General features: G+C 44.5%; 6 protein-coding genes across 9 annotated transcripts in view; 3 read left to right on the top strand and 3 right to left on the bottom strand.

The window, feature by feature from the left end:
* The first annotated feature begins 13,043 nt into the window (after window positions 1–13,043).
* On the top strand, window positions 13,044–17,775 carry LOC123449340 (U4/U6 small nuclear ribonucleoprotein Prp31 homolog). The gene is made up of 9 exons (XM_045126537.1): window positions 13,044–13,282; window positions 13,687–13,725; window positions 13,830–13,892; window positions 13,981–14,118; window positions 14,720–15,612; window positions 15,781–15,851; window positions 15,951–16,053; window positions 16,673–16,748; window positions 17,321–17,775. The coding sequence occupies exons 2-9, from the start codon at window positions 13,723–13,725 to the stop codon at window positions 17,429–17,431; spliced, it is 1,458 nt and encodes a 485-aa protein (XP_044982472.1). The 5' UTR covers window positions 13,044–13,282; window positions 13,687–13,722; the 3' UTR covers window positions 17,432–17,775.
* A 3,101-nt stretch (window positions 17,776–20,876) lies between these two features.
* On the bottom strand, window positions 20,877–22,522 carry LOC123401747 (F-box/FBD/LRR-repeat protein At3g26920-like). Its single transcript, XM_045095604.1, has 3 exons — window positions 21,611–22,522; window positions 21,367–21,501; window positions 20,877–21,269 (listed from the first exon to the last, which is right to left on the bottom strand). The coding sequence occupies exons 1-3, from the start codon at window positions 22,520–22,522 to the stop codon at window positions 20,877–20,879; spliced, it is 1,440 nt and encodes a 479-aa protein (XP_044951539.1).
* Window positions 22,523–29,851: 7,329 nt separating this feature from the next.
* Window positions 29,852–33,679, bottom strand: LOC123449331 (thymidine kinase-like). The gene is made up of 4 exons (XM_045126527.1): window positions 33,086–33,679; window positions 32,070–32,214; window positions 30,586–30,707; window positions 29,852–30,399 (listed from the first exon to the last, which is right to left on the bottom strand). Exons 1-4 carry the CDS (start codon window positions 33,406–33,408, stop codon window positions 30,144–30,146), a joined length of 846 nt encoding a protein of 281 aa, XP_044982462.1. The 5' UTR covers window positions 33,409–33,679; the 3' UTR covers window positions 29,852–30,143.
* Window positions 33,680–39,022: 5,343 nt separating this feature from the next.
* Window positions 39,023–41,491, top strand: LOC123449326 (1,2-dihydroxy-3-keto-5-methylthiopentene dioxygenase 4-like). The gene is made up of 5 exons (XM_045126516.1): window positions 39,023–39,196; window positions 39,307–39,379; window positions 40,164–40,258; window positions 40,368–40,607; window positions 41,133–41,491. Exons 1-5 carry the CDS (start codon window positions 39,185–39,187, stop codon window positions 41,262–41,264), a joined length of 552 nt encoding a protein of 183 aa, XP_044982451.1. The 5' UTR covers window positions 39,023–39,184; the 3' UTR covers window positions 41,265–41,491.
* A 3,653-nt stretch (window positions 41,492–45,144) lies between these two features.
* On the bottom strand, window positions 45,145–47,768 carry LOC123449313 (uncharacterized protein C227.17c-like). 2 transcript variants are annotated; one of them, XM_045126494.1, is made up of 4 exons: window positions 47,518–47,768; window positions 47,206–47,312; window positions 45,993–46,047; window positions 45,145–45,883 (listed from the first exon to the last, which is right to left on the bottom strand). In XM_045126494.1, exon 4 carries the CDS (start codon window positions 45,869–45,871, stop codon window positions 45,479–45,481), a length of 393 nt encoding a protein of 130 aa, XP_044982429.1. In that variant the 5' UTR covers window positions 45,872–45,883; window positions 45,993–46,047; window positions 47,206–47,312; window positions 47,518–47,768; the 3' UTR covers window positions 45,145–45,478. The 2 variants fall into 2 exon arrangements, with proteins under 2 accessions (XP_044982429.1, XP_044982437.1); XM_045126502.1 differs by lacking the exon at window positions 45,993–46,047 and having other exon boundaries at window positions 47,518–47,656.
* Window positions 47,769–69,072: 21,304 nt separating this feature from the next.
* Window positions 69,073–70,691, top strand: part of LOC123449300 (heat stress transcription factor A-2c-like) — a 3,156-nt gene continuing 1,537 nt past the window's right edge. For all 3 annotated transcript variants that reach the window (XM_045126480.1, XM_045126472.1, XM_045126465.1), the window contains exons 1-2: window positions 69,073–69,662; window positions 70,554–70,691. The exon at window positions 70,554–70,691 is cut by the window's right edge. In XM_045126480.1, coding sequence (XP_044982415.1) covers window positions 69,321–69,662; window positions 70,554–70,691 — 480 coding nt within the window. In that variant the 5' untranslated portion in view covers window positions 69,073–69,320. The remainder of the gene's footprint in view (window positions 69,663–70,553) is intronic.

The following is a 70,691-nucleotide window of genomic DNA, read 5'->3' as shown; positions in this document are numbered from 1 at the left end:
TGCCATTTTGTGACTTCTTTTCCTAGTGTTCCTTGCTGCCATGCTAGTTGTTGTTAGTTGTTTGTAGTAGTGCTTCTTGCTCTCTTTCGTGTCATGCCTTGGTTGATTATATTTGAGTTGTGTAGCTCGTAGTTGTGGGGTGTAGAAAATGATATGTGGCTGATTTTGGCAGATTGTAGTGATTTCTTGTTTTGCTCGTAGCTTTTGATTCGTAGCTCCGATTTGATCGTGTCCTGCATGAAACTTGCTTATAATCTCGTGTAGTTTCATTTTCTATTGCTGGTTGTTTTTTTTGAAGTGCTCGTGGCCGCCTTTGCACACATATTGCATTCATGCCATCATATCTTGCAGTGTTTATAACTTTTGATCCGTAGCTCCGTTGGAGATGATCTCTATGTGTAAATTGCTTGTAACGACGCGTAGAATCACGTGAACCTATTTGTTTTGCTGTTTAACAACTAAATAAATGTGTTAGTTCAGATCTGGACAGAATTGTAAATTAACATGTGAGGTAGTCTCGGAGATGCTATATGTCATTTTCGACCTCATTTAAAATGCCTAGATAGGTAGTTTAATTGCGCTTCACCTCTTGCCATGTTTAACCACGTTTAATATTGTCGTGTATCTAATCGGGATAGAACTAAATAATAAATGTGGAGTTTCGTCAATATGCAACTCGTTGCATATTGAACTTCACTTACTGTGTAGTGTCTGATTGTGTGAATTGTCATGCCGTGTCCTGCATGTATTCAGCTGCTCATGCATCATTTGTGTTGTGCATCGTGTGGTGAATTTTGTGTATTGATGCTTGTTTCCGGTTTCCCCCGTCTCGATAGAGTTCCGCAGCGTGCCGGATTGTGAGGACCCGTTCGACTACGTCGGTTCGGCTGCTTCACGGAGTCATTCTTCTCCCAAGCGGGATCTCAGGCAAGATGACCATTTCCCCATATACCATTACTATCATTGCCATGCTAGTTTAATGTTTCTACCGATTATGTCTCGTTGCCTACCACATGTTAAATATCAGCCTCTCAACAATGCCATGAAAACCTTCAACCTGTTCACAACCTAGCAAACCACTGATTGGCTATGTTACCGCTTGCTTAACCCTGTGAAGCGTTGCTAGTTGTAGGTGCAGATGCTTCCATGTGATAACATGGGTCCCTTGTTATATAACCCTATTAAATGTTATTTAATTTAATGCACCTATATACTTGGTAAAAGGTGGAAGGCTCGGCCTTTCTAGCCTGGTGTTTTGTTCCACCTTTGCCCCCTTAGTTTCGGCTACCGGTGTTATGTTCCATAATTGAGTGCTCCTAACACGGTCGGGGTTGTTATGGGGACCCCCTTGATAATTCGTTTTAGATTAAAGCTGGTCTGGCAAGGCCCAACATTGGTACTACATTTCCCAACATAATAATTCTGTTAAATTGAAATGCATAGGGAGTTAGCGCTACCCGAGGAGTAATTCCACATAATACAGGGAGGGCCAGTGCTGATGGTGCTGGTCCAAAACAGAGCACTGTGCGGGGCCACCGCAAGGAAACTCGAGGTTTGGCACTCGTATGCGTCGCTCATCCGTCGTGTCCTGAGAACGAGATACGCGGCTCCTATCGGGATCGTCGACACGCCGGACGGCCTTGCTGGATTAGTTTTACCTTTGACGAGATATCTTGTGCATCGGGATTCCGGTGATGCTTTGGGTAATCTCGGAGTTGAGGTTTTCCACTAGGGAATCCGACGAGATCGCGAGCTTCGTGATTGAGGATTTCTATGCGGCTTGTGGTAATTTGTGATGGACTAGTTGGAGCACCCCTGCAGGGTTAAATCTTTCGGAAAGCCGTGCCCGCGGTTATGTGGCAACGTGGAAAACTTTGTTTAACACTGGTTATTAAAACTTGCCAACTGTGTGCGTAACCGTGACTGTCTCTTTCGTGAGGTCCTTCCCCAATCGAGGACACGGTGGGGTTATGTCTGACGTAGGTAGGTGTTCAGGATCATTCATTTGATCATCAATAGTTTACATCCGCTATGCCTAGATCTTCCCCCTCTTATTTCTTGTACTCGTAAGTTTAGCCACCAAATATATGCTTAGCCGCTGCTGCAACCTCACCACTTAACCATGCCTCGCCCATTAAGCTTTGCTAGTCTTGATACGTTTGGAAATGAGATTGTTGAGTCCCCTGTGGCTCACAGATTACTACAACACCAGTTGCAGGTACAGGTAAAGGTTACTTGACGCGAGCGCGTTGATTGTTCATTTGGAGTTGCTTCTTCTTCTTCTTCTTCATCGATCTAGGATGGGTTCCAGGCCGACAGCCTGGGATAGCAAGGATGGACATCGTTCTTCTTTTCTCGTTTGTTTTCGTCCGTAGTCGGACCCTGCTCTTCTTCATGATGATTATGTACTTGTACTATTGTGACTCTGATGTAGCTTGTGGCGAGTGTAAGCCAAGTTCTATACATATATCTCTTCTTTTCAGTACATGTACTTGTAATGATATTCATTCTTGCGACACGACGAGATGCGCTTCTATCCCTGACGAGGCCTTCGTGCCAAATTGAGGATAGGGTCGCATCTTGGGCGTGACACAAAGTCACCGAAAGTATATTGGATATACATGATATTGATGTGTACCTTACTAGTACTCCTAGTAGCACCGGGGTATAAGATATCAGTTCGGTTGCTAAGTGTTAGTAACTCGAAATAAAGGCTACGGAATAAACAGAGACTAGCTAAAGGCGAAGTGACGATGTGTGTTGGAAGTGTTTCCAAGGTATATGTGATCACTATCGCACGCTCCTTCTACTTTCGAGATTAGCGTTGAACCTAAATAAGTGTTATTTGGTGTTTGTGTTGAGCATGAACATGATTAGATCATGTTTATTACAATACGATTATTCATTTAAAGAGAATAATGGTTATTCTATTTGCTTGAATAAATACCTTCAATGGTTTATTGAATCTCGATCGTAGTGATACACATGTTCATAATATTGATGCCAAAAGATACAAAGTATTAATGATAGTATCACTTACTTGTGGCTCTGTCGCTTGAGTCATATTGGTATAAAACGCATGAAGAACCTCCATACTGATGGATCTTTGGGCTCACTCATTTTTGAAACATTTGAGACATGTGAACCATGTCTATTGGTGTAAACGCATGAAGAAACTCCATGCAGATGGATCGTTTGGACTCACTTGATTTTGAATCACTTGAGAATGCAAATATGCCACATGGGCAAGATGACTGAAGGCCTCGTTTTCAGTGAGATGAAACAAGATAGTAACTTATTGGAAGTAATGCATTTTGATGTATGCAGTTCAATGAGTGCTGAGGCACGCAGTGGATATCGTTAAGTTCTTACTTTACGGATGATTTGAGTAGATACTGGTATATTTACTTGATGAAACACGAGTCTGAATTATTGAAAGGTTCAAATAATTTCAGAGTGAAGTTGAAGATCATCGTGACAAGAGGATAAAATATCTACGATATGATCGTAGAGATGAATATCTGAGTTGCAAGTTTGGTACACATTTAAGACAATGTGGAAATTGTTTCACAACTAATGCCACCTGGAACACCATGGTGTGATGGTGTATCCAAACGTCATAGTCGCGCCCTACTAGATATGGTGCATACTATGATGTCTCTTATCAAATTACCACTATCGTTTTGGGTTAGGCATTAGAGACAACCGCATTCACTTTAAATAGGGCACCACGTAATTTCGTTGAGATGACACCGTATGAACTATGGTTTGGAGAAACCTAGGCGGTCATTCCTTAAAAAGTTTGGGGCTGCGACGCTTATGTGAAAAAGTTTTAGCGTGATAAGCTCGAACCCAAAGCGGATAAATGCATCTTCATAGGACACCCAAAATAGTTGGGCATACCTCCTATCTCAGATCCGAAATCAAAGTGTTTGTTTCTAGAAACGGGTCCTTTCTCGAGAAAAAGTTTCTCTCGAAAGAATTGAGTGGGAGGATGGTGGAACTTGATGAGGTTACTGAACCATCACTTCAACCAGTGTGTAGCAGGGCGCATGAAGTTGTTCTTGTGGCGCCTAGACCAATTGAAGTGGAAGCTGATGGTAGTAATCATGAAGCTTCAGGATCAAGTTACTACAAACCTCGCAGGTTGACAAGGTCACGTACTGCTCCAGAGTGGTACGATAACCCTGTCTTGGAGGTCATGTTGTTGGACAACAATGAACCTACGAGCTATGGAGAAGCGATGGTGGGCCTGGATTTCGACGAATGGGTGGACACCATGAAATCCGAGGTAGGATCCATGTATGAAAACAAAGTGTAGACTTTGGAAGAACTACTTTGATGGTCATAAGGCTGTTGGGTACATATGGATTTTTAAAAGGAAGACGGACGATGATGGTAAGTGTCACCATGAAGAAAGCTCGACTTATCGCAAAGATGTTTCCGACAAGTTCAAGGAGTTGACTACGATGAGACTTAGTCACTCGTAGTGATGTTAAGAGTCTATTGGAATTATGCTAGCAGTTGTTGCATTATTTATGAAATCTTGCAGATAGGACGTCAAAACATTGTTTCCTCGATGGTTCCTTTGAGGAAAGGTTGTATGTGATACAATCAGAAGGATTTTTCGATCCTAAAGGATGCTAACAAGTATGCAAGCTCCAGCGATCCTTGTATGGACTGGAGCAAGCATCTCGGAGTTGGAATATACGCTTTGATGAGATGATCAAAGTTTTTGGTTTTATACAAAGTTTATGATAAACTTGTATTTCCAAAGAAGTGAGTGGGAGAACCATAGAATTTCTAATAAAGATATGTCGTTGACATATTTTGATCGGAAATAATGTAGAATTTCTGGAAAGCATAAAGGGTTGTTTAAAAGGAGTTTTTCAAAGGGAAACCTGGATTAAGCTACTTGAACGTTGAGCATCAAGATCTATAGAGATAAATCAAGACGCTTGATAAAACTTTCAATGAAATGCATACCTTGACAAGTTTTTGAAGGAGTGCAAAATAGATCAGCAAAGAAGGAGCTCTTAGCTATATTGTAAGGTGTGAATTTGAGTAAGACTCAAAGCCCGACCACGGGAAAAGAAAGACAAAGGATGAAGGTCATCCCCTATGCATTAGTCGTAGGCTCTATAGTATGCTATGATGTGTACCGCACCTCATGTGTGCCTTGCCATGAATCTGTCAAGGGGTACGAAAGTGATCCAGGAGTGGATTACTGGACAGCGGTCAAAAGTTATCCTTAGTAACTACTGGACTAAGGAAAAAAAAATCTCGATTATGGAGGTCATAAAAGAGTTTGTCGTAAAGGGTTACGTCAATGCAAGCTTTGACACTAATTCAGATGACTTTGAGAAGTAAACCGAATTCGTATAGCAGAGCAATCATTTGGGATAGTTCCAAATGGCATGTTGGTAGCAACACCTACAGGAAGACATAGAGATTTGTAAAGCACACTCAGATCTAAAAGGTTTGGACCTGTTGACTAAAACCTCTCTCACAAGCAAAATATGATCAAACCCCAGAGCTATATGGGTGTTAGATTCATTACAATCACATAGTGATGTGAACTAGATTATTGACTCTAGTGCAAGTGGGAGACTGTTGGAAATATGCCCTAGAGGCAATAATAAATTGGTTACTATTACATTTCCTTATTCATGATAATCATTTATTATCCATGCTATAATTGTATTAATTGGAAACTCAAATACATGTGTGGATACATAGACAACACACTGTCCCTAGTGAGCCTCTAGTTGACCAGCTCATTGATGAAAGATGGTCAAGGTTTCCTGGCCATAGACAAGTGTTGTCACTTGATAACGGTATCACGTCATTAGGAGAATGATGTGATGGACAAGAATGTAGCATATGATCGTGTCAGTTTATTGCTACGGTTTTCTGCATGTCAATGTATCTGTTCCTGTGACCATGAGATCATGCAACTCCCGGACACAAGAGAAATACCTTGTGTGTATCAAATGTCGCAACGTTACTGGGTGACTATAAAGGTTCTCTACATGTATCTCCGAAGGTGTCTGTTGGGTTAGCATGGATCAAGACTGGGATTTGTCACTCCGTATGACGGAGAGGTATCTCGGGGCCCACTCGGTAATACATCACAACAAGCCTTGCAAGCAATGTGACTAAGGAGTTAGTCATGGGATCTTGTATTATGGAATGAGTAAAGAGACTTGTCGGTAATGAGATTGAACTAGGTACAGAGATATCCACGATCGAATCTCGGGCAAGTAACATACCGAAGGACAAAGGGAACAACATACGGGATTAACTGAGTCCTTGACATAAAGGTTCAACCGATAAAGATCTTCGTAGGATATGTAGGAGCCAATATGGGCATCCTGGTCCTTCTATTGTTTATTGATCGGAGAGTGTCTCAGGTCATGTCTGCATAGTTCTCGAACCCGTAGGGTCTGCACACTTAAGGTTCAGTGACATTTCGGTATAGTTGAGTTATAGGTGTTGGTGACCGAAGGTTGTTCAGAGTCCCGGATGAGATCCTGGACGTCACGAGGTGTTCTGGAATGGTCCGGAGGTAAAGATTGATATATAGGAAATCCTGTTTTGGTCACCGGAAAAGTTTTGAGCTCATCGGTAGTGTACCGGGAGTGTCGGGAGGGTACCGGGGGACCACCGGGAGGGGTGTGACGACCCAAAGGCTTCATGGGCTGTGAGAGGAGGTATACCAGCCCCTAGTGGGCTGGTCGAAGCCTTCCCTAAGGTCCCATGCGGCTAGAGTGGAGGAATAAGGCAAAAAGGCCAAAGGTGGAAAGAGTTTCCAAGTGGGAAGGAAGGAATCATAATCCTACTAGGATTGGAGGAGGACTCCTCCTCTCCTCCCCACTTAGGCCGACCCAAAGGGGCAAACCCTAGGGCGCATCCTCCTCCCTCCCTCCTCCTATATATACTAGAGGTATTGAGGGTTTTTGCATACACAGAAATCAGCCATGCCTCTCTCTCCCTCTAGATATGTTTCTCCTCTAGTCTAGTTCGACGGTGCTTAGGCGAAGCCCTGTTGGATTAGTTCACCACCACCACCACCACGCCGCCGTGCTGGAGAACTCATCTACCTCTTCACCTCTCTTACTGGATCAATAAGGTGGTGATCGTCATTGAATTATACGTGTGCTGAACGCGGAGGCGTCGTCCGTTCGGCACTAGATTGGGATGGATCGTGATGGGATTGTGGGATGGGTCGTGATGAGATCGCGGGACGGGCTGCGATTTGGATCGCGAAGATGTTCCACTACATTAACCACATTATATACACTTCTGCTTAGCGATCTATAAGGGTATGTAGATTCACTCTCCCCTCTCGTAGATGATCATCACCATGGATAGGTATTGCATGTGCGTAGGAAAGTTTTTGTTTCACATGCAACGTTCCCCAACAATCCGCCCTCAACCTATGCACTAGTAGCATGTAAAATGTATAATTTGGGCCAGTTCCCAAATTATACAGGAAGTTCTCCCTACCAACCAGGACACCGACAAGAAAGTAGAGAAGAACATCCTTCTCCTTCCAAGTTAGATGTGATCCACACGTATAGTGTGTCGTGTCAATTAATTTCCATAATTCACTCAAAGAAACGAAATAAGTTGTAAATTATAATTTAACAAAATTAGTATATGGATGAACACCAACTATTTTTAAATATAGAATGCAAATTACTTGACAAATATGGTTGACAGACTTACATGAAGGTAAAACAGGAAGCATATCGACATCCACCGAAATGTCGATGTTACCTCGCATATTATCTTCTGGATGAAGATCGAAGGTTATTTTCATACCCTCCTGAAATCCATATGCCTCGCAAAGATCTTTCCAATTTGGGCACCCTATTTCTATGTTATAAACTGCATTCATTACTTTTATCACAAATGTGTGACCATGTATAGTCCTCAAGTTAGCTCTTTTCATCTCCATACTCTCATGGTCTTCGAAACCGAGCCTTTCCAACACATACCTTCTTGCTTGGCAAGGGAGGAACTAGTCGAATTGTATAAAACACAAATTACACGTTGAAGCAAAGAAACAGAAGTAATACATGCTTAATTATGAAAAAAACACTTGTCATCGTTGCGTACCACAGAAACTTCGAAGGTCTCGTCAAGCTTGATGCTGAAGAACATGTCGTCTCGCAAGTGAGGCATGCCCCATAAATCCCGATAGTCGCTGCAATATTCACACTCCCAATAATCATCGTCAGATATTTCCTGTTTTAATGTGGTAATTTAGCTTATAATCCATGAAACATGTTTGTAAATGCGTAAACAACAACCTTGACACTATATCTACTGAATTGAACATCTACATATAAACAGAAGCATGAATAATAAAAGGGGGACTATATTTGGTCGGAATGTTGATTCATTCCCCTTTCCGGCAATTCCTCGGCACTCAATATGTCCTAGTTTCTAGAACAAGTCATGCCAAAATTCACGGAAATTTTCGACATGGTCTTTGCTAAAAAGTGGACATATGGAGCGCCTAAAATTTGTCGGAACGAAAATGAATCAACATTCCGGCAAAAAATAGGCCACTCGAACATTCCGGCAAAACAGAGGATATTTTTAATTTGCGTGACCATGGCAGAAATGACCAACATTACTGAACGGAGTACTTAATTAACACAAAACAATATGTGATGAATTAACACAAACTTAGCAAGCAAAATTAATACCAATAGCAATCAAATGACAAAAAAACAAATTTAACCTAGCACACTAGCTAACCTATTTCTTCTTCTCCTCCTCTTCTTCTTCCTTTTCTTCTCTTATTCTTCTTTTCTTCTCCGCTTCTTCTTCTCCTCTTTTTCTTCTACTTCTCCTCTCCTCTTCTTCTTATTCTTCTTCTCCTTCTTCTTTTCTTCTCCCCCTCTTCTTATTTTCCTTTTTCCTATTCTTATTTTCTTCTTCTCCTCTTTCTCTTCTTCTTCATTTTCTTCTCTTCTTCTTCTTCTTCTTCTTCTTCTCATCTCCGCTTCTTCTTCTCCCCTTTTCTACTTCTCCTCTTCTTCTACTTCTCCTCTTCTTCTCCTCTCCTTCTCTTCTTATTCTCCTTCTTCTTCTTCTTCTTCTTTTCTTCTCCTCCTCTTCTTATTTTCCTTTTTTCTATTCTTATTTTCTTGTTTTTATTCATCTTTCTTCTTCTTCTAACCCTAACCTATTCTAAATATTACTAACCCTAATAATCTAGCACTAACCTAATAACAATAGCAATTAAATGACAAAAAAAATTGTAAATATTTTTCTTCTTCTCCTCTTTCTCTTCTTCTCCTCCTCTTCTTCTTCCTTCTCTTCTCCTCTTCTTCTTCCTTTTCTTCTTCTCCTCTTCTGCTCCTCCTCCTCCTCTTCTACTTCTCCTCCTATTCTTCTTCCTTTTCTTCTCCTCTTCTTCTTCTCCTCCTCCTCTTCTTCTCCTGATCTCTAACTACACCACAACATGGGGAGGAGGGGGCGGGGGCATTCGATGCGAGTGACAAAGGCATGGGGAGGAGGGGGGCTTACCGAAGCAGGAGGGGAGGGGGTCGAAGGCGCGCGCAGGGACGGGCAGGGAGGGCTCCGGCGGGTGGCGGCAATGACACATGAGCACGCGGGGGAGAGGAGGGAGAGGGAAGGAGTGGAGGGAGAGTTAGGGGATTTTGGAGCCGACACAGGAGCACGCATACCAGTAGCGTTTTTTTTGGAAAAGTGCTACTGTTAAGCGGGGCCCAATAACAGTAGCGTTGATTCCCCAAGAGCACTACTGCTATTCTACTTAGCAGTAGCGCTTTTTCCAAACGCGCGCAGCTACTAATGCTACCATCAGTGGGCTCGTTAGGCCACGTTTATAAGTAGCGATGTTTACATATCAAGCGCTACTGTTAAGGCCATGACCAGTAGCGTGGCGGATCCAGCGCTACTGCTAAGTAGCAGCTCGTGCCATATTCCAGCGCTACTATTAGGCTCCTACCTATAAGGGTTTTCCTACTAGTGGTCCTACTCTTGTTGTATTGATTAAATAATATGAAGTACAATTCTGATCTACCTCGAGATCGACTATCGTGGTCTAAAACCCTAATCGTAATGAGCTTAATGTGTTCCAGAACTATGCCCCCTGGTTTATATAAACACACACTGAGGCTAGGGTTACACAAAGTCGGTTACATCAAGAAAGAAATATGTTGATTAATATGTCGCCTTGGATTGTATGCCAAGTCTTCGAAAGAGTCCATCTTGATTGTAATACCACCAACGATTATCGAACGACTCAGGACTTCGGGCCATGAGAATAGATAAACGGCCTGATGACCCCTTAGTCCCGGACTCCCTCAACCGCGAACAAGTTAGTGGTTACTAAACCTTAGAGCATCTACAGCTGAACCCCTCAAACCCGCCTCAAACGCTCGGGCAACTCGCCCGTCACTCACCGGTAAAAAAAAAAGTTGACCCAGCCGGACTCCCCATACACATCTCAAACGTTCAGACTGACCGGCACCTCTCATATCCATCTCAAATATGAGGACAATATGAAGGCTCGCGGACGCGCTGGGGCACACCCGGTGAGTCCATCACGTAGGACGCGACCCACCCTAGACCACCTTTTTCTTTCTTTATTCATTATTTTCTCTCTCTCTTCTTTTCCACCAACCCAGCCCTCTAGGGCACTTGGGGCGTTCGACGTTATTTCTGCATGCACAAACCCACAGGTTAGCCTCTCTCCTCTCTCTCTTCCCTTTCTCTGCTGGGCTCATCCATGTGCATGTAAAAAATGAATATCTCTCCTCTCTCTCACCGCATGTGTTCGTCTCGATGGGGTGGCAGCTGAAAAAATTCTCGCACCGGTGAAAAAATTTCGTCGGAGCAACCACGTGAGGCTGAAAAAATGCCTCCCGAAGGGCACAATGGCTCAAGATGTGCGCACAACGCGCGACGGCTAAAATAACATTTACAACAACGAAATAGCAATTTTTTACGTGCAACAAAATGCTGGCTCCAACGCCCGCTATAAAATATTGCGCGCATGAGCCGCTCTAACAGGCGCTGCAAAAAAGGCACGGGCTGAGCACAAATAACATTTGACACTCAAACAAAACCAAAAAGATCGAACACATAAAAAATAAATCAATAATAAATAGTTCAATTTTACTTACAACTTGAATAAATAGTTTATCTTTCAATACAACAAAACTATACCTAATAATAAAGCGGCTATTGCTTCCGTCGGAAAACCCACCGCAGCATTTTTATAAAAAAAGCCCCTGTAATTTTTGTTATTCAACTCCCGCTCCATCATTTATCTGCAACGCAAAAGGAAAAAAACGATTCGCTATAAAAATTATATAATATTCATCGATACAGAGCCTGGCGATTGGTGGCGAAGACCCTTCTGCATATGAGCTAGGTAGCCGAGTAACCATCCGATGATTGACGCCATTAAGAGGTCATCATGCCCTTCATATAATAATCAGCACTCTAGCAGAGAATACGAGGACTCACAAACTACAAGACGTGCAGTTGGCTGACGCTAAGTCGTGGGGACTCCCTACGTACGCAGCTATCCGGCGACCACCTGCGTACACATCCATCTGTCCCGCTGACCGGCGTCATTAGCAGGTCATGATGCTCAATGATCTGGAGGAGAACATGAAGGCCGGCCTGAAATATAACACGACTCCTTTTTTTGTGCGTAAGACGTGTTCCATGTTTTCTTGCAGTTCGTCATTGTCAGGTAAACATAGATGCATGACGCTCGCCTGCAGTTCGTCATTGTCAGGTAAACATAGATGCATGACGCTCGCCTGCAGTTCGTCATTGTCAGGTAAACATAGATGCATGACGCTCGCCCACTATCATGCGTATGCACGTCCGCAAAATCAGGCAGGATGATTTCTCTCTTACTGTCTTACACGCGTCCCACACGCCCACCTGAGAGCTATGCACTGGTACGTACATCACAACCAACACATATAGCCGCCGCCACACCATTCGTCGTCGCGGTCGACCTCAATCGCCACCGTTGCCGATCACAACCCATCCGCCTCCGCGGCCGTACCTCTCCCCACTCACTGCCCCTATTGCGGCGCTCGAGCACATCGCGTCGACCCTGGTCCACCCTGGCATGTGCCTAGGCCGCTGCCACACCACTCGCTGCCGCGTCCGATCTCAACCACCACTGTTGCCGATCTCATCCCACCCGCCTCCGCGGCCGTACCTCTGCCCGCTTGCTGCCCCCGTTTCGGCGCTCGAGCACAGCTTCTGGATCAAATCAAGGCGACAACTACAGTGATTGGGGATGATGCGTCTGCTCGATGCAGAACGGCGGCGGCGCGCGAATAAGGCGCGGCGGAGCGAAGTACTTCCAGGTGGAGGCGGGCCTCCATGGCTCACACGGGGAACTCCAAGGTTATGACGCGTCAACGGCGACTCCTTATGGCCAGATAGAGGCGCCAAACCTTGCTCTCCTCATCGTATCCCCTCCTCTGGCGGGAACTCATCATCTGCCAAGCATCGGCAAGAAATTTTGTTTTGTGAGGATTTGTTTGCTGATGAATGAATGTATTGAATGTAAGATTGTATTGTTGTAGAGACAGAGAATGGAACACCACCTTCAGTTTGTCATCTGATCCCACATTCTCTACCCCATGAGTGAAATAAGATAACAGTCTATTGATCAATTCACGTAGCTTCCTTGTTTTGCTTTGCTTGTCCCGCTCAATTTCTCATCATGGTGGATTAACAATGTACGCGTTAATTTCTCAACAAAATAGGATAGGACTGACTACAATAGTTAGTTAGCTTATTATTTTAATAAAACAATTAAAAGCATGTGGTATTTTTTTTCTCCCGTTGCAACGCACGAGCCCTTTTGCTAGTAGTTTAACAATACAACATCAAACATACAAACCACTCGTTTTATCGGCCATGCCCATCACTCCTCGCAAAATTATGGAAATAAATGTATTATTTTTAAAAGAAAAATAGCCAAGCAGCCGACCGCCCGACCCGAGCACGTCGTCTCCCTTCCTCGAGTCCAAATCGAATCGATCCCCTTTTCCCCAAACGTAGCGCTAGCTGAAGGCTCCGGCGGCGGCGAGCGATTCTAGGTCCGGCTCCGGCGGCCGGCCCTCTCCTGCCTCTCCCTCGGCCCCTCCCCTCCAGCCGGCCATATCCCTCCCCTGCCCTCGGCCTCCGCGGCTCCGCCAGTTCGCCTCCGACTTCTCCCACGGGCCACGGCCCCGCTTCTCCTGCGGAATCCTCTCCGGTAAGGATATCCTCCACCTCACCCCCCCCCCCCCCCCCCCCGCGCGCCCCTCTTTTCCTAGGGTTTTATTGTCGGCGTTAATAATTGGTGGATTTTAGGTTCATAATTTTAGGGTTTCATTAGTTTTAGGGTTGTTCTTTAAGATCCGCCCACAGATTTGAGGGTTGTCCCTTAAGGTCTCAAACATACCAGCAGTTTGGAGATCGTACAGGCATGTTTGTATATCAGTAACTACTAACAGAATTTCTCCCACAAAGCTTTAGATTAACCCATTGCATACTAGTATTTTATTAGCGGTGTCCCAAATCCTATCTGTAGTTCTTGCCTTTTTGGGAGCCCCTATCCGGGCACTACATATTTGTTGTGATTGAGCTGACCGTCCTCTTCAACAACTTCTCTTCTAGGTCTAGCCTGTCGAGGGGAAGACTAGGGACAAAATAATGGTGAGTTCATTTAACCTCCTGTTAAGCTGCTAGGCAATCTTAAATTTGCAATTTATTTTCGGCATTGGTCTCATGCCTTTTTTCTAAATGGTGCCACTTCACAGGCAAGCCTTGCTGATTCTTTCTTGGCCGATCTTGACGAACTTTCAGACAATGAAGCCTACCCTGTGAGTTGATCTCTGTGTCTACTGTGTAACCATGTTTTATAGGGATATATTTGCAGGCAATTCCATAATCTATTGTCAAACTTTTCAGGAAGAAGACAATGCTGAGGCAACGGGTATGGATGAGGATGGTGACGATGATATGCCTGACCTCGAGTCTCTTAATTATGATGATCTTGACAGCGTCTCAAAACTGCAGAAGACACAGCGTTATAGTGACATAATGCAAGTATGTGATCAAACTCGTAAATCTCCACTAACTTCATACCTTTCTCTCTTGCATGGTTCTAAGTTTATCTTGCAAAAATGTATAACCTTATTTGTGTGGTTAGGGTAATCAGCCAGTTATAAGATGCTGCCCAATGTTTTCCACCAGAATAGTGTTTACTAGTTCGAAAAGAAATCTTAAATAACACATATTATGTGGATATCGAAGACACACTCAGTTGATTGTTCTTTTCATGTCTGCTTCCCGAATATTACTTTAGATGTTCGTAGGGTGCAAATGGAGATATTTAGTGTACATAATAAACAAAAAAGACCAACCAGAGACTAGTCACTTGGGACCCTTTTTTAATGTAGTAAGACGACCTGATCACCTGCAGAGGCTAGGCCTCAAATGCAGGTCGGCAGCGATGCAACGTGCACGCTCGTGCTGCTAGCAAACTGAGCAATCCTCAGTTTATGCTCAACGTCACAAATGGTTCATGTGGAAAATATGGTCCATTCATTTTGAGTTCATCTGTGTATTAGCCTTAGTCTGCAAAAATCTTCAACTCACCCCAAGCATGACATTAGATTAATAGACAGTCTCATTTTTTCGTGTGCAGAAAGTTGAAGGAGCACTTGACAAAGACACATATTTGTCTAATCAAGGGTTCATCCTGGAGGAGGATCCAGAGTACCAGCTTATTGTAGATTGCAATGCCTTATCAGTAGATATTGAGAATGAGCTCATTATAATACATAATTTCATCCGTGACAAGTATAGGCTGAAGTTTCCTGAACTGGAATCGCTTGTTCATCATCCGATTGATTATGCCCGTGTTGTTAAGAAGATTGCAAATGAGATGGATATAACACTAGTAGATCTGGAAGGGCTTTTACCTTCTGCGGTTATAATGGTTGTCTCTGTGACAGCATCGACAACTAGTGGGAAGCCTCTTTCTCAGGAGAATTTGGTAAAAACCATTGAAGCATGTGACAGAGCCCTTAATCTTGATGCTGCAAAGAAGAAGGTGCTTGATTTTGTAGAGGGTAGAATGGGTTACATCGCACCAAATCTATCTGCAATAGTTGGCAGTGCTGTTGCTGCAAAATTGATGGGAATTGCTGGTGGTTTGGGAGCACTTGCAAAAATGCCTGCTTGCAATGTTCAGCTACTTGGAGCAAAGAAGAAAAATCTTGCTGGATTTTCTAGTGCCACGTCTCAGTTTCGTGTTGGCTATCTTGAACAAGCCGAAGTATTTCAGAGCACCCCTCCAGCCCTGAGGACCCGTGCTTGCAGGGTTATAGCTGCAAAGGCAACTCTAGCAGCAAGAATTGATTCAACTAGAGGTGATCCAACTGGAAAAGCTGGTCGCAACTTGTTAGAAGAAATTCGCAAGAAGATCGAGAAGTGGCAAGAACCGCCTCCCGCAAAGCTTCCAAAACCACTTCCTGTTCCAGACTCTGAACCTAAAAAGAAGAGAGGGGGTCGCCGCCTTCGAAAAATGAAAGAAAGGTAAGATATTCTCAACCTAATTTATGTTTTTTGCAAATAAACATGTTGAACAAACTCATGCTTATTTTTGCCTTGAACTACTTACTAATTTGCATTCCATGCTGAAACTTGATTCATCACATAAACATTATGGTATCTTGACATAATTTTGGGAACTTGGTTCTGCAGATATGCCGTGACTGATATGATGAAGCTTGCAAACCGAATGCAGTTTGGTATACCAGAGGAAAGCTCATTAGGTCAGTTGGTTTTGACAGGGATGCTGGAATGACATTTCGTTAGTTAGTTTAGTTTCACTTTACCTTAATATTGACATGATCACATCTTCTTATCACCAGGTGATGGTTTGGGGGAAGGTTATGGCATGCTTGGGCAGGCCGGAAGTGGGAAACTACGTGTCTCAGCTGCGCAAAACAAACTTGCTGCCAAAGTGGCAAAGAAGTATGCCTCCTTAATTCTTCCCACAGTATTTTATTTTCTTCCTTTCTGTTCCTTGCCATTTTTTTTATGTTAAAGCATAAAGCACATGACTAGTACTTGGCTCCGCAATGGAGGTTTTATGCCCTGTTACTCCCCAAAACATGGTATAACTTGTAGTGTAGTGTGTTCTTTCTAACTGTTTCTAAAGTCAATACAAGCTGTTTCAAACTATTAGAGGAAAAATGTGCAAATCATTGGAACTTAGATCCTCAATTTTAAGCCATCAAGGCATACATGAACAAGAATTAGTTCTCACAGCTTTCTTTTCACCGTGTTTATACCCACCTTGATTCCGACTTCCCGGAGTTTAATATTTTCAATGTAGTGCTTTATGCTTTATACCATCCTCATATCTATCTTTCCCTGCACATTTAGGCATTTGCGCGTATTTTTTTATGTTACGGATTATTTGCACCATGTACCAGTTCCAGTAGCCTGGTAGGCAATCGTTATGCTGCAGTAACTAACTCTCTTAAGCATCTTCACGTTGTTGTTTATAATTCGATTCTTGGCCTCTTTTATGAGATCATGCACTGCAATCTCTCTGTCTCTCTGATTCCATATTACTTTCTAATATCAGATTCAAGGAGAGGAGTTATGGTACCGGTGGCGCAACATCTGGACTGACATCTAGTTTGGCCTTTACACCAGTTCAGGTGAGTTTATTTTCCCCTGGTTCCTTATGCATGATATTTGTCTGATCCAGTTGTGGAACAGGGGATTATGGCTACAGTGCTGCCTACTCTAGATCGCTACGTAATTTTTTATCTTGTAGTATTTGCTTACCTTTTGCTTGTGCTGCTCATGTTTGAGGGATCGGAAAAGATAGTTTAACCTGTTTTTTTTTGGTTACCTTTTTTGCTGCATTACTATAAAGTTCCTAGATTTTGCTTCTGTGAAGTCATCGTGAACAATATAGTTTGATGTGTTGGTGGTTTTACCTATGCTACCGTTCATCCTTGCATAATCAAGCGCTGGATGGTTTGCTGTTGTTAGCCTTTTATACATTTAGCACCTTGTGTATAGATAGATGGTAATCAGCGTTTAGATTACTACTTTAGTTTTCTAAACGCTCTTATATTAGTTTACAGAGGGTTGTAGCATCTTGGGTGTCATTATATATACCTTTTCAGTCGGTTATTGCTATTTTTAAACATAAACAGTTTAACCTAAGTTCCATGGCATCAATCCCTCCTTGTTTCTAATATGCCATTGTTTTCACTTGCAGGGAATAGAGCTGTCAAACCCACATGCGCACGGGAACCTTCTTGGAAGCGGAACCCAGAGCACCTATTTCTCCGAGACGGGCACATTTTCTCGGATCAATAATAGGCCATGAGTGACTGAGGTTGGAATCTAATCTGAAGATGAAAAGGGAGTGTGAGATTAAAAGAGAGGATTGTTTCTTGGTCTCATTCGGCACACAACGCCCAACATCTCTTGGGATTCATGCACTTGCACAAAGTCAGCTTGTATTCTCAGTTGTACCGCGGGGGCTGGGTTTGTAATGTAAGCACAGAAAGCGCACCAGAACATGACAAGGTCTGAAGTCAGGCGTTACCTATGTTTGGAGCGTGGATAATCTTTTCTTTCTAGAGAACCCATTGGAACTGAATTGTTGAACTAGCATAGGCATGCTGCTGGATCATTCCATACCACAATGCGAGTTGAGCTCGAGATGCATACTTGTTGTTTTCTTTTCCTGTGGAATTGTTGAAGTGCTTCATGGCAGGCTGCGGTGTTTGACAATGGTATGTGTTGTAATTAAGCATGATCATGTAACAAGTTCCTGTCCGCTCCCCTTCCCTTTGCGCAAGCTGCCGTGCCTAAGGTCGTGTTGGGATTCATGGTGTTATTTTTTTCTTTTGAGGATGTCTGTCTATCATCTGCCTGGCATGGTTGTGCCGGAGCTTCACCAGCTCCAGCGCGTTGAGGATGATGCCTTCATGGCCGTGACGAACGCCAAGACCTGTTTTGCTAACATAACATCATCGAACACTTGCAAGTAACGAAAGCCTTGCCCTTCCTTCATTTTTGAGTCCAACATTTTCTCCCATTACTGCCAATGCATTCCTTGCTTATCTAGTGATCCAGCACACCACACCATAAGTGGGGTGGATTGTATTGGCACACGTCGTCTCGTAAGTTTCTTCTGTAGCCCTAGCCCACAACGATTTGCATGAAAAGGTTCACCACACCCACCGGGTTACAAAGTATTTTCTTTAGAGAACCTTATCACGAGGACGGTGGTTCCTGCATTTCACTAAGAAAACGTGTCCTTTTTCTTCTTCTGTTTGTAGATTCTCACTCCATTTTTCCTAATTAAAATTGCAAAACTGGAAGTATATAACAATGACAATTTTACACACCAAACATGTAAATAGTAGGTACTCCCTCCGTTTCTAAACATAAGTTTTTTCAGAGATTTCAATACAGACTACATACAGATGAATATAGACATATTTTATAATGTAGATTCAACCATTTTCCTTTGTATGTAGTCTATATCAAAGTCTCTAAAATGACTCATGTTTAAAAACGAAGGAGTAACAAAAACAATAATAGAAGTAACAATAATTTTTAGGCTAGTTTTGGCAAAAGGTACTAGTACAGTAACGATTTGGAGAACGCTAAGAGAGATCAAACATAAAAAAAAACGGTGTTGTAGTTGGCTGACGTGCGATCTTGCAGGAAAGGATACTTGAAAAACGATTAGCACCGAAGATATTGTACAAGGGCATGATTGGATTCCGTTTTTCACACTTTTACACCTATAAAAAGTACAGACCTCAATGGTCGTTTTCATTTTCTGGTTGAAAATCACACGTGGCTGAAAATCACACTTGTAAAAGTAATACGGCTGTATAAATTTACCCTATTTCAAGCGAAGCCAGAGCATCTCTAACAGACGCAAAAAAAAAGACCATGTGCGTGCTAAAAACTGGTGTTTCTGTGTGTCAGAGGCAAAAAACGTGCTCCAGCAGAGGCTGTAAAATAGGACACGTATAAAAAGCGTCAGCGCCCGCGCTGTAAATATTGGACGTGCTGGCTTTCAGGCCGTAAATTTGGGACACCGGATCGCGCACGCTTCACAATTTACATTGCGTGTTTTTTTTGAGTGCATGTTCTTTGGCATTTGAAAAAGCAATGTTGGTCCACACGCAATAAAAGTGCTACAATGACACGATAAAACTGTTATTGCGCGCGTAACTTTTATGCGGCTGTTGGAGATGCTCTAATCTACAACGCTTTGAAGTAGTGTGTTCGTTTTGAATTAGTGTTACGTTGTAGTACAATATTGAAAATAAAACAGTGTCAGGCATTGGCCTTGCACGTCTGCTAGTCCAGCTACCCGACTGATACACACTGCCACGGTAGGCAGTACAAAGTCATGTCATACTAAGATGGCGTCCATTTCCATTTGTGCACCGTGGCTAACATACACATGTGATTTGGATAGCATCCATCAGCTTCAGCAAACCTCTTGCAGTACCGCTTCTAGAAACTATCGGTTGTGCTCTGATACGCCATGCACTATAGATTCGCTAACAAGCGCAATTGCCGGATGATTGATTCAGCACCAAGTTTAAAATGTCCCATTTTGGGCATTTACGCCGGCGCGCAACAAAATCGATAAAAACAAAACAAAAATGTACGGTCGAGGGATTCCGACCGCAAGACAAAGAGGCAAGAAAACCTGCACAGAGAAACGAGAAGCAGCCAAGGTTGGGCAAAATAAAAAAAAATGATCCAAAAGCGCACCTAATTCACAAAATGAACCGTCTCCGAAAAAAATCATTCGTCTGACCCTTTTTTATGATATCTTTAGCTTAGACGTCACACTACACTATGTGACGCCTGATATTACGTTGTATGGTGTTCGAGACCTACTGTGACGTCTAAGTCTTAGACCTACAGTGTGGCGCCTGATTGTCGGGCGTCACACAAAAGGATCAGTTGAGTGAATATTTTTTAAACGCGGTCCAGTTTGTGAAATACTTTTGTCCATGGATCAAATTCATCAATTTTGCCCCAAGGTTGGGGCTTGATCACATCAACTCAACATCAGGGCCATTTATGTGCTGGAAAGAAAAGGAGTAACTGATTCACTAGCAAGTTTACAGTTAACGTTCCGTCTTCAGCATTTACGTCGGCATGAAGCAAATCAACAAACAAATTAATACAGTCCAGGAGTTCTGAATTGTGACAGCAAACGAAAACGAAAGAGGGCATGAAACCTGCACAAGGAAAGGAGCGACAGCCAACGCTGGGGCAGGCTTTATCAAAGCAGTTCACCATCAGGAAAAAAAGAAGAAGCATTTCTTGCCTCCAAGATGAAGTCCAGGCATTGCTCAAGAAAAAGAAAAGATGAAGTCCAGGCTGAACTGCAAATAGTTCATGCAAACTGGAGGCAAACTACAGTTATACCTTGGCCTGAGAAATTGTTTGATACACCAGATTAAGTGATACCGACACTCAGAACCATATATATCAATTCGTGTGGCTTCATAGACGATAAAATGGTTTAATGGATAACATCACACTTGACATTCAAAGGCCACAAAACAATGTAAGCACTTCCTCATCAAATAAGTGCACATCAGCACAAGTTGGTTTCAACGGGACCAACAGCACTTAGCATGCTTAACTGCTATAAGGTTCCAAGATAATACAACCTTAAACAAGTTAAATACAAGTTGGTTCCAACGGAACTAACACCATGAATAGCATGTTTTAACTGCCATAAGATTCTAAGATCATACAAACTTAAAACAAACTAACAGTTAACAAAGCTCAAAAGTAGTATCTCCTTCCAAAGGTTGTGTCCTTTCGAAGGGATCAGCTGGACCCAAATCATCATGGACACTAACATCCATATGGTACTTGTAAGACCAATCCGAAGTAAAACGAAGCCGAGCACCTCTTGAGGCCCTCCTATCCACCTGAAGCTTCTTATGATGTCGTGCGAAAAACTCCTCGTTGAAATCTTCAACATCAACCTCAAAAGTCATTAATTCTAGCACGCCAGCGTTTAGTACAAAGAAAGTGGCAAAGTCAACATGTGACTTGGTTCCCCGATAGCATCGCCAAACAATTGTCTTTAGACGGATGTCTAGTGATCCTATAAGAGCCCGGTGTTTACGACGCCAGAAGTTGGTACTCCCTGGTCCAGTTGACTAAAAACGAACATAGAAAAACAAAACCAATTATAAATGAATCAAAGGATCGAGCAGTCTATACTAATATAAACCATCAGCACAGAAGAATCATCACCTGAATGTAGAGCTTTTCCAAGCACGGAAAGCATCCCATCAAGTCAAGAACAGCATCCAGACTAAGAGCATCCATATCAACAGCTAAAATCTTGACAGCGCACGCCGCCGTCGCCAGGCGATCAACACTCAATTGCTTTATATGAAGCATGGAAGATGACATTATGATTATAGACTATCTATAAGTGCAAATAACATGTAATTCAGCGGCACAATGAAAGCAAGTAGGAAGGTCGTCACGCTACCCGAATAACTGCCGAGTCAAACGGTGCCGAGCCAAACGAGATTTTTGTGCCATAATGACAAGTAAGGTAGCCTAAGGCCTCCAGTTTAGGTGCCGTCATAATACTGCACTCAAATGAATCAAGCGTGAGCAAGCTTTCAAGACGGGGCGCATTCTCGATGACGAGTTGCTCGAATCTGGGCTCTGCCCGATCGCTACAACCGCTGACGGCGATGCTTGTAAGGGTAATGGAGTTGATTCTGACACAATGGAAGCCCCCACTGTCCTTAATAAGCAAGCACTCTAGAGCGGGGCAGGCGGCAATCATGGTGTGCATCGAGGGTTCCGATATGCTGACCCGCTGAAGCGCGAGTTTCTGAAGCTTGGGGAAGTGAAGCGCTTGAGCTCGAGTGATGTCGTCGGTGAGGTGGCAATCTCCAATGGTGAAGACCAAGAGGGTGTCGGAGAAGCGAAAGGCGGCCGAGGGCGGCGGCTGCACGGTTGCTGGTGGACGCGCTGTCCTACTCCTACGATCGAGGCTGTGCAGCGCGATCTCCTGGAGGTTGTTGAGGGCGGGGGACTGGAGCCAGGCATCGGCTCGGTCGCCGATGACGGAGGCGGGGGCGGAGAAGCAGCGGCCGGGGCCCTGGTGGGCGGCCAGGACGCGCGATACGGCGGCATCGGGGCCCTCGTCGTCGCGTGAGAAGGAATCGTAGTCGAGGTTGAGCGGGGCGGTGCGCCAGATGTGGCGCCACCGGGAGGCGAGGAGCTGGGTGCGGGCGCCTTCCTCGGTGGGGAGGAGCGAGACGATCTCCCCGAGGACGGCGTCCGGGAGGTCGCTGATGCGATCGACGCCTGCGCCTTCTCCGTCCGCATCCGATCCGGGCGCCTGGTGTCCTGTTGCTTTCCTCTTCCTCGACCTAGAACCCCCCATGGATGGAGGTTTATGCGGCGGGGGTGGAAGAGCGCGCGACGAGGAGGAGGCTGGCGTCGGACGCCCAGCGCCGCCGGCTGTAGCCGACGCGATCAAAGTTCAAAGATGGGATTGTTTGAGATCAGAGAGGTGCATGGCGGCGGAGTTTTGGGGGGGAATGCATGGGCGCGTGGCGGATCGCAGAGAAATCAATTCGAAGCCCACCCACAGACCGACCCGGTCCAGTCGGCCCAGCGTCTGCTACCAATCGTTATTTCTTTTGGTTTTGATAATAATATCCCACATAAAAAGCCCGTGTGTTGCAACGGAAGAAAATAATAATATCCCACATCCTTAGTCAATAAGCATAACTCAAAAACCCACAGATATGTGTCCTCTTTTTTGACACGGTACCCCGCCCATGTCGTCGCTTGTCCTTCTTTCCGCTCTTGCTAACAGTCCTTCGAGAGGGAGAAAGGGGTCGCCATCGCCCCTGCGTTGTTGCTGCTAGCCAGAGAAATCATCATGCAATTAGGGGCGTGATGAGCTATCAGAGTGCGCTTCAACAAGCGTGCAAGCCAGCCAGCAAGAATGAAATATACTAAGCTTCAATACAAGAGATGAGTTACCGGAAGAACATCCTAACAATATGACGGTGGTTATGCTGGAATTATTTGCTTGCTGGCGGATAAAAGAATTGGCAAAAGGGAGGGGCTGTTGGGAGGAGATTCTATCTGGATTTCCCTTTTGAAGTAACAACATGGCGGTGGTTATGCTGGAATTATTTGCTTGCTGACGGATAAAAGAATTGGCAAAAGGGAGGGGATGTTGGGAGGAGATTCTATCTGGATTTCCCTTTTGAAGTTTTGGCTCCGGCCATGGCTATCGACTCTCATACAGTTATTACTGTCCATCCTCAGCAGTGCGGTTTTACACAGGGCGGGTTGGAAAATGTTTTTACGGCGTGATGCATATGGGTGAAGTTAAAACTTGAGCTCTCTCGACCTACCATGCATGTGTGCCACGGTATTAGTGCAATTCAGGTGCAGGAGTCAGAGCACCAGTACTGTACTCGTCCTCACGTTATTTCTCTTCACAAAATCACCTGATCTGAAGTTACAAATATCCTAAACTTCGCTCTTACTGAAGCTATTTCAGACTCATACTCTTTTCTCGTCCTACTTAACTATCTCTAATGGAGTACTAAGCATGTAGTGCTACTGTTTTTATCAAGTCAACAAAGCAGTTATCTTTGATCCAGCTGCATGAGCAAGACAGAACACAACCCAGTCACTAAGCATGGAGGTGTAAGGAGGAAGGAAGGAAGGAAGGGATTATATATACCCTACACTTGCGAGGAGCAGGTGTCAGTGACGTCCCTAATCGGAGTCGCCGCTGCGAAGAGCAGCGAGAAGGCGGCGACGAGAAGGGGCAGCACCTGGAGGGGAAAAATTCAACCCATGTTATAATAGCACACGACAAGAAGAAGATTATATTTGTGCAGCAGACGAAAGAGCCAATTATTTTGACTGTTACAAGCCTATATTTGCTACTATACTAACTTATTCACTTATAATGCAATCCATCAAGGTGACTGAAAATGAAAACACATGCACAAAGCTTAGAACCCCATTAAAACCACAAGCACATTTGACATGAAGAAACACACAATAGGCAAGATGAAAATGGCATACTGAACCTACAATTTTATTCTTTCCCCATTCATTGAAAGATTACAAACAAATGGAACAAAAGTAAGTAGATTGTACAAGTGTGCATCCCTGGAACAAACAATGTAACTCAGGGCAAAGAAGAAATCCACAGAATCATCATAACTGTTATGCAGGATACAGGTACATGTACTGCCATCTTTTGACTTATTTGATCCAACAGGGTCACAATAGCCTAAGTTGTGACCAAGCTTCAGTGAATCAAGAATCTTAGCCTACCTCTCTGTCTGTTGGAGTACTTGCAGCAGGCGTATCCTCATCTCCCGACAAATGCAGACGGAACCCACCGTAACCACCAGCGTTTACTGTGGCATTCCCACAACTCCGTTGCTCCTGTGCAGGGTCCAGAATGAGCACACAGTCCTGCAGTTGAGTGAAGAGAGCACACCACATCAGATCAAAGCAGATAGACACACACAAACAATGTTGAAATAGATGGATTTGACAGTGATTCATTGGAAGATTGGGATCATCATCTTACTGCATAGACAAGCAGTCAACCATGGTCGGAGCTTGACAGCTACCAGGATGTGGCAGAGGAGCGGGATGGCGAGGCGCGGGAGAAGGCGGCGATGAGGGTGTTGGCGAGAAGGAGCGGCGGCACCTGGAGCTGCGGGTCGAGGTTGCGGAGCTGGCCGGAGGTTACCAGCACCGCCTGGACACCACGCGACAACGCCGACGCTGGCATATGAAACAGCAATGAGATTCAGAGAAAATATACCTTAAAATACACCTGATAGTGAGTTCTACTTTTAAGGTATGCGCAATTTTTCGTTTAAGTGGAGTAACAAAGCAATCCCTAAGAAATGAATGTGACAAGGTCACTATGTTCTATGTTGTACTTCCCAATAGTTGATGGAAATCAACGGCAACGCACATAATGAATGTATCATTTGAAATTTCATATTTTGGCTAAAGAAGAGGTGAAGCATGCCATACATGTTACTGCAAATAAATAGAGGAGCACTTCCAATTGCTAACTGCATAAATGGTCTCCGTTTGCATTAATGTATTCATCTTTTGGGTCATAAGCCCATAAGGTCATCGGTACGTAGTAACACGAGAAAAAATCATACCTTCAGTGTCATGATTTCTTTGCTTGACCCTGTTGTTGTCCCTGGCATGAAAATGCTACACTTTAACCCACGATAAAGATAAAACTCCAACACATAACTAAATCATAAAACAAAAGAAGCTGAAACCTTTTTAATTTTGAGTTGGGCAGAAACTGAAACTTGACACAGTGAAAACAGAGTAAAACACTATGTTTGCATCCCAGAAAAGAGTGACTCCACGGGGCCTCCCCTATCGCCGCCGGCGCCTACAACATGTGCATCTCGTCAATGAAAAGGATCACCTTGCCTTGCGCCTCCTCGACCTACTTGATGGCATCTTTGAAGCGCTGCTCGAACATGCCGCGCCAGTGCGTCCCGGCAACCATGGACCCCATGTCAACCTCCACGATGCGCGCGCCGACGAGCGTGTCGGGGACGTTCCCGGCAGTGATTCGTTGCGTGAGGCCCTCGACGATGGCCGTCTTGCCGACCCCCGCGGGGCCGACAAGGGCGGCGCAGTAGGCTCGCCCCCGCGCGCCGCCCCCCGCCCTCGCCAAGTCCTCGACGGAGCACCGCCGGCAGGGGTCCTCCTGCCTCCTCGGCCCCGCCTCCCCGCGGGCACGCACGGCCCCCTCAACCTCGGCTCGCCTCGCCGGCGAGAAGGCCCGCGGTAGGCGACGGCTGCTCGCAACGACGGTCGGCGGCGTGGGACGTGGAAGGAGGTGGCGGCGGGCTCGAGGTCCAGATGGGATAGGGAGGGTAGGCAGCATTGTGCGGGTGTTTCTTCTTTCTCCGGCATGTACCGTTTCAGGCTGACTTGAGGACTGCGGGCTAAATTGTAACAAAGACAGGGGTTTTTCTGCAAAACAGCCACGACGAACGACAGAAACCGTATTTGCTTTATTATTAGGGAGAGATAATAATTCTCGTACCAGTCGCTGCTGATATTTATCTATCTACTCGTCCCTTCGTCCTCCCTCAGATGAGGAGTCTCGGCAGTAAATTCATAGTTTTTTTAGGAATATGTAGCAAAAGAGTCCGTGTGTTGCAACGTAAGAGAAAATAACACACGCTCTAAACGTAATATATTTTCACATGACATCACATTTGTGTTGCCAACGATGGTTTTAGTGCTCACACAACGAAAACGCGTTTGAATGTACAGTCACTCGGAATAAGATAAGAAATATGTTGTTTCTTCCCATGAGGTTTCCAAAGGTGTGCATGTGTTGTTAACGATGTTTTCTTTCCTTTCAATTTGGTTTTAATTTAATGGATGTTTATTGCAATTCGTATCGTCGCCGGAAAGAGAGAAAAAAAAGACCGTGCACTACAGATTAAGTTTGCACCAAAAATAATATTTAAGAAATATTCAACAGCTAAAAATAACATCCTATTTATATTCTACACATTTTTTAATCAAATTTCATATATAACATGTTAAAATCGGAGTTACGGTTTAAAAGATATGGATAATTTCGTTTTAGATAAAATGTGGATTGATTAACTGAAAAGTTAGGGTTTTTTTTTAAATCCGGACTGCGGGTTGATTACCTGAAACATCAGAGGGTTTTCGGAAAAATGCAAAAAAAGATTCGTTTTCTGACTTAAATCCAGACTGTGGGTTGATTACCTGAAACATCAGGGGGTTTTCTAAAAAATGCAAAAAAGATTCGTTTTCTGACTTAAATCCGAACTGCGGGTTGATTTCAGGAAACGTCGGGGGCTTTTTTGCAAAAATGTCATAACGGATGACAGAAGCGTTGCGCGCTTTATTATTAGGGAGAGATAAACTCATGGTTCGTAAGCAAATCTATATCTACTAATAAAACAAATAGGTATTCTTAGTCTGTCATGCTATTTTATAGAAAACCCCTGGTGTTTTTCTAACATTAAACCCGCAGTATATATTAAATATTTTTTAAAATACTCATATCTTCTAAATCATAACTCCAAATTTAATATATTATATATGAAATTTGATTAGAAAAATATGTAGAATTTTAATATGATGTTATTTTACATGTTAAACATTTAATACAAAAATATGTTGGATGCAATTTTAATATATAATTCGTTATTCGTCTTTCTTTCATAGCGGTACTAATCCCGATTGGGGATGAACACGTCAACAAAATCTGGATTGGTGATGAAATTGAAGGTCACTTGTCCGTTTCTTTATATGTATTAAATGTACATGCAAGCCGTGTTAAAATAGAAGACATGTGGAATCTTGAACCGAACTTTTGTAGGATAAGACTATATATGTTTATGTCGTAACTACAAAGACTCAGATTATAGACAATTTTTTATAAATTAAGAGTGTGTGGTTTTTTTCTTCCGTTACAACGCGCGGGCCCTTTTGCTAGTGAATATAAAAAAAATTGCAGGTAAAGGGAGCTTTTGTTGCATGGTATTAATGTTACAATCAAGAGGCCACAAATCCTCGATACAAGGTGAAACCGAGTTCAACCACACAACGGTGGTAAATTCGGAGCAGCTATAAATGACCAACCGATCTGTAACTTTATTTTGACTACAATGTGTGGTAAAAACTCTCTAATACACATCAAATCTCTAATTTTTAAAACTAAATGTCCATACGCCAAGCGAGCAAACGTATTGCTTGATAGAACTGAAATGTCTCCGAAGAGTCTGGTTGGACCACCACGAGGAGTTGTGTATGTTGGATGTCCAAAATCATCCCTTGCATAAGTGCATGTAACTCCGTCTTCAATGCATCATTGCAATGAAATATCACTCTATAAGCTGCAAAGATAATTTCCTCGCACTGTCTATGTATGTTGAGTAAATAAATAGCAATTAATCTCTCATCTTTGGTAACATAATAAAACATATCAATTACGGGTACATACATATTTTGTCTATTTAATGAATCGCATAAAATCTATACTACATAACCAAAGCATAATCCTATTTTTTCTATCTTGTTTTGAATATAAAAAAAATCCATGATACCCTTATACCGTGTTAAGAAATATCTAGCCCCGCATATAAAAAAAACAGAGCAAGTTGCAACGCACAGACACATACCTAGTACTGTTTAAACAAAATCAATGGGTGCTGATGATTTTCCTTTAGGAGATAATACATTGGGCTACACATCTTTTTTCCTATGTGTAGATATTGATACCCATACTATTGGTTCCGTGACAAGTGCAAATACTGCAAAATTGATTGACTCGGTAAAAACATTACATTGTTCAGTTCCAACATTTACATCATCAGCTTGAAGCAAATTGACAAAGAAATTATCCGGTCATGGAATTCTGAGTTCTAACAGCAAGCAATAGCAGGCAAGAAACCTGCACAAAGAAAGGAGCAGCAGCCAACGCTGGGGCTTTGATCAGAGCAGTTCAACATTAGGACCACACATGTTGGATTTATTTATTTATTTATTTTGGATTTCTTGCTTCCAAGATGAAGCCACCCACTCAAGTGATATATCCGCAATGACACTGCAACAAATTTATGTAAATTGGAGCCATCACACAACATTCTGATTGTGCAAACAACTACTACCTCTCAAAATATAAGACGTTTTTGTAGGCAGCGTCTTATATTTTGAGACGGAGGTAATATGTTCCAGACAAATCAAACCATGCTATCGGCCATTGTGCAAGGAATTTTTTTTTTACTGATAGGACATTTAGCACCACAGTTATCATACCTTGATCTGAGAAGGTTTTTGGTGCACCATATGAAGAAATACCGATACTCAGACCCAACAACTCGTGTGGCTTCATAAAACAGCTTAACAGATAACATCACATTTGAGTATTTGATGTTGAGAAGCAAACAACTATGTCACATTTGAGTATTTGATGTTCAGAAGCAAACACAACTATGTCTATACCTGGCAAGACGTGGCAAAAATGTACTCCCTCTGCTCCATAAGTCTTTGTCATGGTTAAAACTAGAACCTCGACAAAAATTAGAAAACGGAGGGAGCATCTTTTTCCTTCTTTTTTTGGAATTGAACGCACACTATTATATCTGCTCACTGATAAATTGAGGGGCCACCTTACCATCGCCACAATCACAAATGTAAGCATAGATCAAGGCAAAACGGATGGCCGGAGGGGCGTTGCGTAACCTCCGGTCAGCACGAGAGGTGAGCGAGAGACTGAAGCCATCATCTTCAAGCAGAGGGAGGGGGGCAGAGACCGCTACCTCACCAGCATCCACCAAGGAGATGAACAAAACATTGCCTCTGTCGAAGAGAGCAGAATGGCTATGCAGAATTGGGCCCAACCAAAAGTATCAACATAAGCTGTGCATATCGTGTCTTTTTTACTAACACTTAATAGGTCTACCAAAAGATTGTTTTCTACACACACAATATTTCCAAACTGGAGGATCCAAATTACAGTGTATAAGACATGTATGTTCACAAATAAATAGATAACCATCTATTACCTCTTAACTTTCTCATTCTACCTCATACAGGTAAGGGACTAACAATTTCATGCCAACCAATGTTTCCAACCAACAACCGCATATTACTGCATTCGCTTCCCAGACAGAATTTGTCTCATGCGCCATTTTGGACAATTGCTCATCAATTTCAAATTAAAAGGTGGTTATTCTAAAAGAAGAGTTGTTTGCACCAACATCCCCAACTGGTAAATATTTACAATCTGCGCAAGTTGTAACTTACTTACGTTCTCCTAAGGTAGTATGGCACTGCCTCATAATTTGAAAATTTAGGCTGGCATGACGCCACAGGTGCTTAATAACAGGCACACACTGGTAGCACATCTCAACATGCTGTTGGATGAATGACATACTGAAGAGATGGAGATTTCTGCATAAGGCGATGCCACACACCCCTAACTAGCAGCGCGCTACTTCAGTGGATCTTTCGATGTCCATGACAATTCGTGTGGCCTCGATGACAAGCTGCCCGTCCAAGTAGTGCTGCCTGCACACAGGCATATACACATCGGCTCCCCCAATGAGTTCGGTCCTGGTTTCCTGCGTCTTCCTCAGCGTGAAGGACGCCCGGCGGTCGCACAACTCACACCGTGCTGTTAGCTTGGTGACCGAGTTAGCCAGGGGAATGATGTCCAGCACTGAGCCAAACTTGTTCCTGTGAACACCTCAATCATCAAACAGTAGGCATGGTAGAAAAGATTTGCAATACCTTCTGCATGAAAATTCGGACTATCTGGATAGTTTTAATTTAACAGACTTTTAGGGGATGTACATAGATTTAGCAAATCAACCAAGTCAAAGGAAACTAAACAGGTTTCAAGAAAAATCATTCAGTGAGTACCTTTTGTAGTCGCCATCTAGCCCTGCAACTACAATGATTTTTCCATCATGATCAGCAGCTTTGCAGCAGAAATCATGAAGATCATCAAAGAACTGGGCTTCATCAATACCTATGACATCTACCTGCAGCAGCAAATTCTGATTAGATCCTTACAGACAACCAAAAGGACAAGGGTGGGGCTATTTCATGGCAGCTTCAATACCACCATGCCACACCATGACATGAAAAAAGAATGCTCTCATCTCAACCAGTGTTGGCTGGCTAAGAAACTTTCAGGCCATTTCACACAGCAAGGGTACGGATAGGAGGTGGTGCCATGCTACATAGCAACTGTACTATAAGTTGTGATAATAATCACATAAAAGAAAATTCACGCACAACAAAGAATGGCTGAAGAACAGATTAGCTAATCAGCCAATATCATAGATAATTTACTAAATCAGGCAAGTAGATGAACACTAAGGGCGTGTTCAGAGTCCCTCTGCTCCAGCACTCGGCTCCTGGAGCGGGTGGAGCTGCAGTTCAAAACTGTGGAGCAAGCAAATTGGAACTCCACAGATCCTTGAATTCCGGGGAGCCGGTGGATTGCCGGACAGCTCTTAAGCATGACAATTGCCTCATGCTATGTGACAAAACTTGGTCCTCTGATCACAAGCTCATCACTTTTCACCATAGGATGCTTGTAGTCAAAGTTGGTTGCTCGATCAGTAATGGCTTCTCAGGCATAGATAGTTCAAAATAATTTTAAGTAAATTTGGAAACTTCTACAGGTTTACAAATATATTACTGAAAAGCAAATGGCAAAGGATGCATACTATCAAGCATGAAAAGTCATGCATAAGATATTCTGATTGGAAGCAATAGATTTTCCAGTCAGCTACCTTGCCCCAATTACTCAACGTCCACTACTTTATTCGCCAACCTCAGCTAAATAACAAGCATGAGCAGTACACCTATTTTAAGGCCAAGACCGAAAGCAACCGTTTTGTAGTGACAAAAATGCCCCAAGATCATACAACTATAGGTCGGATACTCCAGGAGCATACAACTTTCTATTTGCGCACTTTGCATACTCCAGGAGCCCAAATGATAACACTTTGCATAGACATACAGATCTCTTTCCAAATAATGCTTGATGGCACACTATTTTTATAGATTCCCTGCCAGCACAAGCACAAATGGCAACAGTCTATATGTGCATGAACTGCCAATTAGACAACATATTCAGATGAACACACAGATTCCAGTGAAACAAATAAGTGTATTTTTTTTTAAAAAGTGCACATTCTAACAAAAATAATCTGAACCAATACAGCATAAAATGGAGAAAAAAACATTGTGCAAGAAATAAGAGTACCAAACAACAGCAGAGTAACGTTTGAAGCATCCACTCAAAGAAGTAGAGTATATTTACAAGTGCAGTAGTAATTTCCAGTGCACATCATGATTAATTAAATTGAAGGGTAAAATGTGTTTCAACCCACCTTATCATAAGCCTCCCTCCCTAATTTATCTTGGAAAGTTGAAAGCTCTGGTAGAGCCCAGCATGCCATCTTTGTGCCATCATGGGTCACAACAGAATCCAATCCATATCGATTGTCTTTGTCAGACTTTATGAGTGCCACAGTCCTGTATTGAAAGGAGCAAAGATGTCAAAATATATAGCAATAACATTTCAAGAATAATCATCAATGCTGACAAATTTTCCCAGATATGGAAGCAAATGATGAAATTAATAATTTTCTTTTGTCTTTAGATCCTATGGCTGCAAGCTCCATACACGCATCTCCAGGATTGGCAGAAAAAAGCATGGAATTCAGGAGACAAAGAGCAAGAAGCATTTTTCTTTTCATCAGAATCTCTGCAATAACAGTCTTCTTATTGACTAAGAAAACCACTCATAACAGCCTTTTTAAGGAAGAAAGAAAATATCAGTTTGAGTGTGCTAACATCATGGATTACCATCACTGACCCGTGAAACTCCAACAGACCACCAGTTTTCTATGCAAGCTATTATATACATCACTGACAAATAGAGTTATATAACAAGAACATTAGTTATTATATACTCCCTCCATTTCATAATACTTGCAGTTGTTCAATTGACTGCAAGTGTCATTAAACAGATGGAGTGCTTAGCTAAGATCACGAATTATCCCATCATGGACCAGTGAAGCTCTGACAGGCCACCAGTTTTCTATGCAAGCTATTGACAATTAGAGTTATATAAGAAGAAGATAAGTTATTATATACTGAGCCAAGATCATGAATTATTCCATCACTGACCAGTGAAACTCTGACAGGACACCAGTGTTCTATGCAAGCTATTGACAATTAGAGTTATAAGAAGGACATTAGTTTTATATACTTGGCTTAATACCTACTCTTCCGAGCGTTGATTTTTCTCTGGTCTTACCAGAAACCCTGACGACCTAACAGGAACAGGGTTCACTGGCTATCAACGAAATGAATCGGTAAACAGACGGGGCCGTGTCAGTACCTGCCGGTGCCGGCCTCGGCCTGGACCCGCCGGAGAAGCGCGGTGGTCTTGCCAGCGAACATGGGGCCGACGATGACGTGAATCTCGCCCGACTGCGCTTCCCGGGCCTCCATCGCCGAACCACGACCGTCTATCCGAATCTTGGCCGCCGCCGCCTTCTTAGAGAGCGACCTAGCAGGGGGGGCGAGGGGCCTGGGGCGGGAAAGATCCGGCCGGAAAGGGAGCGAGAGGAGCGGACGGAGGGCGGTGGAGCGGGGGAGGAAGGCGGGGGAGGAGGTGGGGGCGGAGAGGAGCGACCTCATGGCGGAAGAAATGGAGCGCATCCGGGAGGGATTTTAATGGGTAATTTTTTCGGGTGGGTAGGTGGGAGTGGGAGGAGGATTGAAAATTTGGGGGCGGGGTTTGAATTGAATCTTTCGTGGAGGGAATGGGGAATTTTTCGCTAGGGTTTTGGAGGGAAGGGTGGCGGCGGCTTGGCTTGGCGGGGAAGGTGGGAAGGGGAAGACGGCGAGGGTGGGCGGCGGCTGTGGCGTGACGGTCACCCGTGGGGCGGCGGCCGGCCGGCGGCTGCGGTGTGCTGGGTGCTGCGAGCGAGGGTTGTGAGCTTCTGGGCGCTGGGCTGCTATCTCGTCGAACGCGGTGACGGGGTACAGGTGCGGGCTTGGGCCTACGAACAAGTTATCTCTTCTTCTGCTCCAAGGCTTGCTTGGGCGGGCCACGGCCCAGGTTGGCCCTCACGAAATTCTGTCATATTTTTTTCTAGAAAAAAAAACGTAACTCTATCACCGTACGCACTGTTTTAGGTAAAAGTAAAAAACGAAAGAGTTGAATGAAAGATGATTCATCAGTCTTTATTGATGATTTAAATAGGGTGTTTATATTCGGATGGAAGTACAAATGTTATTTAGAAGTCAAGTAAACTTAAAGTTACTTGAGAACCAAAGAATTACATAGTTGCCTTGACAGCAAAAAAAAAATACATGGTTGCTTGAGAACCAAACAACCTATTTAACGGTTAACTTGATTCTAGTTAGCTTAATTAATAAACAGCTAATCTATTCTTAGACACACACCCCCCCCCCCTCCTGTTGTACAACGTCTCTCATTGAGTATATGAAATATCTTGACAAATTCGTTGTATAATCTTGAAGGTCTCCCCAAAAACCCATGGGAAAGATATGAGGAGAATAGTGAAGATATGTTGCTAAAGCTTCTTTAAACCCAACAGAAAAATGATAAATAAAATGATGCAACATGTAAAAATTATTGTCTCTTCATAACTTATATGAGTAAAACATTTGATGAAGGAGAAAACTCATCGATGAGTTTAGAGAACAATGAATATGTCTTGAGTACTTCCTTCGAAAACTCCAGTGGTAAAAATAGAAAGTATGACATATGATCTTTGATAAGATATTACCTCATTAAAACCATTATGAGAAACTTTGAGAGAAAACTCATAAGGAAAAGAATGTGATTTGATATGCCATTGAGAACTCGTTTAAAACCTGGTGAAGAAAATATAAGGAGAAAATGATATGGCATATACATACACTTGTGTTTATATTGTCTTGTTTAAAATATTTTATGATAAACCATTAGAGAAAAAATCATCAAGGGGAAAGGAATACAATATATGCAATCTGATGATTGTTAACATGTGACAGTTTGGGCGATTACTCCCCATGAACGTTGCAAATCTGGAGGATGTGTCATACCATACCCATTGACATGGTCATGACATTGTGATTAATCTATTGAATTTTTATAGTATTTTATTTGCAAAATGTTTCCTTGTTTTTTCTATAATTTGTGAGGATGGTAACTTCAAACAATGTGCTTTTATGATATCCATATTCGTATAACTTGTAGGTATTGAGTAACACAATTGGTAGTATCTTGGTAAATCAAGTTATCTTGGGGATCATACAGTGGCTACTATCCATGGTTGTACTCTTCAGGGAGGCACCGCTTTGGAGTCCTCGCTTTGTTGTTGTCCGGCTCACCTCTCTATTGTGGATGTTCATGGTGAAGATCTTCGTTGGCTCCAAGCGGTTCTCCTACTCATTTGTAGTTTGCTTGGTTGCCAGTGGGGTGGTGTATCAGTGTCTGATACCTCCATATCTTGCCATAGGTATGTGTTGTGTGCGATGGGGGTGTCTATTTGTATCGGTCTCTCGGTTGTAATCGGTGATGGTTGCTTTATAATATAAAGAAGTGGGAGGGGGCCTTTTTGGTGTGAGTATCTTGTGTGTGCTGCTTAGTAGGTTGTGATGACTTCCGTATGATGTTCCATTAATTAACCGAACAAGTGCCATATGCGATCTTTCGAAGTGCCTACGTCCATCTTCTGGGGTGAAGGAAAACCCATCGGGCCGACCACACTCCTCTGTTGCATGAAAAATAATTCATTGGCTTTCAAGTCATTAGTCGTGCGATGAAACAACCGTTGCGACATGTGGAACCATTGTCAGAGTAGATTAGCAAGGGGATGTGCGATTTTTTCTTGAGGAATGTCGTGCTTTATTGATCAAGGATAATCAAGAGAGAGTGCCCCCGGATACAATTCGGGGTTACATGAATAATAAAGTCACTAGAGGACTCAGAAGATCTAGCTAGAATATGAGTCGCGACATTCGACAAACAATTTACATGACTAAAGCGAACAGACGAGAAAAACAATGCCAACTCTTTGGTATCAACAATGATGAGCCCCACCGGCAAGCGATCAACCATCAAAGCATGGGTTCTCTGGATAACGGACAAACAGTCTGATTGGAAACGGCCCTTGAAAATCCTTCCTGGCGTGATAGCTACCACACGTCGTAGCGTCGGTGCTTCATCTAATTATAGGGTGGTAACCTCGTCAACATGCTCGCGGCAAGCCAACAAGAAATCTCCAATGTGGTTCCTAATTACCACGCCAATTCCTATCCTTCGAGATTATTTGAAGAGTGCATCATCCACATTAACCGCCACTGCATTTGCCCGCGGTGGAACCCATTTAACAGGAGATACTAGGGTATCGCGCCTAGAAGCAACTACGGTCCTACCACAGTTTTGCACAATGAAGTCAACATGAGCCAAAGCTTTCTCACCCACTCTCCGAGGATGGATCCTAACATAATTGTTTCTTGCATCATTTGCGGACCTCCCATATGTGCCAAATTGTTACTACCAAAGTCATGGCCTCGAGAGAGGTGGCATGCTGAATGAAATCAAATATCCACTGCTTGGTATGAACAAAAAAATTACGACATAGATGGAAGCCTAAAGTTTGCATCACTACTCACCATAAGTGGCGCGTGAAATGGCAAAACACAAAGAGATGCTATATATGCTCCACTCTGTTGCAAAAGAAATTCGCCCTTACATTCATACCATGTCGTCGTAGCAACTCGGTGCCCGTCGACAAACAATCATGGGCCATTCTCTAGAGAACGATCTTCATCTTCCTAGGAGCATTGACCTTCCAAAGAGCTTGCGAGGTTTTCTCTTCAACACCAAAGTTTGATTGCACACCATGGACATTAAAAAAATAAGAATATCATGAAGTTTCACATACTTGGCCAAGTTATATGTTGATGTGACTAAGTAGGATCCAAATTGATCATAAGGCCAGGCAACTAAATCATCCACCACGCACACACACACTTAGTGGGATCTGTAACACTATGTTGGCCATCATCTCAGGACAAACACTTTGGATCACCCCCTCGTCTCAAGCTTTCTGATCAACACTAAGGAGGAAATCCACTATCACCCCTGTTGGAATAGGGAGCAGAGTATGAAAAGACATCGATGGGTGGCCTGGAATCCAATTATGACCCAACAACTTAAATTTGTTTCCCCTACTCACCACCCAACTCAAGCCCTTTGAAACCAAATCATGGCCAAACAAAATGTCGCGCCAGGTAAAGGATGTTGCCCTGGGACAAGCTGAATCCATAAAATCACAATTCATAAAGTATCTGTCCTTAAGGACCTTACCGCACAACGCGAGACGAATCATTCAGTAAGCGCCAACTCTGCTTCCCTAGCATTGCTTGGTTAAAGAGCACACAAAATCACGGAATCCCATACCACAAAGGATTTTTTTAGTGGATTGGCATTCCCGATTGCGCCAATGCATCTTTTTTCGGACATATCGTGATCATGCACACTTTCCCTTCCCCTCAATTCTCATCCTCCGTTGAGAAACCATCAACAAGCATGGCTCTTCAAGACCAAAGATACCTCTCCTTTATTTTTATCACGTCACAATATTCGGCCCTTGGTTAGCTAATTAACATCGAAATTAGAGTAGGCCCAAGACATACAAGAACAATCATTCGACACTGATGAAAGCAAACAGTAAGCTAAAAATCCTGCAAAACAACAATGAATCATCGAGAGATTCCTTTGCCATCGACATTGTCTAATCAAATTGTGAATCCTATGTTATCTACACGAATGTATCCGATTAGACTAGTAAAGAGGAACAAGTTTGAAGAAAATGTATTACTTATGGCAAGTAGTCGGACGTGTGGAGATTGGATCAACGAGACATGGCACTATCGACAGAGATGGCGGCGATGGATGGTTGGCATGTGTTGTCTGCTTCCTGATCAATGTGGGAGGGTGGAGCGGCGGTAGGGATTCCTGCATCGAGCTCCTATAATGCATCCATGACTTTGATCGGACGAACGACTAGAAACATACCCGGGGCTACAACGACATGTGGTAAGTGATGGGGTCACCTACTAGTGGTAGGGTCATGGACCCGACATCCAGGGCTCACTGAGGAGCCCTCTCAGTCATTAAAGTCCTAGGACTACTGATGCATTTGGATGCATACACTAGGTTCATTCGGATCCATGGAGTCTCAAACGTCTTCATGTCAGCCGACCACGCATCAACACTCGGACGGAGAAGAGGCGTGGACGATGTGGGAGCTGCAACCACCAAAGGACTTAACACCACACATGAAGTGGAGTCATGACTAGCGTTATCAGTAACAGTCGTAGTTAGGACTGCAATTTCTAGTAACCCCCCCCCTAATTACTCGCATTAATTACCCTTGTAGTGACGCACGTCGGGTCATGGCGAACTCTATATAAGCTACCACCGAGCTGTGTGGCAGGGGTTGAGCATCCTCTGTAATCAGACACCCCCAGAAAAAAACACAAGCCTCCACACACGAGTTGTAGGGTCTTTACCTCTCCGAGAAGGTGCAGAGTCGCTAAACTCGAGTGATACACATGTGTTGTAATTAGGCTTCGCCCCTCATTCGTACCCCTAATATTCATTGTCGGGCTCGTTCCCTCGACAGTAGGTCAGAAACGGGCCATCGTTGGAGATGGTGAGAAATGACACCGGTCCATAGACCCAAAGGGGACAATTTCAGTGTTTTGACCGTTTTGTGAAAGTTGAGCCAAATCTGACCTTGTTTAAAAATTTTTCGAGATCACATCCTTTTCCTACCGTCGAGGTCGATGGCGGTAGGGTATAGCTGCCTAAAGGACCCTGACGGTAGAGATGCACGCTCTATCGTAAAATAAAATTAAGTATCAAACATAATGCTTGTACGCACCTATCCCGACACCACAGTGGTAGGGTTGTACAAGCTACCGACAATCTGTTTATCGGTAGGATTTGTGTTGCGCTGATGTGATCATTAAGGAGGGTTGGTCGGTAGACTGGTATACCCTACCGTTAACGATCGTGATGATAGAAAAATAATCAAATTCTAAAATATTTTTAAATCATGATCAATCTGATCCAACTTTCATAAATAAAACAGTCAAAACACTCACCGGAAGGCCCGACAATGTCCCCGGAAACGCCATACAAAAATCTGGCCTCACGCCTGACATCAGCTCTCCATTCAGATTAGGATCCTCTGCGGCTTCCCTTTCGGCACCACAATCCAACGGCCACGACGCACCGCTCGCAGACAAAAGCCAGAGCAGAGACGGGAATCTGGATTCTCGAACCTACCGCTGGTCATCCTCCTCCACCATTTTTATTTTCATGTAGCAAGAAAGCACGCACTCTGAAGAGAAAACAAGCCAATCAAACAAGCTGCTGGGTCGTTTCCTCCATCCATTCCGCCTCAACATGGCTCTTCAGGCACGGCCAGGATTCGATCCCCTGGATCTTCCCTTGGAATCGAGATGAATTCATCTTCTCTTTTGATGCTGCTGCATCTGACTTGCGCCTGTTCTTGGTTCTTGGATCAGGTGTGGATGGTCGGGGAGAACGGCGAGGACCTCAACAACCACAGGGAGCTCCTGCCTCTCTCCAAGCTCCAAGGTGATTGATTGTTCATGCGTCTCCTACTTTTTGGGGTAAAAAAAATATGCCTCTTTTGGCAGAATTTATGTACTTGCTATCTAGGGCATGTCTTTTTTCAGATAACGACGCCTTCATCTAACTGCTTGAACATCTGCTTGGTGACTATTCAGTTAATCAAGTACTCCTTCCATTTCTAAATATAAGTTTTTTTAAATGTTTCACTAGAAGTCTACATATGGATGTATATAGACATACTTTAGAGTGTAACTTCACTCATTTTGCTCCGTATGCAGTCTTTTAGTGAAATTTCTAAAAAGACTTATATTTAGGAACGGAGGGATTAGTAGTATTCATCCCTTTCCCAAACATCTGCATCTCAAGTGACAGGTTTTCTTACTCTAATTGGAAAGTTGATTGCCACATCTGTGTACTGCTACTTGCAAACGTGTTGTATGTGTAGTTCAGCATTTGCCACATCAAGAGATTTATTTTTAGAAAGAATGCACTACTTGTCATTGTTCTTGATTATCCTCCGTCGATTCGAACAATACGGTTTATGTCCCTCGCCCCCTGAAAAGTGACTGCTGGAAATGGATACCTGACTAATAAGGCAAGTAAATCAAGGGAATGTTTTCAGTTCTCTTTTCGCTTTGAAAATATCATCTTCTGAATTATTTTCAAAAATAGAGCCCGGGATCTGAATCCACTTTAATTTCCCACAAACGAGGTGTCTAGAACTTGGGCTCGGTTCTTGTACCAGACACACATTGCTAACCAACCTCCAATACTTCCCTTTTTTCAGAGATTGGCGTGTTATATTGGCATTTGGACCCAAAGAAGTCCGAAAGTGAACAAGAGCTAGCGAAAATCCGCAAAGACAAGGGATACAGCTACATGGTTTGCACTTTCCACCACCACCAACCCTCGATCCCTCTTGGCTTCTCTTTAACCATGCACACCTTGTGTATGTAATCTGATAGTGTTGCACATGCATCACTTGCTGAAGGATTATCTGGATATATGCCCTGGAAAGTTGGCAAACTTTGAGGAGAAGCTCAAGAATTTCTTCACAGAGCACATGCATGCCGACGAAGAGATCCGCTACTGCTTGGAAGGCGGCGGGTATTTTGATGTGCGCGACAAGGATGACAAGTGGGTTCGGATCTGGATAAAAGAAGGGGATATGATCGTGCTGCCGGCTGGAATTTATCATCGGTTCACCCTCGACGCCGCCAACCATGTGAAGGTACTGAACTACTGATTTGGGAATCTGTATGTGCTTTTACATCTAAAGAGCTGCTGCAGTAATTATTTTTTGTGTCACATTTTGCATAAAAATATGAATCGGTTTTATCAACCAAGCTCAATTAAAACATGATTTAGGCACTAGAGGACATCCGTAGAACCACCATGAAAGAATGGCAAGTCGCGAAACATATCTTGATCAACAAGATGGTTGAGAATTAATTCTTCATGTATGCTACTTGATGAGGACTGAGGACCAAAAAGGGAAAACAATAAAATGTTGAACTAGGGTCAGGACAACACAAGTTTGCCAATCGGGATAATGTATTCAAGTTATGCAGACAGTTTTGCTCGTAGGATGAAGAAACAAGGTTCATTTTCAGCCGGTAATTAACGAACTGTGCTGTTAAACAACATGTATAAGCAATGAGACATAATGTACATATTTAGAGAAGCTCTATCATGCATCAGATATCAACTCAAACTTAACACATTCTGATGCCTTATCTCATTATCTGTGCAACAGCTCATGAGGCTCTTCCTCGGAGAACCAGTGTGGACCGCCCACAACCGGCCTCAGGAGGACCATCCGGTGCGGCAAGAGTATGTCAAGAGGCTCACGGACGACAATGCTGGTCATGCTTTGGCAGCACATTGAAGTTGGTTTGTGATCCCTTGGCTATGTATTATAAACGCCCATGGACATATACATACACTTGAACGAAACCATGTTGTAATCTTGAAACCAAATAGATACGCTACCTACTTGTTATTATTCACTTGTAATTGCCCGTGTGTTGCTACGAGGGCATAAGTATTCTAGTGGTTCAACATTAATCGTGTCAAACATATACTTTTAGAATTCATGTGGACATTTTTTTAAAATTCTTCTTCTTCTCCCGCACATTATCTTCGCCTCTCCACTTTCCGTTTACGTTAATGTAAAGAAAAATCAACATTCAGTATTATATATATACTTCAGGCTCCTTCAGATGCTCTAAAACTTTGCATTTACTGTTATATCAAATTCTCAGCTGCTTAAACACGGTTCTGATTCTAAACCTTTGTATTAACCGGGCAGTGATTCTTCAGTCCACAGAGAAATCTATGATCTTAGGACTAAGTAGGAGGTTACCCTTGAAGTGAAGACAGCTCGAATTTTTCTAACTTGCATATAAAAAACTTTGTTCAAAGAGATAATCTTATTCTTTTAACTTCGAATAGAGAAAGGTGTGATAGCACCCGGGTGCCTAGGCACCCTCTATAAACAGTAAAATCAAAAGAAATAGAAAACAAAATCAAAAAAATCTGAAACTTTACAGCATCAAAGATGATCAAACTTTGTACGTTCTTGCAAATTTTCATGTCAAAATATCTTGTAGAGAAAGATGTAGAAACAAGTTTCAGATTTTGATGCTAAAAGTGCTCAAAACTTCAAGCACTGAAATCTTTTTTGTGTGTAGAGCTCCACGAGTAGTTTTTTGGCATGAAAATTTGCAAACACCTACAAAGTTTGATCATCATTGATGCTGCAAAGTTTTAGATTTTTTAAATTTTATTTTCTATTTTTTTAATTTTACTGTTTATAGAGGTTGCTTAGGCAGCCGGGAGCTAAAAATCCACTCTCCTTCGAATAAGTCAGTAATAATAGAGACACAGAGCTAAATTTTCTTGACTGTGCAAAAGTTAAGTATGGTTATGCATGAGCATGAACTTTGTGTTGTGCCCATGCATACATCTGAACTCAAGTGTCAGCAGGGAAAAACCAGGTCGCGGTGAATGATCCGTCATGCGGCACCACCGTGTCCACCGGCAAGGGGGACATCGTCCCTCGTCTCATGTCGTAAACCCCAGAGTAGAGGGCGCTCGTCCTTCCATCATAATTGTTACCCTCCTTGACAAAGTAGATACAGTCTTCTCGAGCTCCGGCGTACTTGCCGTCTCCGTCGGGGAGCGACTCGGAGCAGCCTTCGTTGAGGAAGAGAGCGCGCCCCTTCAGCGTCTCGACGTCTCTCCACCGTCCTCGGCCGCCGCTGGTGTCTGCCGCCTCCAGGACCTCGAACCAAGCCGGCATAATCAACGGGCTTGTCTGCTTCACCATCAACAGCCGGTCGCCGGAAGCGACCAGGTAGTGGCGAAGGCCGCCGTAGTGCCATCGGTCTATGTCGTCCTGCGGGCTGATGAACACGGGCTGTACGTCGACACGACTGCCGTCGACGATGTCCATGGCATAGAGGCGTAGTCGGAAAGGGAGGCACAGACCGACGGCTGCGGCGGTGAGGACGTATAGCTTGTGCTGGAAGAGCGCCATGTCGAGGACATGGTAGGGATGGGGGTAGTAGGTGCCTGCAGCTACATCGCCATGGGGGCTCCACTGCCACTCCACGTTCGTTGATCCGGGCCTGCGGATGGAGATGGTGATCACCTTATTCCCGCCGCTCAAACGGCTCCCTGTCTGGACGGCGATGATGCCGTCGGACATCACCACCACCTTGCGGATGTTGCTGCCGTCGAGCACGCCGCCCCGCCGGGTGTGGAGGCAGTTGAGGCTGACGCTCTGGGAGGCCGTCGTCCCCCGGGCGAGAGGGTTCATCAGCGAGCACGAGAACCCTTGGTGATCGTTGTGCTTCTGCACCAGGAAGAGCGTGCTGCCGGTGGAGACGCGGTGGGCGACATTGTCGTCCGGGACGAGGATGCGGCGGTGGACCTGGCCGTCGGAGAGGCTGAGGAAGGAGCCGTCACGGAGGGCGAGCCACGGGAGCAGCGCGGGGAACGGGGGCTGCAGGCGCGCGCCGGCGCGCCACGGGCGGCAGACGGCGCGGAGGCGGGCGCGGTCGGCGTGGGACACCACGCGCTGGAGCACGAGGCTCAGCAGCTCCGACGGGAGGTCCTGCCATGGACGACGGCTTCCGCCGAGATTCGTCGCCGCCACTACCTCCATCGTAGTAAGGCCCCGTTCGTTTTCCCTCCACTCCCGGAGCTGTGGAGCTGGGTGTGAACCACTCCATTGAAATGAGTGATACCCTGCCCCGCTACAGGAGCGGAGTCGAGGGAGCAGAGAGAAACCGAACGGTTCCTAAGTGGTAGGTAGATCTGATCATCAAGCTAGCTCTGTTGGCCTGGATTATATAGGACGTAGTGTTAGGCAGCCCAAGTTGCATCTCCGGCAGTTTCACGGCCCAGGCCCAATTTCTGCTGATGTAAAATAGGGCACCAACTATGTTTTTCTTCTTCACGGTTGCATACATATCTTCTACTCCCTCCGTCCAAAAATAAGTGTCTCAACTTTGTATTAGCTCTAGTACAAAGTTGTACCAAGCTTGAGACATTTATTTTGGGACGAAGGGAGTATCTTCTACTCCCTCCGTTCCTAAATATAAGACCTTTTAAAGATTGCACTATAAACTACATACAGAAGTACATAGACATATTTTAGAGTATAGATTCACTCATTTTGCTTCGTATGTAGTCTTCTAATGTAATCTTTAAAAGGTCTTATATTTTGGACCGGAGGGAGTATTTCTAAATAGTTAGAACCCTACTTGCTATTCGCTAGACATGCAAACATGCCACACAAGCAAGTCATGTATGTTACTACAAGTTACACCTTGTGTATTTATTTATGCATGCATGCAGCCTTGCCACATCATCTATACATGCATGTTAGGTATTTATTTATGCATCCATGCAGCCTTGCCACATCATCTATACATGCATGTTAGTCTTAAATTATTATTTTTCATCCTATTTTGTACTGAAAGTATATGTGTTGATCGATTCCATATATACTAATGTAGCGCAACCTTCACATTTGACATTATTTGACTATAATTTAAAAAATATATTATTTATATGCTTCATATTTGTAAATTATTTTTTAAAACATATATGTGCTTCCCATTAGTTTTATTTATTTTATAGCAATTATTTACGCATTTCTTTTACCAAAGTTCCCGCTGCAACGTGTGGGGCATCATCTAGTTAAGCAAACTACCCCACATCTATTATGTGAGATATGGCTCCTATTTTAATTGTAAGAAATGCAGACATATTTCCACTTTCTTAAATAAATCGAATGTTTGCCTATGTGGATTTACTCAGTGTGATTGACTCTGATGTGAACCCAACCAACTCACTGTAAGAAATGTCAATTCCTTGATTCTGCAAAAATAGACGAAATTATATTAGCCATATACTACTAATGATGTAGTTGTCCATGTATTCCTGTTTAAGACAGAAACATTAGTGAAAGGCTCTTCCCTTCAAGTAAACATAAAAAAGGCACCACAGAAGCTACTACTGACACTAGTAAAAAGAATCATCATCAGTACTGTGTAAGCGTCGATTGCTTGCTTGATTCATAACCTTTAGCGGTGGAGGCAGATGGATTCTAGACTAAAGTAGTCTCAGAACAATTCTCTTCGAGATAATCTAACTATTCTGCAGCATAAAAACGCTCGCGGCTAAATCCTGAAAAAAAAAAGGAACACCAGGAGATAGAAAAGCAAACCAAATCTGGCAACCTGAGGCTATACCCATTATTGACCACATTTGAATTGAAATTAACTAGTCTGCGTTCAGAAATTGATGAGAACACACTACAGCACAAGCCAAAACATTTATGCCTGATAACCAACTAAGCAAAAAAGCTAACATCATAGCTTGTGCAAAAAATAGCAAAAGAACCACCAGAACATCTCGGTTCAGTTGCCTGCCATGATTTACAGAACAGGATTAAGGTACCATTCCATCCAAGGTTCCAATTATTTACCCTGCCAGGGTACATTCAAGTTTGAGCAAAGACCAACGGTCTAAGCACAGCGCACCAAAAGCGCAATCGACGCTTCTGTAGGCTCCCCTGACTTCCAATTATCAGGAAAGAACACCGGATCCAGGAGGAGGCACAGCAGAACCTGCAGTCTTCGGCGGCGGTGACGACATCACCACCTTGTGCTTGTACATCTTCCACCAGTTCGCCTGCGCCTCTTCAACAGTCCGGAAGGTCCAGATGTGTGGCTTGGCCTTCTCCCGCGCTATGAGGATCTCCTCTATCTCAGCCCGCCGCTTCGTCTTGAGCGAGAGACAGTCAACGAGATCGCCCCACTTGCCGAAGCAGGTGTCAAAATCCCCGTGGCGGTAGTAGTTCTGCAGCTGGTGGAGCGGGGTATAGCAGAACCATAGTGCATCGAAGCACTTTATGCAGTCCAGCCGCGGTGGAGGTGGGATGGCAGCGCTGGTCGTCTCGGGCTTCTCTTTGGGCTCCATGCTTATAACCGCCTACCAAGAAAGGGATTTACATGTGAGATATGCTCGCGTTACTAGAACCACAGGAAACAAAAGAAAGATGGAAGAAGACGTATCGGAAGAAAAGGATAACCCGTCTCACCTTCCTCACCTCAGCGCTGCTGCTGCCACAGCGGCTTGGGGGTACTGGACAATCCCTATTTTGATAGAGATATCAGATTTTGGAGGAAGAGATGTAACTAAGCCCAAGTGAGAGCATACATACATATAATGCTACAAGCTATCCAAACATAGTATTACAAAATCAATTTTTCTGGATATAGTTAACATCATGTAAACGATAATATAGTATGAAGTACATATATTCTCAAAAGGTTCACTAATTAGTAGGTAAATATTTTTATAAAGCATCCAGTAACTTTCAAGCTTATCCCTCAACAATTCTTCATTTGCCATCTTTCTTGTATTGTCATTAATGACTAGTAATATGGATCAGAGCATGATACTAAACATATTTTGGGCAAGAACAGCCATGATGTAAATATGAGGGCAATCTTAGTTATACTGTCCTTAAGATTAAAGTCTTCTTGTAGCTAGTTAGTGAAAAAAGTATACTGACCAAAGATATCTTATTGCACCGGGGATGGAAAGGAAGTGCAAATTGTATGTTTTATAATACTAGAGAAGGGATAGATCACTTGTTCTTCTTGTGCCCTGTTGTTACATATGTTCGGCATGTGATCAAATGTACGTTTAATTTGCAAGAGATACCTAGTGTTTTTTATGATATCCCTGCCTGGAATAGTAAGCTCCCTGTTAGTAGTAGACGGCTTGTAGCTTGTGGAGTAGCTGCTGTGATTTGGTCAGTTTGGAAGACCAGGAAGAACACACGCTTTAATGGAATCATCATGCCCTTAGATCCTACTGGTATTGTGTGTCGAATATTGCATTATATTAATTACTGGTCTGGTTTGCAGAGGCAAAAAGTTTAGAAATTGTGTCGCAAGGCGACAAGAATTCTGGTCATGGTGGCCCATGAGTTCTTCAGCTAAAGACAGGGATGGACAAAAAATTGATAGTTGTTTGATCAGCTTCATGAAAATGAAATTTGGAATTTCAGCTCCTTTGCTCGAAAAAAAAGGCTCGGATTATTACACTGAGAGGAATCTTAGTACTTGCACTTCTTGCTGGAATTTAATCTATGCAAACTGATGAGACCATGATGCTAACTAGTAATCAATTCGGATCTAAGCAACGCTCCCCTCCACCACCGCACACCAATCACCATTTTCCCATGTGTTGCATCTGGAAAGGCTTACAACACCACGCTCTAATTACCATTTATAGCAGATTACCTTCTTGTTTGCTCTACTGTGGATGCCGAAGCAGCTCCAAGCCCCTAAAACTGACAATGTTGATGCCGGAGCTGTTCCAACTTCAGGTTCCGAAGCTTGAACATGCACTTGAAAAAACATGCAGCAAGTACTCATCAAGAAACAATCATCATTGTGTTCTCACAATATCAAATCTACGCCAAGTACTCAATCATCATCCAATACAAGAATCAGGAAATAAAATAAAATTGAACAAACAGATGATGAAAGAGGAAGGAAGGAAGGGGTGGAGGGGTGAGGGAAGAGGGGGGAGGAGGGAGGAGTGGTGGCTACCTGCCTATAGACTGGTCGCCGGCGTAGTTCCGGGCGGCGGCGTTGTTGGACGTTAGCGGCTGCTCCACGCTGCTGGTGGGAGCGGCTGCTCGACGGAGGGAGGCGCTGCTGGGCGGCGGGGCAGCGGAGGCTTCGGCCGGCTGGCTGCGCCGCGGCGGCGGGCTGGTGGCGGCTAGGAGGAGGGGTCGCGGGGAGGCGGTGGCGGTGGTGGCGCCGTCGGGAGTACCATCGAGATCCCAGGGAGAAGTTTTCTTTCAGGCTATGCGATGTTAATTCGTGGGCTTTTTTCTTGGCGCGGCCCGGCGCCTTAGCGGATTGCCCGTGCTTGCCTACGCATAAGCTGTCTTACCAAAGGCCTGCAGGTTGCTAAAAAAAAAAACAGCCCAGGTCAGACCGCATGTCCACGTTCGCGCGTCTCAACCCGCAGCCCGCACAATCGGTGGCTGGGCCGGTCGCCTGCACGACCTGGCTTGCCACCGCGCTGCCCCCGGCGCCTTAGCGGATTGCCCATACTCGCCTACGCATAAGCTGTCTTACCAAAGGCCTGCAAGTTGCTAAAAAAAAAAGGATCAGCCCAGGTCAGACCGCACGTCCACGTTCGCGCGTCTCAACCCGCAGCCCGCACAATCGGTGGCTGGGCCGGTCGCCTGCACGACCTGGCTTCCCATCCACCGGCCCACACGCCAGAAATCCCCCACACATCTCGCACCATCTCCCACCTCCCGATCCAGCCGACCGTCTCCCACCTCCCGATCTGCATCCTGCACCTTGGTTGCCATGGCAAGAATGCCAGAACAAATCTAGCGCATGCCGGACCAAGAACAAGGCAAAAGGTATGCAACCCGTGTGCGATCTGGTCATTTTGCTTTCTCCTTCCAAAACCGACATCGTAAACAGTCATCACCTGTCCGAGTTTGCCATGGCAACCTGTCACGCCCAAGATGCGACCCTATCTCAATTTGGCTTGAGGGCCTCGTCAGGGATAGAAGCGCATCTCGTTGTGTCGCAAGAATGGATATCGTTACAAGTACATGTACTGAAAAGAAGAGATATATAAAGAGTTGGCTTACACTCGCCACAAGCTACATCAGAGTCACAACAGTACATTACATAATCATCAAGAGTAAGAGCAGGGTCCGACTACGGACGAAAACAAACGAGAAAAATAAGATCGACGTCCATCCTTGCTATCCCAGGCTGCCGGCCTGGAACCCATCCTAGATCGATGATGAAGAAGAAGAAGAAGCAACTCCAAATGAACAATCAACGCGCTCGCGTCAAGTAACATTTACATGTACCTGCAACTGGTGTTGTAGTAATCTGTGAGCCACAGGGGACTCAGCGATCTCATTTCCAAAGGTATCAAGACTAGCAAAGCTTAATGGGTGAGGTATGGTTAAGTGGTGAGGTTGCAGCAGCGATTAAGCATGTATTTAGTGGCTAACTTACGAGTACAAGAAGTAAGAGGGGGAAGATCTACGCATAGAGGACGTGAACTACAGATGATCAAATGAATGATCCTGAACACCTACCTACGTCAGACATAACCCACCGTGTCCTCGATCGGAGAAGGAACTCACGAAAGAGACAATCACGGTTACACACTTAGTTGGCATATTTTAATTAAGTTAACTTCAAGTTATCTAGAACCAGTGTTAAACAAAGCTTCCACGTTGCCACATAACCGCGGGCACGACTTTCCGAAAAGATTTAACCCTGCAGGGGTGCTCCAACTAGTCCATCACAAATTACCACAAGCCACATAGAAATCCTCAATCACGAAGCTCACGATCTCGTCGGATTCCCTAGTGGAAAACCTCAACTCTGAGATTACCCAAAGCATCACCGGAATCCCGATGCACAAGATATCTCGTCAAATGTAAAACTAATCCAGCAAGGCCGCCCGGCGTGTCGACGACCCCGATAGGAGCCGCGTATCTCGTTCTCAGGACACGACGGATAAGCTACGCGTACGAGTGCCAAACCTCGAGTTTCCTCGCGGTGGCCCCGCACAATGCTCTGTTTTGGACCAACACTCATGAGGAGCACTGGCCCGGGGGTTGATTAAAATAGTCCGCGGGTGCCGGCGGGTCCCTATGCAATTTTTTTAGGTGATTAGGCAAATGTAGTACCAATGTTGGGCCTTGCCAGACCAGCTTTAATCTAAACGAATTATCAAGGGGTCCCCATAACAAGCCCGATCGTGTTAGGAGCGCTCGTTTATGGAACATAACACCGGTAGCCGAAAACTAAGGGGCAAAGGTGGAACAAAACACCAGGCTAGAAAGGCCGAGCCTTCCACCTTTTACCAAGTATATAGGTGCATTAAACTAAATAGCATTTAATAGGGTGATATAACAAGGAACCCATGTTATCACATGGAAGCAACTGCTCCTGCAACTAGCAACGCTACACAGGGATAAGCAAGCAGTAACATAGCTAATCAGTGGTTTGCTAGGTCGAACAGGTTGAAGGTTACATGGCATTGTTGAGAGGTTGATATTTAACAAGTGGTAGGCAACGAGACATAATCGATATCATCGAAATAACTAGCATGGCAATGATAGTAATGGTATCTGGGGAAATGGTCATCTTGCCTGAGATCCCGCTTGGAAGAAGAATGCCTCCGTGAAGCAGACGAACCGTCGTAGTCGAACGGGTCCTCACAATCCGGCACGCTGCGGAACTCTATCGAGACGAAGCAAATCGGAAACACAAATCAACACACGGAATTCACCACACGATGCAAGACACACATGATGCATGAACGGTCTAATGCAGGGCATGACAATCATAACAATCAAACACTACACATTAAGTGAAGCTTAATATGCAACGAGTTGCATATTGACGAAACTCCACGTTTAATTATTTAGTTCTATCCCGAATAGATACACGACAATATTAAATGTGGTTAAACATGCAATAGGTGAAGCGAAAATTAAACTACCTATCTAGACATTTTAAATGAGGTCGGAAATGACATATAGCATCTCCGAGACGACCTCACATGTTAATTTACAATTCTGTCTAGAACTGAGCTAATGCATTTAATTGGTTGTTTAACAGCAAAACAAATAGGTTCACGTGATTCTACGCATCAAGACAAGCAATTTACACATAGAAAACATCTCCAACGGAGCTACGGTTCAAAAGTTACAAGCACCGCAAGATATGATGGCATGAATGCAATATGTGTGCAACGACGGCTACGAGCACTTCAAAACATACAAACAGCAAGAGAAGATAAAACTACACGAGATTATAAGCAAGTTTCATGTAAGACACGATCAAATCGGAGCTACGGATCAAAAACTACGAGCAAAACAAGAATTCACTACAATCTGCCAAAATCAGCCACATAGCATTTTCTACGCCCCACAACTACGGCTACACAACTCCGATATGCTCAAGCAAGGCATGGCACGGAAGAGTGCAAGAAGCATTACTACAAACAACTAACAACAACTAGCAGGGCAGCAAGGAACACTAGGGAAAGAAGTCACAAAATGGCTTCCCACACACTATTTCAGACTTAGTGAAAATTACACCTCATGAAAGTGCAGTTTTCGATCTGAAGCTATATTGACAGCAGCAAAACCTATAGCTACAGGACTCCAAATGGCATGAAAATTTGCAGCATGCTAGATAAACACAAGAGATACAACTAACTCCATTGGACCAACCTCAAAAGAGCTACAGATCACAAGATACAAGCAAGACAAGACAACAACAAAATATAACAGATTCCAGACTTAGAAATATTTCAGCTCCTCCAAATCAGCATTATTTCTAGCAACTTGAGGGCAATCAAAACACACCTAAACATGCATTTCTATCGCAACTAAAAATACCAGGGGCTAAACAAAACATCCAAGATCAACTCCCTAGTTGACAACTCCGACAAACGACGCACGTAATAAATCCTACGAATTAAACAAGAGGGCAACATGGCAAAATATCTCGCGAACTAATTTACTCAAAAGCTAAAACTAATTGCACAGAAAAATCCATGGGATTTTTCTACCCCGGAAACATATAAAATATGTGGGGTTTGCAACACAAAATAATGCCGCATATTAATGCGAGAAAAAATAACCTATACGCAGGAAAATAAATTACCGGCAAATCCCTACACGTAAAAATACAATTGACCGCTCTAAAATGCATGTAAAAAATGGTTCCTAAAATATGAACACTTCCAATCTTGCATACGAGCAATCCGGACTTGCGTGAAAATTAAATACGGGACGAAACAATATAGGACAGCACGTTAAACTAGGCGTTCGGCACGTAAAACTTTGCCAAATAATTATGCAAGTAGTGAAATCGTGTTCTACTCGCGAATCTACCCCAAAACCATATAAAATACGCCTCGTTCCGACTTACAGATAAAAAGCTACGGGCATTACAATATTCGTCTATTTCCTGAAATTAAATAAATCCGAAAACTAAAAAAATCCACCGGGCCTAATTCTACTGCAGATGGGCCTATAGTACAAGGGAGCGGGATAGCAAAAGACGCACAAGGACGCCGGATAGAAGGGCTCACCTGCGTGGCCTCTTGGGCCGGCCTGGTGCAGCAGGGGTGGAGGCCTCGGCCTGGTGGACCGAGCTGGGCCTCGGCGGGGCAGATGCTGGGCCGGCGCGGGGCCCACGGGGTGGCGCTGGAGCGGTTGCGCCTCGTCGTTCCTCCTGATCCCGATCGGATCGCGGGGACAGGGGCCGGCTCGGCCGCCGCCGTGCTCCAGGCGATGAGGCAACGTCGGCAGGGAGGCAGTGAGCAGCCGACGACGGGCCCCGGAGCGGCTGGAGAACGGATCTGGCGCGGAGGGCGAGATCCGGTGCGAGAGCAGGGCACATGGCGCACGGGCGAGCTCGGGATGCCGGCGACGGCTGCCGGAGGCGGGCACGACGCAGGGACTCGAGGGGGGTCGCGAGGAGGCGACGCAGAGGGGCTCCGGCGGCGGCCTAGGGCGGAGTGGCACGCGAGGCTGCTGCTTGGGAGCAGGGAGGCGCCATGGGGAGAGGCGCGGCGGCTTCTCAGGCAGAGAGAGAGAGAGGCGGCGGCGCGATGGGCTCGGCGGGCCCGTGGCGGCTGGTGAGGGAGAGAGAGTCAGTGGCGGCTAGGGTTTGAGGGGTGGTGCGGATTTTGAGGAGGAGAGAGGAGGCTGTCTAAAATAAACCTGGGGGTCTATATATAGGCAAAGGGGGGGCTAGGTTAGCCGGAATTTCGTTCTGGATCCAACCGCGGGGTCGGATTCGGACGATTCCGAACGCGGGAACGGGTACGAGGCCGTGTAGTGTAGATATGCGGAGACGAGAGGGGGAACGGGCGTCGCGACAACGCATTTTTAAAACACCGACAGACGTCCGACGTAGACCGAATACGGTGCCGCTACGGTCGACCGTTCGGCTACCAGACGGTCTCCGATCGCGACGAAATTCGACAGGCGGCCTAGGTATATCTAATCACGACCGCGTGCCAAGTTTCACCCCGATGAGAGAAGGTTTTACGCACACTTTTAAAACAGGGTTTCGAACGATGTCGCGGGCGCGCGCGGGTGCGGTCGGGCTGAGAACGAACAACGACGATAACCGGCCACTAACAACGGATGCAAGTTTTGAAAACGGGCGGCAACGGGATGCCGATGCAATGGTGATGATGCGCATGATGCGATGATGATGCGACAAAATAAAAATAGACACACGACGAAAACGGAAAGAAGGGGGAATCTTCTGGAACGCCGGCATCGGGCTGTCACACAACCAGAACCCTAGAGCAGCAATGCACAGTTGCCGAAAGTAGATCCACGTCAGAGTAGATTGGTATGTGGAGCATGAATTTTCGAGGTTGTAGTTAGTGTAAACTCCTAGCAAAATTTGCCATCCAACTTCACTCGTAGTTGCCGCCTTGCTACAAATGTAGTTTCAATAGTTGCGTTTAGAAGGATCAGGGAAAATAGTTGCCATGCAGATAAGCAACCAGAGAAGATGGAATGAAAAGCAGCTGTCATACCACTTTGCTGGCAGTTGCCAACATTTTTCATGGTAGTTTCCATGCAGATTGAACAACAACTATGCACATGTATGCATTGTCAAAAGAAATAGATGGGCCACTACAAAATGTTGTAGTTGACATGCAATGCTACGGGTTTGTGTCAATGATGCAATAATCTTGCCATTTTACTCATGGATTAGGCTAGTGCATACTCATTCATGCCGTGATTGATCGTTGTGCAGGTGTTGAAAAACAGGGAGGAGACCAAAATGAATCCTGGAGATGTGACTAATTCTTGGTTTTCAGAGCAGCCACAAGCGCCCCTTGGGATGCACTAGAGTACGATGAACTAATTTCAGCAGTCCCGCTGCTACCACTGATGCAGCAATACGCAAACATAGGTAGGGCTGTGTGAAAAAAGTAAACAAGTTCTACTTGGATTGTTTGTTCGAATAGAAGAATGGCAATCCGTCTTACATTTTTATTGGCATGTTTGTAGGTTACGATGGTATCCCATGGCAAATTGCCCCACTTCAAGCTATCGGTAATGCGAACAGAGCACACCAATTCAAAGAAGTGCATTTCGCAACTCAATTTGGAGTCATGAACTGGCAAACTTACAAATTTTCAATACGCGGGAGCATCGACTAGCGCGTGGCAACTCCATACATCTGTAGACATGCCATCAACATCTGTCATAGGTGAGAAAAAAGGAAAAAACTATTGGCACGTAATGTATTGTGTGGAAAACTGTTAGAGCATGGCAACTATAGTGGGTGTTGCACCGAAATGCAAGTAATGAATGACAAAATTAATAGTTTGTCATTAAAGAATAAACAAGTTGTGTAGTGAAAGTTCATTGCCACTTGTGATCAGTTGCCATGTATGAACATATGTAGGTGTTATGTATGAGCAGCTACACTTGCCATGCTTGAGCAATTGCAGTTGCCATGTATGGGCAACTTGAGTTGCCAAGTATTGTGCAACTACAATTGCCAAGTACTGTGTGACTGTAGTTGTCATTCATGCTTGAATGCAAATATCATGTTTTTTTGCATGGCTGACCAGTTGCATACGTATTGGTGTGGCAAGAAAACAAAATAATTTAGAGTTATGAACTGACAAACTTACAAATTTTTAATACGCATGAGCATCAACCAGTGCGTGGCAATGGTTGGCATCTGTAGACCTGCCATCAACATCTATCACATGTGAGAAAAGGAAAAAACTGTCGGCACGTAATGCTTTATGTGGAAAACTGTTAGAGCATGGCAACTATAGTGGGCGTTGCGCCAAAATGAAAGTAGTGAATGGCAAATGTAATATTTTTTCAGTAATGAATGAACTAGTTGTGTAGTGAAAGTTCACTAACACTTGTGAACGGTTGTCATGTATGAACAGATGTAGTTGCCATGTATGAGGAGGTGCACTTGTCTTTTTTTGAGTAGATGCAGTTGCCATGTATGAATAACTGCACTTGCCATGTATGAATAACTGTAGTTGCCATGCATGGGAACATTGTCATGGCTCGCCAGCTGCATATGCCACAACATATCAAAAATATATAGTGGCATGTACAATGGTAGTTATCATGACAAATGAAGTATGAATGGATGACAATTTGTTGCCATCTATTTAATTGGACAACACATAGAAAGTTGCCCTTGATTGAGTGACAAAGCAAATGGAAAACTGTCAGTCTTTGTTAAACGGAGTAGTTGCCATGGACTTAGCAAACAAGATGGCAATTTGTATGTAGACTGATAGACTGGAGTTGCCATGTTTGCAGAAAGCAGCATGACTAATAGCTGATAGACTGATAGACTCGAGTTGCCATGTTCACTTGGAAATCGACAATGTCACCTTGTTAGTTAAGTACCACCCAGAGGAACGACTAATCTAGACAAAAGGTCGACTATTCTAGACCAAAATGCTATTGGGGAACGTCGCATGGGAAACAAAAATTTTCCTACGCGCACGAAGACCTATCATGGTGATGTCCATCTACGAGAGGGGATGAGTGATCTACTTACCCTTGTAGATCGTACAACAGAAGCATTAGTGAACGCGGTTGATGTAGTGGAACGTCCTCATGTCCCTCGATCCACCCCGCGAACAATCCCGCGATCAGTCCCACGATCTAGTACCGAACGGACGACACTTTCGCGTTCAGCACACGTACAGCTCGACGATGATCTCGGCCTTCTTGATCCAGCAAGAGAGACGGAGAGGTAGAAGAGTTCTCCGGCAGCGTGACGGCACTCCGGAGGTTGGTGATGACCTTGTCTCAGCAGGGCTCCGCCCGAGCTCAGCAGAAACGCGATCTAGAGGAAAAACCGTGGAGGTATGTGGTCGGGCTGCCGTGGAAAAGTCGTCTCAAATCAGCCCCAAAACCTCCGTATATATAGGTGGGAGGGAGGGGACGTTGCCTTGGGGCTCAAGGAGCCCCAAGGGGGTCGGCCGAGTCCAAGGGGGAAGGCTCCCCCCCCAAACCGAGTTGGACTTGGTTTGGTGGGTGGGAGTCCTTCCTTCCCTTCCCACCTCCCTTTTTTTTCTCTTTGATTTTCTCTTCTAGGCGCATAGGGCCCTTTTGGGCTGTACCACCAGCCCACTAAGGGCTGGTGTGCCACCCTCAAGGCCTATGGGCTTCCCCGGGGTGGGTTGCCCCCCCGGTGAACTCCCGGAACCCATTCGTCATTCCCGGTACATTCCCGGTAACTCCGAAAACCTTCCGGTAATCAAATGAGGTCATCCTATATATCAATCTTTGTTTCCGGACCATTCCGGAGACCCTCGTGACGTCCGTGATCTTATCCGGGACTCCGAACAACATTCGGTAACCAACCATATAACTCAAATACGCATAAAACAACGTCGAACCTTAAGTGTGCAGACCCTGCGGGTTCGAGAACTATGTAGACATGACCCGAGAGACTCCTCGGTCAATATCCAATAGCGGGACCTGGATGCCCATATTGGATCCTACATATTCTACGAAGATCTTATCGTTTGAACCTTAGTGCCAAGGATTCATATAATCCCGTATGTCATTCCCTTTGTCCTTCGGTATGTTACTTGCCCGAGATTCGATCGTCAGTATCCGCATACCTATTTCAATCTCGTTTACCGGCAAGTCTCTTTACTTGTTCCGTAATACAAGATCCCGCAACTTACACTAAGTCACATTGCTTGCAAGGCTTGTGTGTGATGTTGTATTACCGAGTGGGCCCCGAGATACCTCTCCGTCACACGGAGTGACAAATCCCAGTCTTGATCCATACTAACTCAACTAACACCTTCGGAGATACCTGTAGAGCATATTTATAGTCACCCAGTTACGTTGCGACGTTTGATACACACAAAGCATTCCTCCGGTGTCAGTGAGTTATATGATCTCATGGTCATAGGAATAAATACTTGACACGCTGAAAACAGTAGCAACAAAATGACACGATCAACATGATATGTCTATTAGTTTGGGTCTAGTCCATCACGTGATTCTCCTAATGACGTGATCCAGTCATCAAGCAACAACACTTTGTTTATAATCAGAAGACACTGACTATCTTTGATCAACTGGCTAGCCAACTAGAGGCTTGCTAGGGACGGTGTTTTGTCTATGTATCCACACATGTAAATGAGTCTTCATTCAATACAATTATAGCATGGATAATAAACGATTATCTTGATACAGGAATTATAATAATAACTATATTTATTATTGCCTCTAGGGCATAATTCCAACAGTTTCCCACTTGCACTAGAGTCAGTAATCTAGCCCTCACATCATCATTTGAATTACATTGCAATAAATCTAACACCCATACAGTTCTGGTGTTGATCATGCTTTGGCCGTGGAAGAGGTTTAGTCAGCGGGTCTGCTACATTCAGATCCGTGTGCACTTTGCATATATTTACGTCCTCTCCCTCGATGTAGTCGCGGATGAGGTTGAAGCGTCGTTTGATGTGTCTGGTCTTCTTGTGAAACCGTGGTTCCTTTGCTAAGGCAATGGCACCCGTGTTGTCACAGAACAAGGTTATTGAATTCAGTGCGCTTGGCACCACTCCAAGATCCGTCATGAACTGCTTCATCCAGACACCCTCTTTAGCCGCCTCCGAGGCAGCCATGTACTCCGCTTCACATGTAGAATCTGCTACGACGCTTTGCTTGGAACTGCACCAGCTTACCGCACCCCCATTAAGAATAAATACGTATCCGGTTTGCGACTTAGAGTCGTCCGGATCTGTGTCAAAGCTTGCATCGATGTAACCTTTTACGGCGAGGTCTTCGTCACCTCCATACACGAGAAACATCTCCTTAGTCCTTTTCAGGTACTTTAGGATATTCTTGACCGTTGTCCAGTGATCCACTCCTGGATTACTCTGGAACCTACCTGCCATACTTATGGCCAGGCTAACATCCGGTCTAGTGCACAACATCGCATACATGATAGAACCTATGGCTGAAGCATAGGGGACGGAGTGCATATGCTCTCTATCTTCATCAGTTGCTGGGCACTGATTCTTACTCAATCTCGTACCTTGTAAAACTGGCAAGAACCCTTTCTTGGACTATTCCATTTTGAACCTCTTCAAAACTTTATCAAGGTATGTGCTTTGTGAAAGTCCTATCAGGCGTTTTGATCTATCCCTATAGATCTTAATGCCTAGAATGTAAGCAGCTTCTCCTAGGTCCTTCATAGAGAAACTCTTATTCAAGTAATCCTTTATGCTTTCTAAAAACTCCACGTTGTTTCCAATCAGCAATATGTCATCCACATATAATATTAGAAACGCCACAGAGCTCCCACTCACTTTCTTGTAAATACAAGATTCTCCAACCACTTGTATAAACCCAAATGCTTTGATCACCTCATCAAAGCATTTGTTCCAACTCCGAGATGCATCACATCCCCAAACTTTAAGAAACGACAACTTTGGCCTTTTGCCATACCACAGTTCGTATGGTGTCGTCTCAACGGATTTTGATGGTGCCCTATTTAAAGTGAATGCAGCTGTTTCTAATGCATAACCCCAAAACGATAACGGCAAATCAGTAAGAGACATCATAGATCGCACCATTTCTAATAGAGTACGATTACGACGTTCGGACACACCATTACGCTGTGGTGTTCCGGGCGGTGTTAACTGTGAAACAATTCCACATTGTCTTAAGTGAGTACCAAACTCGAAACTCAGATATTCACCCCCACGATCAGACCGTAGGAACTTGATCTTCTTGTTACGATGATTTTCCACTTCACTCTGAAATTGCTTGAACTTTTCAAATGTTTCGGACTTGTGTTTCATCAAGTAGACATAACCATATCTACTCAAATCGTATGTGAAGGTGAGAAAATAACGATATCCGCCGCGTGCCTCCACGCTCATCGGACCACACACATCGGTATGTATGATTTCCAACAAGTCACTTGCACGCTCCATTGTTCCGGAGAATGGAGTCTTAGTCATCTTGCCCATGAGGCATGGTTCGCACGTGTCAAGTGAATCAAAGTCAAGTGACTCCAAAAGTCCATCAACATGGAGTTTCTTCATGCGCTTTACACCAATATGACCTAAGCGGCAGTGCCACAAAAATATGGCGCTATCATTGTTAACTCTAACTCTTTTGGTCTCAATGTTATGTATATGCGTATCGCTATCAAGATTCAATATGAACAATCCTCTCACATTAGGTGCATGACCATAAAAGATGTTACTCATAGAAATAGAACAACCATTATTCTCTGACTTAAAAGAGTAACCGTCTCGCAATAAACAAGATCCAGATATAATGTTCATGCTCAACGCAGGCACTAAATAACAATGATTTAAGTTCATCACCAATCCTGATGGTAACTGAAGTGAAACTGTGCCGACGGCGATTGCATCAACCTTGGAACCATTTCCTACGTGCATCGTCACTTCATCTTTCGCCAGCCTTCGTCTATTCCGCAGTTCCTGTTTCGAGTTGCAAATATGAGCAACAGAACCGGTATCGAATACCCAGGCACTACTACGAGAGCCGGTTAAGTACACATCAATAACATGTATATCAAATATACCTGATTTTTCTTTGGCCGCCTTCTTATCTGCCAGATACTTGGGGCAATTGCGCTGCAGTGACCCATACCCTTGCAATAGTAACACTCCGTTTCAGGCTTAGGTCCAGCTTTGGGTTTCGGCGGATTGGCAACAGGCTTGCCGCTCTTCTTCGAATTACCCTTCTTGCCTTTGCCGTTTCTCTTGAAACTAGTGGTCTTATTCACCATCAACACTTGATGCTCTTTACGGAGTTCAGACTCTGCGACTTTCAGCATCGCAAACAACTCGCCGGGAGACTTGTTCATCCCTTGCTTGTTGTAGTTCAACACAAAGCCTTTATAGCTTGGCGGCAGTGATTGAAGGATTCTGTTAGTGATAGCCTCTTGCGGGAGTTCAATCCCCAGCTCAGCTAGACGGTTTGAGTACCCAGACATTTTGAGCACATGTTCACTGACAGACGAGTTTTCCTCCATCTTGCAAGCATAGAATTTATCGGAGGTCTCATACCTCTCGATCCGGGCGTTCTTCTGAAAGATAAACTTCAACTCCTGGAACATCTCAAATGCTCCATGACGCTCAAAGCGACGTTGAAGTCCCGGTTCTAAGCCATACAGGACTGCACATTGAACTATTGAGTAGTCCTCCTTACGTGCTAACCAAGCGTTCTTAACATCCCGATCAGCCGTAGCGGGTGGTTCATCTCCTAGCGCAGCATTAAGGACATAATCCTTCTTCCCAGCTTGTAAGATTAGCTTAAGATTACGAGCCTAGTCTACAAAGTTGCTTCCATCATCTTTCAACTTAGCTTTCTCTAGGAACGTATTAAAATTCAGGATGACTGTAGCGTGAGCCATGATCTACAACACAAATATATTCAAAGTGGACTTAGACTATGTTCAAGATAATTAGAGTTTAACTTAATCAAATTATTCGCTAAACTCCCACTCAAAAAGTACATCTCTCTAGTCATTTGAGTGGTTCATGATCCACTTACACTAGCTCAAGTCCGATCATCACGTGAGTTGAGTATAGTTTCAGTGGTAAGCATCCCTATGCTAATCATATCATCTATATGATTCATGATCGACCTTTCGGTCTCATGTGTTTCGAGGCCATGTCTGCACATGCTAGGCTCGTCAAGCTTAACCCGAGTGTTCCGCGTGCGCAACTGTTTTGCACCCGTTGTATGTGAACGTTGAGTCTATCACACCCGATCATCACGTGGTGTCTCGAAACGACGAACTGTAGCAACGGTGCACAGTCGGGGAGAACACAATTTCGTCTTGAAATTTTAGTGAGAGATCACCTCATAATGCTACCGTCGTTCTAAGCAAAATAAGGTGCATAAAAGGATTAACATCACATGCAATTCATAAGTGACATGATATGGCCATCATCACGTGCTTCTTGATCTCCATCACCAAAGCACCGGCATGATCTTCTTGTCACCGGCGCCACACCATGATCTCCATCAACGTGTTGCCATCGGGGTTGTCGTGCTACTAATGCTATTACTACTAAAGCTACATCCTAGCAAAATAGTAAACGCATCTGCAAGCACAAACGTTAGTATAAATACAACCCTATGGCTCCTGCCGGTTGCCGTACCATCGACGTGCAAGTCGATATTTACTATTACAACATGACCATCTCATACATCCAATATATCACATCACATCGTTGGCCATATAACATCACAAGCATACCCTGCAAAAACAAGTTAGACGTCCTCTAATTCTATTGTTGCATGTTTTACGTGGTGACCATGGGTATCTAGTAGGATCGCATCTTACTTACGCAAACACCACAACAGAGATATATGAGTTGCTATTTAACCTCATCCAAGGACCTCCTCGGTCAAACCCGATTCAACTAAAGTTGGAGAAACCGACACTTGCCAGTCATCTTTGAGCAACGGGGTTACTCGTAACGATGAAACCAGTCTCTCGTAAGCGTACGAGTAATGTCGGTCCAAGCCGCTTCAATCCAACAATACCGCGGAATCAAGAAAAGACTAAGGAGGGCAGCAAAACGCACATCACCGCCCACAAAAACTTTTGTGTTCTACTCGAGAAGACATCTACGCATGAACCTAGCTCATGATGCCACTGTTGGGGAACGTCGCATGGGAAACAAAAAATTTCCTACGCGCACGAAGACCTATCATGGTGATGTCCATCTACGAGAGGGGATGAGTGATCTACGTACCCTTGTAGATCGTACAGCAGAAGCGTTAGTGAACGCGGTTGATGTAGTGGAACATCCTCACGTCCCTCGATCCGCCCCGCGAACAATCCCGCGATCAGTCCCACGATCTAGTACCGAACGGACGGCACCTCCGCGTTCAGCACACGTACAACTCGACGATGATCTCGGCCTTCTTGATCCAGCAAGAGAGACGGAGAGGTAGAAGAGTTCTCCGGCAGCGTGACGGCGCTCCGGAGGTTGGTGATGACCTTGTCTCAGCAGGGCTCCGCCCGAGCTCCGCAGAAACGCGATCTAGAGTAAAATCGTGGAGGTATGTGCTCGGGCTGCCGTGGAAAAGTCGTCCCAAATCAACCCCAAAACCTCTGTATATATAGGTGGGAGGGAGGGGACGTTGCCTTGGGGCTCAAGGAGCCCCAAGGGGGTCGGCCGAGTCCAAGGGGGAAGGCTCCCCCGCCCCCAAACCGAGTTGGACTTGGTTTGGTGGGTGGGAGTCCTTCCTTCCCTTCCCACCTCCCTTTTTTTTCTCTTTGATTTTCTCTTCTAGGCGCATAGGGCCCTTTTGGGCTGTCCCACCAGCCCACTAAGGGCTGGTGTGCCACCCTCAAGGCCTATGGGCTTCCCCGGGGTGGGTTGCCCCCCCCCCCCCGGTGAACTCCCGGAACCCATTCGTCATTCCCGGTACATTCCCGGTAACTCCGAAAACCTTCCGGTAATCAAATGAGGTCATCCTATATATCAATCTTCGTTTCCGGACCATTCCGGAAACCCTCGTGACGTCCGTGATCTTATCCGGGACTCCGAACAACATTCGGTAACCAACCATATAACTCAAATACGCATAAAACAACGTCGAACCTTAAGTGTGCAGACCCTGCGGGTTCGAGAACTATGTAGACATGACCCGAGAGACTCCTCGGTCAATATCCAATAGCGGGACCTGGATGCCCATATTGGATCCTACATATTCTACGAAGATCTTATCGTTTGAACCTCAGTGCCAAGGATTCATATAATCCCGTATGTCATTCCCTTTGTCCTTCGGTATGTTACTTGCCCGAGATTCGATCGTCAGTATCCGCATACCTATTTCAATCTCGTTTACCGGCAAGTCTCTTTACTTGTTCCGTAATACAAGATCCCGCAACTTACACTAAGTCACATTGCTTGCAAGGCTTGTGTGTGATGTTGTATTACCGAGTGGGCCCCGAGATACCTCTCCGTCACACGGAGTGACAAATCCCAGTCTTGATCCATACTAACTCAACTAACACCTTCGGAGATACCTGTAGAGCATATTTATAGTCACCCAGTTACGTTGCGACGTTTGATACACATAAAGCATTCCTCCGGTGTCAGTGAGTTATATGATCTCATGGTCATAGGAATAAATACTTGACACGCTGAAAACAGTAGCAACAAAATGACACGATCAACATGCTATGTCTATTAGTTTGGGTCTAGTCCATCACGTGATTCTCCTAATGACGTGATCCAGTCATCAAGCAACAACACTTTGTTTATAATCAGAAGACACTGACTATCTTTGATCAACTGGCTAGCCAACTAGAGGCTTGCTAGGGACGGTGTTTTGTCTATGTATCCACACATGTAAACGAGTCTTCATTCAATACAATTATAGCATGGATAATAAACGATTATCTTGATACAGGAATTATAATAATAACTATATTTATTATTGCCTCTAGGGCATAATTCCAACAAATGCGACTATCTAGACCAAAGGATGACTAATCTATCAAAAACAAAGAGTGTACCACCCCCCAAGGAACGACAAGCATAACGGGCGTGGTTTCCATCGCAAATTTGTACAAGCATTCCGACGACCATCACCGGCGTGATTCCAATATCTCATATGGTGATTATTTCTACCAGCATTCCGACGAGAAACAGAGAGCGTGCCACCCCTGATGAGTAAAGACAACCCCGAGAACGCGAATCTCACCGGAATCGAGAAGTAGATGAGTGAAACGACCCCGAGATCGACGCGAATCTCGCCAAAATCGAGAAGCAGATGAGGGGAGGGGGTGGGGAGGGGGAATTCGGGGGCGGGTGAGGAGGTAGATCCGCACAAAGGGAAATCGCCAAAGTGGTACCTATGCACGGTGACTTTTTTTTGAGTGTAAGACAGTAGGATATAATCCTACTGCATGTATATATTAAGCCAATAATTACACATGTACATGATGGGGGAGGGGGTGGAATGGGGAGGGGGGAGGGGGGAGGTGGGCAGGGTGGGGTTACATATTATGTGGTATCAGCTAGGGTGGCTACAATGTTATCTATGTATTGCACCTTGCTAGTAGGCACACGGTGTCTAAGATTGGAGAAGTCTTTTACAAACCGACGTCGCCAAGCCCCAAGAGATGGGGTTATTTGTTCAAAGCACTTGTTATTTCTTTCCTTCCATATACTCCAGGCTGCCACCAGAAAAACATCCATGAACATGTCCCTGTGGTGTGCTGTCCTCTGATGTTGTAGTTTCTCTAGTCTATGTTGTTGTTCTGACCATTTGATGTTGAGCATATTCCAACAGCGTTGGCTAAAGCTGCATTCAAAAAAGAGGTGTTCCAGCGTTTCCTCCATGTGTCGATCGCAAAGCATGCAGTCCAGAGTGGCCCCTATGTTGTAATGTCTCCGTTTGAGAATATTCCTCGTGTTGAGCATGTCCATCAGCAAAAACCATCCAAATACCTTGATCTTTGGGACACACTTTGTTTTCCACAGCCATCGAAACGCTGGATGCACCGTAGCCTCTTTGAAATAGAAACGTCGATATGCTGCCGTTTCAAAGGTGCCAGCCCCCCAAGAACACACCCAGTCATCTCCCCTAGGGTTTAGCTGCACTTCTCTGATTTCTTGTTGCATCATCCTGAGTTCATCATGCGCTTGTTCTAACAGGGGCAGCGAGAATGATTCTTGAAGCGAGCTAGTCCCCAAGAAGTTCTGAACCGAGGCATCTTCAGTTCTAGCAAAGGAGAAAGCCCGAGGGAACTTTTCTGCATATACGGCATTGTTCCAGTTGTCTTTCCAAAAGAGCGTGGAGAGGCCATTGTTGACATTGACTCGCGTTATCCCTCGAAACACCGGCATAAGTTTGGTCAGTTCTCTCCACCAGAAAGAGCCACAACGATCTTGCGCGTGGGGGATTGCTTCCCCGTAGTGTGTGTTCCAGATCAACGCTACCCATGGGATTTCTTTTCTGTTGTAGAACTTGTGAAGCATCTTTAGAAGCATCGCGTCATTCTGTAGTTTGAGGTTCACGACCCCTAGGCCGCCATTCTCTTTCGGGCGGCAAACTGCGTTCCATGCTACTAGAGCATTACTTTTGAATCCATCTTCATATGCACGGTGACTTCGCTGCGGATGACGCTCAAGTTGCTTGATCACCACCCGACGGCCGCGAAGACTTGCTGCTTGAGCACCACCGACGGCTGCGAAGACCGGCTGCTTGCGCACCACCGACGACCGAGAAGACCGACTGCTCGTCCGCCGCAGTCGCCTCCTCTACTCTGTTCCGCCTCTGCCTAGAAGCTATGAATGCTGCTAGAAATGGACGACGCGTGAGTGGAGAAACCGACGAAAGAGGAAGTAGTGGAGGGCAAGTGTGCGACGTGCAGGCGCAACCGTCGAACTCACATGCCTGACAACTGCAAGCAATCCGAGAGACAGTGGGCGTGCGAGCGGGGAGGATGAATGTCCACACACCGGCCCGATCATACGTGGCATATAAAATTTGCCAAGGTTAGTGCAACCCCAAACGGACAAACGCCCACACGTGTGGGTGTTATCTTTTCCCCCCAAAAAGCCTGCAACCCCTAAAAAAGGCCGACAAAATGCTGGGTGTTGCGTTGTCTCGATCATATCGCCACACATTATCTTTCCTCAGATCATTTCGGACCAGGAAGGCTCGTAACGGACAACCATATCTCGGCATACGAGTGTTTACATTTTATGAAGTACGACGAAGCAAAAAAAAACGATTTTATGCTTTGAAGCTTGGCATGTGAAGCTCATGATCATGTGGATTAGACTTATCTTTGAGCAGTCATGAAAAAGTTCATGATGGGTTGTTATTATCATGATGATGGTTAACTCGGTCTCTTTTTTGGTTTTGTTTAATGGTAAAAGGTTGGAGTCATCCACTAGGGTGATCCTATTTCTCCGGGTGATCCTATTTCTCCGGGTGATCCTATTTCTGTTGGGAGCAAAGAATCTTTCAAGCCTCTTAAAATCAAGTGTTCAGTTGTCACACCTCGCGCGTGTTGAGACCGAAGTCATCATTATCAGTTAGTCATCTTTTGTTTGTAGACGACAACATGTTGTTCTTCAGGGCACTAGAAGAGGAGTGGAAGAAGTCTTTTTTGTTGGATAATCATAGTTAGGCATTAGGACAACGAATCAATCGTGAAACAACATCAACAAGGGTTGGCCCAATGGCACACATCAATTGTGTTGGATAAACGAGCAATTTACCATATGATCTAATCCATGAAAATAGTAGATAAAACATGACTATTATGACAAAGACGGAATAAGTCATGCAATCTATGAGAGAGAAGCCCAATGGCGTTTTTTTAGAAAAGGAGGATTACATCCGACCTGTGCATCAATTGATGCATGCAACCTTTTATTAAAAACCATCAAATAGTTTTGTAGTCAAAGACAAGCTCAATCAAACTTGTAAATATGAAAATATAAAAAAAGTTGCCACAGCTGGCAAAAATAGGCCGAGATGACTAAACATCTATCCTATTGTTGGACCACCATCCAAACTGGTTGCAAATATCCCGAGCTACCATCTTTGATCGGGTAGATCCAGTAACCGTAGGCTCCCTAGCTTTCGCATGAGTGAGTAACAACCACGTGCGTATCAATGCAGTGGCCCCGTAGATAATCTGCAAAAAAAATCTATGTATTTGTCTGTTAAAAACCAAATCATTTCAGCAGTTCCATATAGCCCAAAGTAATGCATAAACACCAATCCGAATGTGTTTCACAATATGCATGTCTACCCCATTTAACCATGTCTCAAATAACGTGTGTATACTATATGAAGGATTGATATTGAAGGCTGTATGCAACAAATGCCATAAAATCCCGGCCATTGGACAATCAAGAAAGAGATGTTTGATGGTTTCATTTTGATCACAAAAGTTGCATCTCTGACTACCCACCCAGTTGCGTTTTATCAAATTATTTTTTATTATAATCACCTTCTTGTGAACAACCAAATAGCATTTAAAGATGTGAACTAGAACAAAAGATATTTAGAACAAATGCTAGAAGAAGAAACTCTTGGAGAATCTCAAACACGAACAAGTAGTGAGCTACAATAGTAGCATTTGGGTTGGCGTTGACGTTGCCACCCATGTCGTCGAAGAGGTTGTTGATGTCGGGGAAGAAGTCGTCGTTGGGGAAGTGGTCGTCGACTTCCATAGCATCCGTGATGAAGAGGTCGGTAGTCGCACAGAGCGCTCCCTAAAAACTTATCACCCTTCTCTCGTACAAGACTTAGAGAGGTGGGAATTCGGGGGCCTACTATCTCGACTTGCGATGCACGTCACAAGCCGGAATGGGAAAAAACGTAACAATAGTTTAATGTCTGTCTGAAGAGGAACGACTTTTTTATAGGTATATAAGCAGAAGGCGAACTAACAACGACAAAAGACGAAATGGAATGAGGGAGATCGAGCTAGTGATTTTGTGGCAAGCTTTGCTAGACTAGAAGATATGACCATGACTTGGGGTCAGGTTCTCCGCTTGTTTTGGAGATTGCAAACATAGATTGTATGAACACTATTATTGAGTAATACTTCCTTTATTATTAAATATATGTTTTTAGAGGTTTCAGTAGAGGATTAAATATATATGTATATAGACATATTTTAAAGTGTGGATGCATCTATTTTATTCCGTATGTAGTCTTGTAGTGAATTTTTTTATAAAAACTTATATTTAAAAACATAGAAAGTACTCCCTCCGTCCGGAAATACTTGTCCTAGAAATGTATAAAATAGATGTATCTATAACTAAAATAAGTCTATATACATCTATTTGTAGGACAAGTATTTCCGAACGGAGGGAGTACAAGTTTGTTTTTCATAAAAAGGAAAAACTAAAGGTCAATAAACCTGGACGGAGGTTGTACAAGATAATGTAAGTATATGTAGTTTGACTCGTGAGTCGTGACACAGGTGCAAAACTGTGCAAGTTATTCGAAAGAAAACTGTACAAGCATGTGCACTGCCGACTGGCTGACGACACGACCATGCACAAGTGTGCAATAACTAAGAGGGTGTTTGGATACGTTTTAGTCCCATGACTAAAAGTAATGAGACTAAAACTTGCTATCCTCATCCATGTTTGGATCCAAATACTAAAGAGACTAAAATCAAGTTAATGAGCATTTATTATCCTCCAAACCCTCCGATCGAGAACTTGCATGAGGAGTTAAATGAGGAGAGAGAGAGGACTAATGCACATTTTAGTAGGGGTACTCCTGACTAAAAGATTTTAGCCTCAAGACTAGTTTTAGCCTCTCTTTAGTCAGGGAGGCTTGGAACTTTAGCCTCTTAAAGAGACTAGTTTTAGTCAGACTAGTTTTAAGGCCTGTTTGGAACTGCTTCAATTCACTAAAATCAGCTTCACTTCATCAAATTTATTTTGAAGCAGTTTTGTACAGAAGCTATATTACCATCAAGAGAATGTCTGGCTTCGATCTAGCTTCAGCTTCAAGAATAGAAAATTTGATGGAAATAATCTATTTGATTGGTTGAAGGGAAAGAAATGAAGGGGTATCCACTTACTGTGACAGTGATGGGTAATTTCCTACCCAACTCCAACTTCTAGAGTTTTTTGAAACACCATCTCAGGAGCTTCATAAAAACTTTGAAGTTCTACCCCAGATTCTAGTTTTTTGCAGAGCAGCATATCGTGGAGCTATCCCGTTTGGCTTGTCTTTTTTGAAGCAGAGCTAAATTTTGAGTAGCAGAGCAGTCCCAAACAGGCTCTTAGTCTTTTGGATCCAAGCACCTTTAAAAAAAAATAGAAAAATCTAACCGGCGCCTTCAGGAATCTTTTTCCAACATAAAGAAAACAGCAGCAGTTGGGCCACGCATCGGTGCGCTGTCGAGCAGCGATTGGGCCTGCTGGCCGATGCGCAGCCCGGCCACTTGGTCGAAAAATCATCCATCCCATCCATCCATCCAGAACCTTCCACAGCCTTCCCGACGCGTCCCGATGCCCGCGCACTGTACGGACGGGTATTTAGCACCGCGGCCGCCACTCCAGCCCCCCGCTAGCGACCGCCCGACGGAAAAAAAAATTCACCCACCATTTCTTTACCGCATAAAGATCTAGCTCGCCGCCTTCGATTCCACGATTCCATCACAGCTTCGCCGGGAGCAGAGTTGGTTGGTGCCCGATTCGAGCTTTCTCGCCGCCGCCGCCGGCCGAGCTTTCGGCTTTCTTGGGGGTCTGGTTCGGTTCGTGCTCTTCTTGCTTCGGCAGGTGGGGTGGGGCGGGGGTCATGGACGCGGCGGTGCCGGATGGCATTGTGAAGGAGGAGGAGGGGCTGCTGCTGCTGCACGAGGAGCGCCCGCCGGCGGCGGGGCCGCCGCAGCGGCAGCGGCAGGAGGAGGACGGGGCGCTGCCGCGGCCGATGGAGGGGCTGCACGAGGCCGGGCCGCCGCCGTTCCTCACCAAGACGTACGACCTGGTGGAGGACCCGGCCACGGACCAGGTCGTGTCCTGGAGCCGCGCCGGCAACAGCTTCGTCGTCTGGGACCCGCACGTCTTCGCCGACGCGCTGCTCCCGCGCCTCTTCAAGCACTCCAACTTCTCCAGCTTCGTCCGGCAGCTCAACACCTATGTGAGTACTCGACACCCTATGTACCTCCTGTCTGTGTCTCGGTGCTAATTAATCCTGCTAATTTCTTCTTCTACTCATGGTGCTGATTTGGGACTGGTTTTGGTAAAAAGGGATGGAGATGTAGAACCATCTTTGCGTTGATTAATTAACCAATCTTGCTACTTCTCTGCCTTGCCATGGCTGCAATTAAGCATATGCGTGTTTGTGTTAAGAAGACGGCATCATATTCCTGTGTAGCTAGTCTTGGCAAATCAGCAGCATTTCAGATAAGCATTGCGTTCTTCAGATTGTGATATGACAACCAGATCTGTGGGTGTCTAAGGTAATGCCTGATAATTGAACTAGTCATAATTGACAATTCCAAACTAGATAAACTAGGATTTAGGAAGTATAAAGAAAATGAACTAGGATTTTGATAACATTCAGCTACTGTGTATGTTGTACTGTGCTTGAGATTATTTATAATCAAGTGTAAAATTAGCTAGTCGCTAGTGTAGAAGGGCTTTGCTGCTTTGATGCAAAAACATTGTACTGATTAATGCGTGTGGAAATCTACTGAATGTGCTTATTCTTGAAGCAACGTGTCCCCCAATGAGCTTCATCTGACGGTGAGGCATGGAGATGAACTCTCCAAAAAAATATGTATCATCCTGACATCATTCCTTGAACTTCTTATTGTAGCTAGATGGAACAAGATACTGGATGAAGTACAGGAACCAGATTGTTTTGTTCTAGAAGACTCTACTGATGATATAGTGTACTGATGATCAAGCTATAATCTAGAAGTTACAGCATGTATAGCTGTTGCTGGTCAATCATGTTGCCTTGTGACTGTTGTGAGTTCTGTCCATGGCCTAACCGTGGTCGTTACTTGCCTCTTGCAATCTGCAGGGATTCAGAAAGGTTGATCCTGACAGATGGGAGTTTGCAAATGAAGGTTTCCTTAGGGGTCAAAGGCATCTTCTGAAGATGATCAAGAGAAGGAAGCCGCCATCCAATGCGCCTCCATCACAGCAGCAGGCCCTCACA

Source organism: Hordeum vulgare, chromosome 1H (genome assembly GCF_904849725.1).
Source record: "Hordeum vulgare subsp. vulgare chromosome 1H, MorexV3_pseudomolecules_assembly, whole genome shotgun sequence".
Lineage (NCBI taxonomy): Eukaryota > Viridiplantae > Streptophyta > Magnoliopsida > Poales > Poaceae > Hordeum > Hordeum vulgare.
Note: the sequence above shows the minus strand (reverse complement) of the source record. Positions and strands in the feature narration are given on the sequence as shown.

What these genes read in the sequence shown, in the direction of transcription:
- LOC123449313 (XM_045126494.1), bottom strand. Translation starts at nt 45,871, where the DNA reads ATGGAGCCCAAAGAGAAGCCCGAGACGACCAGCGCTGCCATCCCACCT.
- LOC123449331 (XM_045126527.1), bottom strand. Translation starts at nt 33,408, where the DNA reads ATGCGCTCCATTTCTTCCGCCATGAGGTCGCTCCTCTCCGCCCCCACC. An exon ending in GCCGAGGCCGGCACCGGCAG is followed by an intron (nt 32,215 to 33,085) that starts GTACTGACACGG and finishes CTTTCAATACAG; the next exon opens with GACTGTGGCACTCATAAAGT. An exon ending in GGAGGGAGGCTTATGATAAG is followed by an intron (nt 30,708 to 32,069) that starts GTGGGTTGAAAC and finishes TTGCTGCTGCAG; the next exon opens with GTAGATGTCATAGGTATTGA.
- LOC123449326 (XM_045126516.1), top strand. An exon ending in GCCTCTCTCCAAGCTCCAAG is followed by an intron (nt 39,380 to 40,163) that starts GTGATTGATTGT and finishes CCCTTTTTTCAG; the next exon opens with AGATTGGCGTGTTATATTGG. An exon ending in ACAAGGGATACAGCTACATG is followed by an intron (nt 40,259 to 40,367) that starts GTTTGCACTTTC and finishes CACTTGCTGAAG; the next exon opens with GATTATCTGGATATATGCCC.
- LOC123449340 (XM_045126537.1), top strand. An exon ending in GTTATAGTGACATAATGCAA is followed by an intron (nt 14,119 to 14,719) that starts GTATGTGATCAA and finishes TTTCGTGTGCAG; the next exon opens with AAAGTTGAAGGAGCACTTGA. An exon ending in TGGCCTTTACACCAGTTCAG is followed by an intron (nt 16,749 to 17,320) that starts GTGAGTTTATTT and finishes TTTCACTTGCAG; the next exon opens with GGAATAGAGCTGTCAAACCC.
- LOC123401747 (XM_045095604.1), bottom strand. Translation starts at nt 22,522, where the DNA reads ATGGGGGGTTCTAGGTCGAGGAAGAGGAAAGCAACAGGACACCAGGCG. An exon ending in TTGACTCGGCAGTTATTCGG is followed by an intron (nt 21,502 to 21,610) that starts GTAGCGTGACGA and finishes CTTCATATAAAG; the next exon opens with CAATTGAGTGTTGATCGCCT. An exon ending in TGGAAAAGCTCTACATTCAG is followed by an intron (nt 21,270 to 21,366) that starts GTGATGATTCTT and finishes GTTCGTTTTTAG; the next exon opens with TCAACTGGACCAGGGAGTAC.